General features: G+C 38.6%; 9 protein-coding genes and 2 non-coding genes across 15 annotated transcripts; 6 read left to right on the top strand and 5 right to left on the bottom strand.

The window, feature by feature from the left end:
* Positions 1-3,985: 3,985 nt before the first annotated feature.
* On the top strand, positions 3,986-19,058 carry LOC111651723 (sperm acrosome membrane-associated protein 4-like). Of its 2 annotated transcripts, XM_023401746.2 has the most exons (5): positions 3,986-4,134; positions 11,746-11,856; positions 13,605-16,634; positions 17,726-17,836; positions 18,500-19,058. In XM_023401746.2, exons 1-3 carry the CDS (start codon positions 4,083-4,085, stop codon positions 13,832-13,834), a joined length of 393 nt encoding a protein of 130 aa, XP_023257514.1. In that variant the 5' UTR covers positions 3,986-4,082; the 3' UTR covers positions 13,835-16,634; positions 17,726-17,836; positions 18,500-19,058. The 2 variants fall into 2 exon arrangements, with proteins under 2 accessions (XP_023257514.1, XP_087028906.1); XM_087172780.1 differs by lacking the exons at positions 3,986-4,134; positions 11,746-11,856 and having other exon boundaries at positions 16,479-16,634.
* A 461-nt stretch (positions 19,059-19,519) lies between these two features.
* On the top strand, positions 19,520-21,890 carry LOC111651724 (uncharacterized). The gene is made up of 3 exons (XM_023401747.2): positions 19,520-19,792; positions 20,934-21,044; positions 21,471-21,890. The coding sequence occupies exons 1-3, from the start codon at positions 19,741-19,743 to the stop codon at positions 21,683-21,685; spliced, it is 378 nt and encodes a 125-aa protein (XP_023257515.1). The 5' UTR covers positions 19,520-19,740; the 3' UTR covers positions 21,686-21,890.
* A 102-nt stretch (positions 21,891-21,992) lies between these two features.
* On the top strand, positions 21,993-25,317 carry LOC111651720 (uncharacterized). The gene is made up of 3 exons (XM_023401743.2): positions 21,993-23,760; positions 24,501-24,611; positions 24,724-25,317. The coding sequence occupies exons 1-3, from the start codon at positions 23,709-23,711 to the stop codon at positions 24,942-24,944; spliced, it is 384 nt and encodes a 127-aa protein (XP_023257511.2). The 5' UTR covers positions 21,993-23,708; the 3' UTR covers positions 24,945-25,317.
* A 147-nt stretch (positions 25,318-25,464) lies between these two features.
* On the top strand, positions 25,465-28,187 carry LOC111651725 (uncharacterized). The gene is made up of 3 exons (XM_023401748.2): positions 25,465-25,624; positions 26,820-26,930; positions 27,791-28,187. The coding sequence occupies exons 1-3, from the start codon at positions 25,573-25,575 to the stop codon at positions 28,012-28,014; spliced, it is 387 nt and encodes a 128-aa protein (XP_023257516.1). The 5' UTR covers positions 25,465-25,572; the 3' UTR covers positions 28,015-28,187.
* Positions 28,188-31,570: 3,383 nt separating this feature from the next.
* clic1 (CLIC family member 1) lies at positions 31,571-38,886 on the top strand. 2 transcript variants are annotated; one of them, XM_023401751.2, is made up of 7 exons: positions 31,571-31,712; positions 31,982-32,047; positions 33,649-33,758; positions 34,156-34,281; positions 34,730-34,836; positions 35,347-35,528; positions 35,703-38,886. In XM_023401751.2, exons 1-7 carry the CDS (start codon positions 31,635-31,637, stop codon positions 35,862-35,864), a joined length of 831 nt encoding a protein of 276 aa, XP_023257519.1. In that variant the 5' UTR covers positions 31,571-31,634; the 3' UTR covers positions 35,865-38,886. The 2 variants fall into 2 exon arrangements, with proteins under 2 accessions (XP_023257519.1, XP_023257520.1); XM_023401752.2 differs by having other exon boundaries at positions 31,575-31,717.
* LOC111651729 (uncharacterized) lies at positions 38,885-43,249 on the bottom strand. The gene is made up of 3 exons (XM_023401754.2): positions 42,890-43,249; positions 41,344-41,463; positions 38,885-39,879 (listed from the first exon to the last, which is right to left on the bottom strand). Exons 1-3 carry the CDS (start codon positions 42,939-42,941, stop codon positions 39,668-39,670), a joined length of 384 nt encoding a protein of 127 aa, XP_023257522.1. The 5' UTR covers positions 42,942-43,249; the 3' UTR covers positions 38,885-39,667.
* A 4,251-nt stretch (positions 43,250-47,500) lies between these two features.
* Positions 47,501-54,032, top strand: ddah2 (DDAH family member 2, ADMA-independent). 3 transcript variants are annotated; one of them, XM_023401767.2, is made up of 6 exons: positions 47,501-47,615; positions 48,575-49,189; positions 49,863-50,051; positions 50,955-51,074; positions 51,707-51,850; positions 52,773-54,032. In XM_023401767.2, exons 2-6 carry the CDS (start codon positions 48,890-48,892, stop codon positions 52,890-52,892), a joined length of 873 nt encoding a protein of 290 aa, XP_023257535.1. In that variant the 5' UTR covers positions 47,501-47,615; positions 48,575-48,889; the 3' UTR covers positions 52,893-54,032. The 3 variants fall into 3 exon arrangements, with proteins under 3 accessions (XP_023257535.1, XP_023257534.1, XP_087028905.1); XM_023401766.2 differs by having other exon boundaries at positions 47,508-47,615; positions 48,611-49,189; XM_087172779.1 differs by having other exon boundaries at positions 47,522-47,615; positions 48,537-49,189.
* Positions 54,029-57,789, bottom strand: rps5 (ribosomal protein S5). The gene is made up of 7 exons (XM_087172776.1): positions 57,662-57,789; positions 57,507-57,568; positions 56,634-56,737; positions 56,135-56,344; positions 54,985-55,113; positions 54,290-54,388; positions 54,029-54,141 (listed from the first exon to the last, which is right to left on the bottom strand). The coding sequence occupies exons 1-7, from the start codon at positions 57,772-57,774 to the stop codon at positions 54,073-54,075; spliced, it is 786 nt and encodes a 261-aa protein (XP_087028902.1). The 5' UTR covers positions 57,775-57,789; the 3' UTR covers positions 54,029-54,072.
* On the bottom strand, positions 54,465-54,597 carry LOC111651748 (small nucleolar RNA SNORA3/SNORA45 family). Its single transcript, XR_002760531.1, has one exon. It is a non-coding gene; the product is annotated as a small nucleolar RNA SNORA3/SNORA45 family (small nucleolar RNA).
* LOC111651749 (small nucleolar RNA SNORA3/SNORA45 family) lies at positions 56,427-56,560 on the bottom strand. Its single transcript, XR_002760532.1, has one exon. It is a non-coding gene; the product is annotated as a small nucleolar RNA SNORA3/SNORA45 family (small nucleolar RNA).
* Positions 57,790-58,027: 238 nt separating the features above from the next.
* On the bottom strand, positions 58,028-65,974 carry ppt2b (palmitoyl-protein thioesterase 2b). The gene is made up of 8 exons (XM_023401761.1): positions 65,498-65,974; positions 63,864-64,017; positions 62,952-63,047; positions 62,467-62,574; positions 62,201-62,284; positions 61,376-61,460; positions 60,923-60,977; positions 58,028-60,369 (listed from the first exon to the last, which is right to left on the bottom strand). The coding sequence occupies exons 1-8, from the start codon at positions 65,678-65,680 to the stop codon at positions 60,226-60,228; spliced, it is 909 nt and encodes a 302-aa protein (XP_023257529.1). The 5' UTR covers positions 65,681-65,974; the 3' UTR covers positions 58,028-60,225.
* Positions 65,975-66,928: the final 954 nt, after the last annotated feature.

Raw genomic sequence — 66,928 nt, 5'->3', positions numbered from 1 at the left:
TGCCAAACCTTAGATCCGTTACGGTGTGTTCTTTTGTGTAGTTTTGTTACATAAGTGAGTTGGTTTGGGTTTAAGCTGATCACACTAACAGGAAGCACAGAAGAAGAGGATGATGAAAGGTGATGGTCCATTCATTGTTTCTCTTCATCTGTGGTTTCCCGTATTTTGGCTTGTAGCCCCTGACAAACAAAGCTATATCTGCTAGTGTTCAAAATATTTTTTTTCCGTCCAGATAATTTTAATGCTTTTCATGGATGAATATGAATATATATATATATAAAATGATCCATTAATTCACAAGCAAAAAGAATGACAAGATGAATAAAACATAATATTTAACATAACATAATATATAACATATTTTTCTGTTTTCCTGCTCTGATAATCAACTAATGACCCCTCAGATTTATCTTGAGACCCTCTTAGGAGTTATCTAACACCATGTTGGGAACCACTGACCCATATAAAAAAATGGGTCAGATGCCTCCAGCATTCATCCTGTTCCTCTCAAACCTTTTGAATAAATTTTGAGTGACAAAATAACTAATTGTGTTCCTCTAGCAGAGCTCTCTACAAGACCTGGATGTTGGTGTTCTTAGTCCGGCTTTCCCATACTGTATATCAGTCCGATCATCCTCAGATATGTCCAGGCCCGATTCTTTCTCCCACTTCTGTTTGACATAGACAGTTGTGTCACTGGGCATCAGTGAATGTACTGACTAAGTTTGGCTCACTGTCTTAGATTGATGTTTTTTTTTTTGAAGGATAATGTGCCTGTTACTTCTTCGAATTTCTTTTATTTCTGCTCTTTGTGACCTTTCTTTTAAATAACTGATGTAGAAGCTATAAAAACCAAGAATGAACCTGACTACACAGAGGACGTGGATAACGGGCAGTGGAGGCAAAAAGTCAATGTTTTTTTTAATGGAACAAGACAAACATGAGATTACACTTTATGATATGACCCGTCGGGAAACCAACACGATGACCAAATGTTGCCTCACTGTATGTTGGGCGACTGCGGCTCAGGAGGTAGAGCGGGTCATCCACTAATTAGAAGGTCGGTGATGGCTGTTCCATCAGTGTATGAATGCGATGGGTGAATGTGGCAAGTATTGTAAAGCACTTTGAATGGCCAGTGAGACTAGAAAAGTGCTATATAAGAGCAAGTCCATTTACCCTGTTGTGCTCTAAGAAAGAAGAGACAGACACATCACAGCTGAGCTCTGTGCAGTCGCTCTGGAGGAACAGAATGGGCTCTTCTCCAACAGTTTAGTTTATTATGGAGCAAAGGGAAAGGCAGGTCTACAGTGTCACAATAAACTTTCCAGACAAATTTCCCCCTTTAAAACTGCCCAGTTTAAACTTCACTGACCTGACTTGCACTCACACGTTCACTTTTCATTTGTTAATTTGTTTATTTAGCCATCTTTAACCTTTCTCTTAGGAGACTTTAGACAAACAGTAAATCCTTTGGAGAACATTATTGGCCTGGAGATGTGTGGCCTTTTACCTGAATCACTTTGAGCAAAGAGGTGTGGTGCGTAACTCCACCACGAGGACAAACAGTAATTATCTTAATGAGGTCAGTTATATCACTGTGACTGTCCTTTTCTAAAAATAGATAATAAAAATTCTCAGTAAAAAGTTCTTCATTCTTTCCTAATTTTGATATAGATCTGGTGTCATGATGATTATCGATGTGATTTGTTTGCTGTTCGTCTCCAAAATTTCAACTTTTACTTCAGGCATCAGTCTTTTTTGTTGTATTTAGGTGTACTCCTGTAGCTATTTTTTTTTTTTTTTTGGTCTGGTTTGCAATAATGTAAATATGTATGTATATATATACAGTAGTGGCCAAAATTATTAGAACACTTGGCATATTTAATAGGTTTCAGTTGCTTTTGTTGAATTGGCCATTAAAATACCCATAAAACAAATAAAATATCTACAAAGTCATCATTACGCTCTATAAACCATAGAATACAGCCATCATAAGGAGATTTAGGTCATTTTCCTTACAAAAAACAAGCTAGGCCTATTTCACTATCAGTGTCACACAATCATGTTCCTTCACAGAAGAAGCCAAATTACTTGTGTAATCATCGTCAGGTGTGATCGTGGTTAAATTGATGGTGATACAAGAGCCTTAGGACACAGCTGTGTGATTCTTTTGAACGTACAAGGCCTATACTGCTGATTAAGTGATTGGTAACATCAGGGTTTTGTCACTGAGGCCACACCACCAATTGGTATAAACTCAAAGCCTCTGGAAGTAGTCTTGAAGCACATGTTGCTCCTTGAACATGGCTAACGTGAAGAAAGAGTTAACGAGTGAGCAACGGGTTCGAATAAAGGCCCGTTTTGATGCTGGCTGGAGTTACCGCCGCATAGCCGAGGACTTGAGATGCAGTCCAAGCGCTGTAAAGTACACTTCAGACCGCCATGATGCCACCAATTCACATCAGAACCGAAAGGGGTAGAAAAAATAAACTTTCAGACAGACAAGTGAGGCATCTCAAAATTCTCAATCTTAAGGATCGAAGAAAGATCTCACGAGAACTGCGTGACGAGATCAACACCACCACGACTAATGGTGCAGCAGTGTCTTCAAGAACTGTGCGTGGGAAACTGGGAGAAGAAAGACTTGTTGGCAGAATAGCAGCAAAGAAACCATTACTGAAAGAGAAAAATAGAGTGAATCGCCTGAAATTTGAAAAAGAACACAAGAAATGGACAAAGGAAGATTGGTGTAAAGTGTTGTGGACTGATGAGTCCAAGTTTGAACAGTTTGGCAACAAGCGAAGAGTGTATGTTCGACGGAGGGACGGGGAGAGAACAACAGTTAAACACGGAGGGGGCAGTATTATGGTGTGGGGCGCCATTTCAGCCTCAGGAACAGGTGACTTAGTGAAAATTGATGGCATCATGGATAAGAAAGTATACCGCAACATTCTGGCGAGGCACGGAGTACCATCTGTCAGGTGTTCTAATCATTTCGGCCATGACTGTATATATGTACATTTAGACAATTTTAGAAATATTTGTTCTGATTTTAACATATCCATTCAATAGCTGTGATTTGTAGATCCATAAGGAAATCAAATCAAACTCGCATGAGGTAAAAAATACCTTTGTTTTCACTTTAATAATCTAACGCCTTTTTAATCGTTTATTTATTATGTTTTTTCTTAACTCTTAAGGAATGTTTGATCAATCACGTTTGGAAAATTTGAAATAATCAAACTATGTTTTTCACAGTGGATGTGCAGTTAGTATACAAGCATCCCAGCAACTGATAGTTTCCTACCAGATGTGAGATGGCACACTACAGGATCTTTGTAAAGTCACAAAATCAGTGGTGGGAGAAGTATTCACATCTGGAACTTTAGACAAACTACCAATACAGTAATGCTTTTTTTTGTATGAGGTCACAAGCCAAAAAGGTTGGGACCCACTGGTTTAATCTTTAACAGTGTGTTGTATATAATGTGTTTAGCAAGTGTTCAACTAACTACACCTGTCAAATGAATGTAGTGGAGTACAAGTGTAAAGCAGCATAAAATGGAAATAAAGCACAAGTACCTCGAATAAATGTACTTTACTTTCCACCACTGATTAAATGAGGTCATAATGCATCATATAAGTCACTTTTACGCACCACCAAAACACTATAAATCCATACATGCAATATGATAATAATGTGACAGGAAGGGTTAAACACGACAACGTCACCATAAAATCACCTTTGAGCACCAAACAAACACTACAATTCCCCATTTCCCCATCTTTCCCACAGTTCAATTCCCTGCTAGAAGCTAATAACCCCCAGCTGTGTGCCTGTGGGGTGGCGCTCAGGTGGGAGAGATTGAAAAAAAAAAACAAACCTGGGTGGATGCCCAACAAGACCTCCTCTGATTGGATAACGGTGACGTTTGGTGGGAGGTGGAAGATTATAAATACAGCAATGGCGGAAAATTTTTTTTTTGTTTGATCAACTTTGTAACGGTCTGAGTTCTCACAGGAAAACGGGCAGCATCTCCTGAAAGTCAAGTTTGCAATCTTACCTTCCTTTTTCCAAGATGAACAGAATTATTCTTCAACTTTTTGCAGTCGGATTCTGCTTTGCTGTCGGTAAGATAAAACTCTAAATTATGATTTATTCATTAAAATATATACATTTTTTTTCTTTATTGTAAAGCACCTCACTTGCAAAGCTTACCACCTGAAACTATTTATTAAAATGGACGGCTTTATATTTCACAGAGAGCGTACAATATCTTTCCCCCGACTAAATCTACGTTTTTTTGCATGAAGTTTGGCATGTCTGTATTTTACTGTGGTTGTTTTCCCTTAAAAATACCACCACAGTTTCTAGAGTGCTGATATATTTAGAATTGGCTTCTCTATTCTGCAAGTTTTAAATGGTTGGATACAGTTACATTTCGAGCTCTTTGCTTTCTGTATGGACCTTTTTATATTTTCCATGAACTAGTTTTTATTTTTAAGTTCCTCTTGACGTCTCTTTTCTTGGCAACACAGATTCGAAATGTCAAAATATTTTTGCAGGGCGTTAAAACTTCAATATTTGACTTTCTTTGGGGGGTGGGGGGTGTTTGGGAAGTGTGTGTCATGTTTTACTCGGTGGGACATTGTTGGGAGGGCACGGAGCTTGGGGCTGTCTGACTGGGTGTGTTCACCTTGTATACAGACTGTGTTTTCATATCAGCAGCCAAATAAGTGGGCAGCTTTGTGGTGAATTATATCCTGCAGCGAAGGACCAGTAAACAAAAAGTACCTCCAGTTGTTTAGCATAATGTTGCAAACGATTGTTGTCATATCATGGTATCATTTTTATGGGGTGTGATTCAGTTTAAGAAATAAAACCTTTTTGAAATGAAAATGGTTGTTAGCTAAAAGTAATGGATAAACAATTGGTAGTTAATGTTAGCTAACAAACTGCCACAATAGCAAGAAGTTACAAAAAACAGTTGAAATGGTTGTTAGCTAAAAGTTCTGGATAAACGATTAAAATAGTTGAAATGGTTAGCTAAAAATAAACAGTTGAAATAGAAAGATAAAGGGATGGATAAACTGTTAAAATGGCAAAAAGAAGTTGATTAGTCCATACTCTTTTATTTGGCTGACAGAAAACTACTTATCATGATAATTGATTAACCATTCCAATAATTTTTCAAGCAAAAATGCCAATTAGTCTCTGATTTAATCTATAACATGGGAGGATTTGCTGGTTTTCTTATCTTATCTGACAGCAAACTGAATATTTTGACTTTTGGACTGTCACCAGCATGGACTTGGACTCCAGAAAAAACATAATGGGCATTTTTTGCATTTCCCCAACATTTTTTTTTTTTTTTTTTTTATAAGAAAAGGACTCCAACCAACAGATTTACCATGTAAGATTCAACAGAGCACAGGATGATTTTGACTGGTTCCCACAGATGAACGAATTGGAGGCAGAGTTTTCCAGCACATCCCAGGCTTGACTCTAATGCTGTTATTACAGGTTGGGGTGAGGCAGTCTGTTTGTGGTACAAGAAGGTTCTTTTTTTCCAGACTGAATCATGTCCAAACCTGCCAGCCATGAGAAATTCCTCACCTTGTAACAGTGGAGGCTGTGCCCAAGTCTCAAATTCCACTTCTGTAGAGCGTCTGCAGAATGGGCAGGGACATTGCGTCCCCTGCTATTGTGTTTTTAAGCTATTGTAGTTGATTTTTGTCCTCAGGGTCCCCTCACCTCTGTTGTTTTGGTCTCCTGTTTCAAACCACACCCTCTCTAGAGGGAACTATTTTCCGGTCATGGCTTCCTTTTTATACACGTTAAGGTGATAATGTTGACCCGCAAGTCCTTTACTCAAATCGTTGTTTGTGACAGAAGAGTGATTCACAAATGGAGATAATTACATACTGAGGTTTTTAAAACTCCCTTTATGAGTGAGCACAGGAATTCTCTGCAAAAAATAAGAGTTTTACATTAAATAAATGGACATACTGGTATGAAATACAAGATCCAACTTTCTCATACTTATGCAAACTTGTCCTGTTAGTCTTGTGGAGAAAAATTGTACAAGACACTCATCAGTTAATCACTCAAGGTATTTCTGGCTCTATTAATGTCCTTTCTACCTGCAGCTCTTAAAATTCACAACTGACACCAGAGTTAACATTTTCTGAAGGCAGGGCTGTTTTTTTAGAAGGGGGAAAAAAAAAAAAGATGTTATTTAAAGTCCACTCCTCTGTGTAGATTTGATTACAAGTTTTGGTTTTTGACTATTATAACTCCTATGTCAGTTTCTTTCTCGCACGTTTAGGGTTTGTTTTATTAATCTGTAAAAATCAATTCACAAGAGGGTAATCAAAAATGTTACCGCCCCAAAACATGTCATCTGACTATTCTTCCCATGAGCCTGGTTAATCCCTTCAAGGATGTTGCCATTGTGAGTGAGAATCTACTTTACATCCAAATGCACACGAAGAATATATTTGCACAACACATCAGACCCACCCGAGCGTATTTATCTTTACTTTTCCTGATGTTGTATAGTTCAAGGAAGATAATTATCCCCTATTCAGATGAAGCGTTGAGTGCTGTCTTAGCATATTTACCCTCATATTACATAAACTTGTTTGCATATTCATTTAATGTCCTGCTGTCACATTTCAACTTTGTGTGCACAGTGGGATGGTGTTGTAGCACATGACTCACATTGTGAGTTTAATTTTAGCTCAAGTTATTCACTGTTTTTCTTTCCAGTTGCTCCCATTTTCCCACAGTGAGCTGAAACACAAAGCTATGTAACACCGAGCCTTTTTTGCTGAAATGGGTCTGTAAAAGAAGTTTTCAGCTTGTGGGAGGCTGGACTGAGTCACTCTTTACTGTTTTTCATGCGTTTCTGTTTGTCACACATGGATACACTCATGTTGAATTCATGACAAAGCGGTGACTAGAAACGACACTTAACTTTAACCACAGACAGGACAAACTCTTAGTTACCAGCTCCTCCAAAAGAACTGATTTACAGGAGAAAACACTGCATCTAATTCCATGTGTACTTCTTATAAAATCACTTTTATTATTTTGTTGTTCCTTAGTATTTGATTTAACAGGAATTTATTTTGTTATGACAACCGTTAGCTTCCCTCTTCTTGTTTTTCCTTCTGGTTTTTGGTTTGTCAACATGTCATTGCAGTAGAAAATTGAAGGGCTGGTGCTCTATGATCTGTAGTTTCAGTGAATGAGCAGTAGAGGGCAGTATAAAGCTGACACTGCACATTGAGGGATAGTAATGTGCCACACCTGGGAGTTCAAACCTGTTCCTTGCTATCAAAATGGAGTCTGACAGCACTTTTTTTATTCCAGCTGAATTGGTGGTTTTGGCTCAGTTTCAGGCAGAGCGACTCACTGCTCAAAAGTGACTTTTTAATCATTTTACCACTGCTTTACTAATTTTTTTATTATTATTTTTTTAATTGGTGCCATCTCTTAATGTTAGATTTCTTACTGATCATGGTATTTCTACATATAATCCTGTAAATGAATTTTAAATACACCTAACAGCCCTACACAAAGCTAATGCAGAATTAGTATTTGTGAAAAATGTTCCTGTAGTTTGTCTTTCTCTGTTTTTCTTAGGGCAGATAACCAAATTCAAATACTGTTGAATAGTTTTAAGTACTTGTACTGTACAGTATTTTGATTTTCTTCTACTCCACTAAATTTGAGTTGAAAATACACTCAAATACATTTGATTGACAGCTCTAGATACAGGTTTTACAGTTTGATCAAATTATAAAATGTGTATGTATGTATAAAATGAGATGACAAAATTTTATCTGAACATTATAAGCCTTGTGCAGATAAGATTTATTGCAGGATAAGACTGCATTACTTTTCGCTAGGTGAACCTGATAACCTGTCAGCTTGAGTGAAAATAAAGGATGAGTGGTGGTGACTCCAACACTTTAAAGACAATTTTCAGTAGTCGGGACTTCCCCCTCTGAAAATCAGTGGCTGCGTTTGCTCAGGTATTTCCTTCTTTGTGCACCTGTGATAACATTGGTGTTAGGGGACTGATGTAATATTAAAAGTACATCACAAGAGAAGAATCTTTCCTGTGATGAGGAAAGAATTTTTTCTTTCACTGACTGACAAATATATCACCTGATATTTGAGCAGTCACCTGTATCGTGATAAATTGTATCCTGCAAATATGCAGCGTTGCTTCTTGCGCACCAGTCTCCTCTAGCTACTGTGTCTTTCAAAAGTGAATTTTTCCACCTGTTATTGTATAGATATATGCTATGGATGTTCCTTATGATTAGTTTCCCTGTCACTTAAACAGAAATTTAAATTTAGATTAGTCGACTAGTACGAAAAAGCATCACCAGTAGCCGTCTTGGCTTCCATGTTTGTGCTGAATGTGGTTACATATTCCTCTGTTCGACTGGCTATATGCCAGTTTAATCTGGCAGCGAACATACAACCTCTAAATCAGAACTGCTGGTTTTACTAGATGTCGTCTGTCCCACCTTGCTTGTTTACAACATCCGCTGCAGCCCCAGCTAGTGGCGGGCTAGTGCGTGACATTTCAGATGAAACAGACAACCATAAAATATTAATAATTAGTTTGACTTTGGTGCAGATAGTCGAGTAATCGCACACATCCCTAATATATACTTTGCCTCTTTTACCCAGAGTCTGTTCTTTAAGGAAACATGCTGCTGTGTAGATGTTTTGTTACAATCGTAAGAGGTGAAGACGCAACCAATTATGTGTTGAGACACTTCTGCTGCAGTGAACAAACAGTCTGCTGTAATTGAACATCATTAGTTTTACTGTTCCCATGTGACTTCACATCCAGACTGCATCAGACTCGCCACACCTTGGCCATAGTTGGGTTATGAGACAGTGCACCCCTGGGCACAGACATGTACAAGATTCCCCACACACCTCTAGCATAACAGCAATACACTCGAACATAAATTCTGAGTCTGTGGTAAGTGTCGCTTTTGTTTTTATTTTGCGCCTGATTAAAGTTTGTTTATGCGTCTTTGTCGTAGTTGCTTGATTTACTGTCCAATCAGAAATAATAGTCATCTCACACTGAGGCTCTGGCTCTAGGCCTGTTCAGTAATCCTCACATGACCTTGACAAAGAATTCTTGTGCTTAAATGCTGGTGAAAAAAACATGTCCTAAGCAACACCGATTTATGCGTGTTGTTTTTATAAACAGGATGAGTCAATAGCCTGAAGAATCAAGTTGGACCAGAAAATATGATGTGTAACATGCCAGTCAGCATTGCAATGTGCTTAGTTGCTGCAAGGTGTGACAGCATGGGAGTCACTCTGCAATATTTTTTGTGTGATTGTCATATTATGGTTTGTTACTTTAGTACACAGGGTCATCAAAGGTGTTGTTTTTTTTTTTGGTGGCTTGTTTTCAGAAAAGTCATTTTGTCTCCCGGATAAAGAAATCTTTGTTTGACTTAAGGCCAGAACGTATTATAGTGATTATATATATAAGTAGGCAATAAGAAAGGATGCACTGTCAAAAGTCTCTAAAGTTCTACCTGGGTGTAACCGAAACCTGCATGACAGGGTGTGGGGTTGTGTACAATGGTATGGGTGTGTTTTCACCTCTGTGGTAAAGAAATGGATTATCCTGCCAGATTGTGATTTGAAATCGGGGCCGTCTCACAATATCGTATAGGTTTACCTGGTGAAAGTCAAATCCTCCAGTTAGTGGTAGAAAAAGTGAAATTTAAGAAACATGATGATGATACAGCAGTAACGCTGTAAAAAATATATCTTCTTTCTGTAAAATACTAGAGTTGGATATTTAATTGGCCATTAAATATTTATCTCCAGTAATTGTTTTACATGTTTTTTTTAATGTAGTGTGAGAGATGTAAATATTGCATATGAAATTATTCATTATTTTAAAGGGCCATATTAAAATGAGCCAATTTTTTGGGGGTGTTTGTTTTGTTTGTTTTTCTTTATTCCTGCATGCAAAGTGGACCATTTGAGAATTCAACTAAACTTACTTGGCTAATTATCTTAGAACTAAAACTATTGGTGATCAGATGATGCAGAGGCAGTTCAGACTGCGATTTAATGCTAGTTTCAGTATCATTTATATTGCATTTCAGTCTTAGTCTTCATTACTTGGGATGATTTGGTTCAAATGCACAAAACTACAATGCATCAGAAGTAGTGTATATGAATTTTGTTTTAGACTTCAGATTCCCTTTTTAAAATACTCAAGTACATACTGTGCAGACACAATAACTAACAAGCATGTTTGTGACTTCAGTGTGATTAGTGTGAACTTTATCCAACAGTTCCAGTCACGGCACGATGAAACTGGAGCGACTGGTTTCTGAGGATAGCTCCAGCAGGGTTCACTTCAGCTGCTAACTATCTTCCCTCCCTCCACAGCACTATGTCACAGACTCACTGCAGTGGCCACTCCACTTCAGGCTTGTCTTAAATCTGTTAGAAAACAAATCTGGTTTTCCATCTGGTGTTACTGTTTCGAGGGGTCTTTTTATGACGACCTTAAGTAACTGAGTTTTTTTTTTTTTTCTGTTGTGAGCAATTTAAAAGGAAATAAGAGGATTTGCAAAAAGAAAAATAGGCAGGGAGATTTACTTCACTTTTACTTTGAGTTTAGAGTAATAAAGTTCACAGGTCTATATTTGATGTGCTCACGTTCCTCTGATAGATCTGAGAGAGCAAATTTAATAGATGCTGTCTGTGACTTCATGAATGTTTGCTCAGCCCACTGACAAAACTTAACATGTACTGCATCAGCCATTTTATCTCCAGTAATTCTGCAGGTGCAGTTTTAATTACTGAATTTTATTCACTGCTTACCGTATTTTATTTTGTGAGGCGCTTCACATTTATCCCTTCATGCTGAATGCAGTGCAGTGGTTCAGAACCCGCTTCTTCCATGTGAGCTCACTCTATTTGAATAGCCTGAGTTGATGACCTTCTAGACCTGTTATCTGCAAGACAAGGCTTTTGTCAACATACCTTGGCTCTAAACCGAGTTCCACACAGGGTACTATTATCTGTAGTCTGCAGTTAGTTTGCTGTTTCTAGAAACTAGTCGCAGCTGATAAAGGAAACGGGTACACTGCTCAAGTTTTATTTATATAGCTCAAAATTTGTCCCATAGTGTTTTACAATCTATACATGCAAGAACCTCTGTACTTAGATCAGTTTGGATTTATAACTGGGCCGTTCTGTTCAGTTTTCTGGTCATTTTAATCACAAGGTTAGAGAGAAGTGGCAGTCGTAGAATTACAAAATAAAACAGTAAGTCACTAATAACTTTTATAAGTAACAGTTTCAGGGAAAGTTTAAAAGTGTTTGAATGAAAACTGCGATGAATTCAATGAAACAAGCGATGGCATGACCTCGACCAAAACCTCTTCTGTGCTATGGATCGGGTCAATTGTTTCATCCATGGTCACTGACTTTATATCTCATAATCAACATGTATGACTGCTTTAAAAGCCAGACTTAATCATGGAACTGAAACAGTCCTCCATACCAAACAAACATGAGAAAAAGCTTGGTGGAATGAACACATAATTATACCAGGTATAAACTGCTGTAAACCTTTTTTTATCACTAATTCTCCTGTTCTTTTCTTCCTCCTTCTGTATGTCCCTCCCTCCCTTCTCATCCCTCCAACTTTCTTTCGATGTCAGGCCAAGCTCTGCAGTGCTACAAATGCAAACTCGGCTTCTGGAATCTGTGCATAACCACAAAGGACACTTGTGACGAGGGAGAACATTGCTTCAGTGGTGTTGGGACGGCAGGTGAGGAGCTCAGTGGCTAAAAATCTCACTGGACAACATTCTCCTTTTTTTAAGAAGCTTTTCAACACTCGCACAAATCCCCATCAGTTGCATTCCCTCTCCAATAAACCAGGATCACTTTACTCTCCAGCAAATGTAAAAGGATTTTCATTAAAAGGTTGAGTAACGCAACATAAAATTTAAGTCTTAAAGCCAATGATTCCCAACCAGGGGTAATATGACCTCATGGGGTTGTTTTGCAGTTGGGAGGCCCGAGGTGTGCCACAACTAGTTAACCATTCAACCTCAGTTGTAACACACTAACATCATGCGTTGTAATTTATTGTTGGTGTGTGAAAACTAATTAGTCAGTGAGCAGAGAGGTTTAAATGTTTAGCAAAATGTCACGAAAAACAGGTGAAATAGCTAAAAGGTTAATATTTCTACACTCATGAGGACAGAGGAAAAAGATTAATTAAAATTGTTAGATGAAAATATATGTTGTGTTCATACATATTTAGTCCTTCTCATGAGGGGTATGGTTATTTGGGGGAACTCGGATTAATTAAAATCATCAGTTGCAGCTCTAAACACACACTCATGTTTGTGCCTTTATGTTGGATTTATCTGGTGTTACAGATAACAGACCTGCCTTTTACATTCTGAGATATGTTTTTTAAAAATGGTGATCACAATCACTATGTATCTTCACTTACAGTAGATAAACCAGACTCAATTTCTCCTTTCACACTATCACAAATCATTCATTCTTCCAGTGTGTGGCAGCGTAGATAGCCATACATCAAAGCACTTATTCAACTTACAGGGAATCTATTTACAAATTGGATTTCAAGATTTGGGTGCCTACAGTAAATGTAAACATGTGAAGTTGTCATATGAAAAACATCTCCATTTTAAATTCGAATTCTAAAATAAAAAAATTAAACTGACGGTGACTGAAGGTCTATACGATCTGCCAACTGTCGACACCAGTGGAACAGACCTGGATCAACTTCATTCAATCAGTCGTCGCACCCAAATCATATTTAGTTGTCTCAATAGTTTTAAGAAGGGACCCCGCCTTAGCTACAGGCAAATGTGTGTTCCTCTGTGAGTGCGCCATTGTTGTCCAGAAATGTACTAATTAATTAATTAGATTAAAAACACTCTCATTTGCACAGGGTGACAGGTTTTCTTCATTATGATGAACACACACTGTATTATTTTGCTGCTGTTGTGAACACTTATTTCTGTTTTTTATTTCTGCTGTTATTGGTTTAAAAATGTTTATAGTCCGTCACCATATTTTACCATTTATAAGCAGTATATAAACATTTCATAAATTGTTTAACTATAATGTAGTTTTAAGCAGATCCGAGTGTTAAATACAGTAAAAAATAGTTGTAGTATTATAAATGTCTTAAAAGGAAATGTTATGACACATACCGTCAGGTATGCAAGTAGGTCACATACACTGTCCTTGTATGACTCATATCTGCCTACAATTACATCAGTGTTACAAACCAGTTATGAAATGTTAATATATTGCTTGTAAATGCTAAATAGGGAGCTTAGGGTTAAGTGTTGCTTCCTATAGTCTTTTACTTGTCGTTAAAACCTCGAAACCAAAACTGGAGTAACAGGATCTTCACAACTTGAGGTGTATCGGCGCATTCCTCTGAGTGTGAAACTCCAAACAGCCATTTCAAACAAACACAATGAACAATGGACCCTGACAGTGATTGTGTATGTTTGCCGTCTGTCTACAGCCTCCTTCATGAATATCACGATGAAGGGCTGTCTAGCTGAGGCCGACTGCAACAGCACCAAAGAGGTAAACTTTCCCAGCAGCAGCTCCAACACCACCGTCTACACCATGACCAAGACGTGCTGCAACACCGACCTGTGCAACGCCGCGCCCGGTCTGCCGGGGGCCTCCGGGCTCAGCCTGACCTTCGCCACCATCACTGCTCTGCTTGTGGCCAAAGTCCTGGTTTGACAGAGGATATAGGGGATACATGGATGACACACAGTGCATACACACATAAAAACACACACACTACATGTTGCGCACACACACGAGCACTACCAGGATTAAATCAAATGCCCTCCTCAGACATGAGCTCTGTGGTTTTGCAACTTTTATTTCTCCACATGAGTCTTGTGTTTACTATCCTTGAGGTGTATTGTACTACTCACACAAGTGTATATCTCAGTTAAAATTTATTTCACTCTTTGTTTTTGGATTTTTAGTATGTATAAGCCCTCATTTCACTGCAGGAGATGTTAAAAATGTTAGCGGACAGACAATTTAAAGTCTAAAATGAGTGTTTAACACTGACAGGATGCAAGTTCCCTGCCGTTAACTTGAAGGAGCAGTCTGAAGTTTTGTTACAATGTCGGTCAGCAGCTGAGTCACATGTTGGGTATATCGCTGTATGACTATCTAGGACAGATGGTGCTGTTTGCTATAGTTTAAGGGAATAGTTTGACACTTTGGAAAATGTGCTCATTCAGCTTTTTAAAAAAAAAAAAAAAAAAAAAAAAACTTTTTGGCCAAGAGTTGCATTAGATTTGATATCAGTCTCATGTCTGTGTGAAAAATACGAAGCTAGTAACCAGGCGCAGTTAGCTTAGCTTAGCATAAAGAGTGGCAACAGCTGGAAATGGCTAGCCTGGCTCTGTCTAAAGGTTTAAAAAAAAAAAAAAAAAAAAAAAAAAAGAACCCACCTGCTGCAGCTCCAGCTCTGTCACTCCGCTTGGCTAATGTTTCCACTTTTGCCACAGCCTCCTCTCTCTGTTGACAGTCCTACCTTGAGCTGAAACTGGAAAAAGGAGACTTTCCCTGAAAGCTCTCACATCTGACCTGGACTGGCAAAGACTGGTACTGGACTGGTGAAGGGATAAAACACACAGATAACTAATGTGTTCAACAACTGTGATTTTGTTACCTGTAGTCAGAACCAGGCTAGCTGTTTCCCCTCGTTACCGGTCTTTATGTCAAGCTAAGTTAACTGTGTTCTGGCTGTAGCTTCATGTTTGTCCTACACACATGAAGGTTGTATCAATTTCCTAATCCAACTCTCTGGTAGAAGGGGAGTACGTTCATTTTCCAAATTGTCAAACTATTCTTTTAATTTATTGCCTTTGACCCACTGTAATGTCATTTTAAAGTCATAATATTCAAAAGCCAATATATGATTTCAAAGCTTCCATAAACATTTCTTACTTCTATTCATTTCATTTTATTGCCAGTTGCTTTGCATTCACTTTATTACCATGTCGCTAACATAATGTAAATGGGGCCCTTGGCTTTTGTCTTGCAGTATCTGTGAACCTTTTTCTTTTGGACTACAGCAGCTTCATTAACTCTGTGTGTAACCGTAACTGTTATATTTTTGATATTGGTAGAAACGTTTGTCTTGCTAGTTTTGGATGTATGTATGTGGAGAACGTGATGAAATCAATCATATTGTGTTTGGAGACTGAAAAGTAATTGAGATTACACAAATTTCAAGTATGTCTATTCAAATCATTCTCTATTTTGTATTGGCTTGTGTTTCCGCATTAATCACTGATTATTAAAGATCAGTTACCGCTCCCTGAATTTGACACATCTGGCATTACTCCCAAAAACAGAAACATGTAGGTGAGTGTGAATGTTTTTTGTGAAATTGGTCATGTAGATAATTTGAAGACAGCAATAAAAAAATCAAAGTGGGGGGAAAAACCTTCCTGTGTTGTGATTTTTAGTTTCTTCTTTCAACTCGGTGCCATCCTGCAGGACCAACTGGTTCCTCAGGTTTCATTGCCCCGCAAAGGAGACGGTGCTGCAGGAGGGAACTCGCCTATCTTGATTCCAGGTTTTTGCACAGACGGTACATTCTTTACATATAGATAATTGTAGGATGTTTGTAAAACTGGTGACTTTAGACATGTGTGGCCTGACTTTGGTGGTTTAGAGGTTTCCACTTTATAACAACAATATGATTAAAGCTGAAACAATTAGGTGATTGATAAGTTTAGGCCAAATATTCACTGATTTCAGCTTTTCAAATGATCATTTTCTTTGTCTCAAACTGAATATCTTGAATTAAAGGCGTGGCAAGTTAATTTAACCAGCCTATTTCATTCACTGCGAAAAAGTGCTTTACACAATGCAAAAGAATACAAAATATGAATAAGATAAGACTAAGAGAAGCAGGTCAAGGTAACTGAATAATAACATACATGCAATTTGATTGAGAATGATGAATAAAACAGTGTTAAAAAGGCAGTGTGATGGATAAGATTTATGAGAAGCTCCACACTTTAATTAAAAACAATTGTAAAAAGGTGTGTCTTCATTTGTTCCAGATGTGGAAACATGGGAGCTAAAGTTAAACATAAATCAACCAGCTTCACTTTGCCACTTTGGTTTCTGGGTAATCTTAATCTCATGAACTGTAATCAATGACTTATTCCACTTCTTGAATAACAGATACAGAGAGTTTGATTGGCTCATGGTATGCAATTAGATCTTGCATCAGCCATCCTTTGCATTCCTCCACAGTCTTGCCCTGACGTAAAGATAGACAAAAGCCCCTCTTGTCTCCTCCCCTCACCTGTCTTGCTATAAATCTCAGGTCTCATCAAACAGGCTCATCACTTCTTACTTCACACAGCATCCAAGAAGCTTTAGACTCTCTGAGGAAGGATTTTTTTTGTGTGTGTGACCTGAAACCAAGGACCAAATCAACACAACAAGATGGGCAAGATCCTGTTTGGAATCATTGCAGTTGTTGCATCTTTCATTCTGGGTAAGATCAGAGATCAACAGTTATCAGGGTTTTTACTGGAAAGAAAGATATGATGGACATGAAATTTGGCTATTTCTCTGGCGGTGATTGGTTTGATTGAGTAATCTGTAGTGCAAAGATTAGCCATGAAAAAAAGGGCGGGAAAAGCTCAGTTGATGAAAAGATTGGACACTGATTTCAAATTCATTAGCATTCATTTCATTTGTATTACTTGTATTACTATTATTTTATCATAAAGAAAACAAAAATCACAGTTGAATTCAGCTTTTTATTGATTTTTTATTGACATCTCATTTGCCCAAACCCGTGCTTATACAGTACAGAAATTAGTTTTTGGTAAAAGTGGTATTACAGAATTGTCAATTTTAGATTTTTAAATGAGTCAGTTCACCCAAAGTATAATGATAGATATTTTCTAATTTAGCCCCGGTGGTACCTTACCGTGTAGCTAGTTTAACATTCAGGTGTCACTGAAAAGTCTGTTGCCACTCAAGATTATCCACAAATGTCACTGTCAACAATTTTCAAAGGGACTATTTCTTCAGACGAAAGTAGCTCCATTAAAAACAGTTTGACACCAGGCGTCAGGATCATGCAGGGTAGTGTCAACTCTCTTCAACTATCACCACTAGAGGAAACGGAGACAATTTGTTTTCTTTGAGTGATTTGGGTGAAATAACCAGTTGTTTTTGTGTGCGTTTCTTTTAATAAGCCCCATGGCCAGTCAGTTCTTTAGAAATCCTTCATATTTGCTGAAAAAACAACTTAAGGTCTCCGTTCAGTGAAGTGCACCACTGATTAGCATCCATTCACACATTGACAATGAAGATTCAAATACAGTATCACTGAAATTGACAAGGTACCACAGCGCAGGGTGTGGCAAAAGGTCCAACTGAATGGTCAGGAAAAACACGTGTAAAAACACGCATGTGTAATTATCAAAGCGACATTAGCACAAGCTCTTATAAAACAATCGCTGCCATAATATTATAGCATGTTACGGGTTTACGGTTTGATAATCAATCTCAGCTCTGAAATGTTATGAAATGATTCTTGATTTTAACCTTTGTGCGTTCACTTGTGTGTTTCAGCGGAGTCCCTGACCTGCAACAAATGCACCTTTGGCCTAGTGGGCTTCTGCCTCAACTCTGCTGAGGAGTCCTGTTCGTCCAACTCCAGTGTTTGCTTTACTGGAAAAGCCAGTAAGTCACCTGCCAATAATCTTCACGCTCACGCTCACACTCACACCCTTTTCCTTTAAACATTACATAACAGCACAGGCATGAATCACATCACAAATCTTTACTAAATCCTTTGACACCTAGACACATGGATTAACAAGCACACCCTATGTTCCCTGCTGTGTCCCATGTGACTAGATATGCATGTTTTATCTTCATGCTGATTCAATGGAGTGATTCCTTTTCTTTGACTAACGGTTGCCATACCAGTGGAAAATTACGTCTTTACAAGTCCTGCACACTGGTTTAAAAGTAGATGGAAAAAATAAAAGCCAGAATAAAAGCAGTCATTTAAACAAAAGATTTCATGATTTCAGGGCAATTGAAATAATAAGGGAAGGAACAAAAAAGTAAGCAAAGGAAGGAAAGGGGGAAAACAATAAAAAAAATAATGATGTAAGATCTGATTCGCAAAATTAGTGTATGAACATCCAGGTATAGTGGCTTAGGTGAATTTGGTGCAGTAAAAAGTGCATTATTTCCATGCGGTGGAGTAAAAAGTAGAAATTCTAACAAAACAGAAACACTTGAATAAAGTACCAGAACCTCAAAACTGTATTTGATTTAATGTACCATGCTACTCCCGGATTCTTTTATCAGTCTGACACAACTATTTCTCCTCAGCTTTCCCGTCACTCTCGGACTTCGTTGGCTTCAACACCCAGGGCTGCAAGGATGATTCCAGTGGCTGCAACGCGACCACCAACGCCACCTTGCTGAGCGTCAACTACCAGACCAAAATCGAGTGCTGCTCAACAGACAAGTGCAACCCCGTGCAGCTCAGCGGGGCCCCGTCCACCAAGATGACCTTCACGGCCGCCATCGGTGCAGCCGTCCTGGCCTCCGTGTGGGGAAGCATGCTGTAAAACGCCTAGTGCAACATCACAAAACCGCAGCAACCAGCTGCAACCAAGAACCAAAGGCACTATCCATAGTAAACTCTTTGGACCTGGTGATTTTACGAGTATGTTTACTCATATGTTCACAGTCTCTATTTTTCATAACTCATGTCAGAGGTCACTTTTATGATGAAGTTACATAAACTACATAACTCAGGGAAACTCCACATCAAGGAAGTTGAGCAATGGCATGTTTCAGGGAAACATTGAGTTCATAAAATCTTCCATGTTGTTGCTTTGCTTTTTGTTTTTATAACCAATAAATTTATTTATCCTTTTACCTACTTTGTGTCTCACTGGACAATTTTCTTCTTTTCAACAAAAAAGATGACATAAATAGTTTAATAGTCATTTATATGTCAAGCAATATTCTACTATAACGATTGTACTTGTACCAAAGGATATACTGGCGGAGTCGCCAGTGGGTACGGAAAAGCTCAACTGATGAACTAATAAATTTACTTTACAACATCAACATCCATTTTGCATTTGAGAGCTTGTGAAATCACTCAAGTGAGGCGTGAAGTTGAAATATTTAACTAAAAATCATATATATACAGTTGAAGTACAGTAGGTAACTTAGTAATGGACCAATGGTTTTCATGTCCAGCTTCCGTCACTCAGCATGAAAGCAACCACAGCCACTTAAACACTAATGATTCAAATATGTTGCAATAATATCCACTTCTTTACAATCAATAGTGTTAATATGACAGGCGCTGTGAAGGTGTGACTGTGTTCCTATTTCGTTTTACTTCACGTACAGGAATATGTCATCCCTTTCCCGCTCTCTTATCTCTACAGTTGACATATTTTACTGATATAACTCCCCCGGTGTATGTAAATCTGAATCACTGGTCCACAAAACCTAAAGCTTCAGCACACCTTTTGAAACGGTCACAAATTAGAGACGACCGAAACTCTTCGGAGGTATCTTCACCTGCAGGTAGATCTAAGAACATCACGATGAACAAACTTCTGTGGAGCTGTGCCGCGCTGTTGACTCTGTTTGTTACAGGTAGGGGTTTTTTTTTTGTTTTTTTGTTGTTTTTTACAAGGGAAGCAGTAACTTTGGGGGGGTGTTCCTGTGTATGGGTTCAAAATAAGGATCAATGAGATGTTGAGCTTGTGAAATCATGATCAGAAATAATTTCAAAACTTGCAGTTGCATACCGCACTTAGTAAACCTGCCATAAAACCTTGCATGAGAAAACAAAAGCATTGATATAAGGATAAAGTATTTAGATATTCTCATTTTTTTCTGCAATCTACAAATCTGTTCCACACATTCAAAAACTAGAATTTATCCTGTAATGTGTTGACTTTAAATTTATTCCTGAACATCATTTCACAAATTATGAATCTTATTGGCCCATGTTTTTGGCCCCGTATATCATTCAGTGACAGGGTATCCAGCAGTTAAAGTGGTTTATGCAGACGTGTGTTATCAGAACAGAACTGTGCGGTAATTTGGTTAATTTCATTTCAAATTCATGATGTTATTTGATGTGATGTTATTTAAAACATAATGCAGTGCATGATGTATGACTTCAGCAAGCTGTATGAAAGATCTGCCCATTCAAACAAGATTTGCCCATTGAAAGGATAAGTTCACCCAAAACATCAACATTAAATATTAACATAAACATTAATCTGCCACTAACGATACAGATGCTGTAGTTTTGTTTGTATTTTTTTACAGACTTTGACAAAACATACCTTGGATAGTTTTTATTGTAACCAGCACATTGTGTCTGTGAAAATCAAGTTGATGTTAAATGTAAGTACCACAAAACAAATCTCATTCAGCTCTAATGTTACAGGGTGGAGCCAGAAAAACTTCTCATGACTCATATCAACTTCAGCAAATAAAACTGTGGCTTTTTGTACAGTTGGCTTCAAAGTCATACACATGTATCCTGTATTTAATTGCATTTTAGATAACACACCCGGAGGTGTTCACCTTGAGAGGTTACGAAACAAAAGTCGTGATGTGTGCTTTGTGATTACTTCAGGTGCTTGTTTGATAAAGGTGTAAATAAATGAAGTCAGATATTTAGGAATATTTATTTGACTTTTTCCAGAGGGTTGAGATCAAACAACATAAAACATTCCTTTCCAGTGGTCCTGTTCATGTCCCTGTCTCTCCTCTCTCACAGTTGAGTCCCTCTCCTGTTACACCTGTGATGTGGCGATCCTTGGCTCCTGCCTCCGTGCAGCACCTATAAATTGCACTAGAGATCAGACCAGATGTTTCACTGCAGTTGCTAGTAAGATGAATGACACATTAATCTTTTTTTCATACATAAAAACAATGAACAAAACGCCTTTTTTTGTCAATGTAATGTTAAAGATAAACTGTGTTAGACTTTCTGCTGACGCTGAACAGATGCATGTATTGCACATACACACAAAGAAAATATAAAACACAATTAAAACATGAATAAATGAATCAATAGAGTTGGCTGTCCTCATTAAAATAAATTTAAAAAATGATTTTTGGACATGCCACACATAAAATATAATGTTTCTCATATGAAAAACTGAAATACAAAAGATGTCTTTCTGCATAGAGGAGACACAAACAACCACAAAGAAACCGTAACGACAGCCACATCCCTGCTGCATAATTTAAATCAGTTCTGGTAATTAAAAAAATTAATCATAGTAAATATCTGCTTCTTTGCTTCCTCCAGAGTTTAGCGCCGACCTTTTGGATATCCATCAACGAGGCTGTACAAAAGAAGATGCATGCAGAAATGAGACTGGGGCCATCCTGAATGTTAACTACACCATCACCAGGACCTGCTGCAGCACCAACCTGTGCAACGGAGCTGCCTCCATCCAGCTACCTATGACCGCGGCTCTGTGCGCTGCTCTGGTGGCAGTTTTGAGCCAATGGGCCCTTTAAAGAGGAGGAGATGGGACAACAAATTGTTCCTTTAAGTTTCCAAAAAAACACATAACTTTTTTTTCTGAGGTCACAGTCTCTCTACATTTCCTGTTTGAACAATTTTTGGCTCTATATTCTACACCAGGACTGAATGCCTCTGTTTAAGCAACTTAAAACCAATAGTGATTGTTAAAAAAATAAATTATTTCCTAGTGAAATTGTATTTCCAGTTTTCCCAGAGTGTTTATTTGGAACACAGCCTCCACATGATCGGTATGATACGATATGCTAACATAACTGTTGTCTCGGAGACAAGGTTTGGATAATGCAAACGACGAACAAACAAAACAGTGTTAAAGTAGTAGTTTTCACATTTTTGTTGTGGGCAAGATGAGAAGATAAATATCACTCCCATGTCGGTATCTTAATTACAGCATAGCAGTTTTACTTATAGCAGTCTGTTAGCTTAGCACAAAACAGCTATTGTGGCTCTGTCTGAAGAGGATAGATCCCGCCTTCCAGCACCTCTTATCATCTAAACTAATATTATATCTTTGTTTAATCTGTAAACAAGATGAGAGGCTGTGGGTTCATGGAAGTCACATATCTCTTTGAGCTGTAAGTCTCATCATCACTGTGAGATTGGTATGAAACCATAAAATAATTTGCAACAGAACCGCTCATAAAAATCACAATATATTGTTTATACTCTTTGGCTTTTGTACAGATTAAACAAATTAATGTTTCCCACTATTTCAAGTCTTTGAGCAAAATTAAGCTAACCATTTTAGCTCATGTAACTCATGGCAAATAAGAAACGAATGAACTCCAAATATTATAAACTGCTTTTATTTGGGTATGTATGTTATAAAGAAACATGCAAAACATTTAGCACCTGTGGGTAAATTTAAAGCTGTGACAAATAAAGGAATAGTTTGACATTTGGGGAAATATGCTAGTTTGCTTTCTTGCTGAGTGCTAGCTGAGGAGATTGATGCCACTCTCTTCTCTGTATCATAAACATGTAGCTACAGCCTGCAGCCGGTTAGCTTAGCCGCAAATTGTTTTCTTTTTTCTCTCTCTAGTTAAGTACATGTTAAACAAGTGAGATTTAAAATGTTAATTAGCGAGCTTTAGAGCTGCTGACAGAAGGATTGTTTTTTTTTTTTTTTTTAGATAGAAGCAGGGTAGCTATTTCCTCGAGTTTCCAGCTTTAGCTAAGTGAAGCTAACCTCTTTACAGATGTGTACTTCTTAAACAGCTGTTTTCAGTGGATTTGGGAGTTGATTTTTTCTTTACAGACTTATGAACCACTGTGAGTAAATTTAATGCTGTTGCAACTTTAGCCCTTGTTTTTTGACTAATACCAAACAAACTTAAAAACCATAATGTACTGCAGGTTGATTCAAAGATGCAAATAATGTTTTGAGCTCACAGCTTCTCTTCAGTTTCTATTTCTATTCTATTCTACACTCGAAAAAACACTTGAGGTCTCACGCACAGTGCCAGTGGTAAAGACTGAGTGTCCATGATCTATGTGGAAATTGTCAAAAGTAAAAAAAAAAATAGAAAAAAAAAGATGGCAAAGAGTAAAGGGAGTGTCTCTTCACAGAGATTCCTATTATTGAGGACATTTCCCATTATTGACTGAAACTTGGTAGCTTTGTCCTCTTTTGTAATGAAATGCTTTTGAAAGTGAAGGTTCAAACAAACACAAACACACACATATTCAACTACGCATACACACAAACACAGTAAAGAGATGACCGTCCATTATCTCTTTTTCTCTTTGTTTGGCTTTTCAAAGCTGTCTGAGTTTGACAAGTGAAAATGAAAGGCATTCATCTTTTTTAATCATTGTTGATGACCAATCTGAGATCCTCATTGCAACCAGGTGACCAAGGCTGATAAAGCTCCCATTTCAGACACTGACCTGGACAGTTGGATCGTTGCTCGTCTCTTTGACCACCGCTGTTACATTTGGATCTTCTTATTTGTGCTGAAACTCTCTTTATAAAACAAACATTTGTGTAAGAGCAAAATGAAAAAATTGCTATTTGTCTGTGCAGCCTTTATGGCAATGGTTGTTACAGGTAGGGGCACGCTATATCTCACTATATCTTCAGTTTTGAAAAAAAACAAAATTCGTCTTCACATGTCTTTACTTGAACTAGAGCTGCAAAGATTAATTAATTAAAATGTATTGGCAACTATTTGGACAATCGATTCAGATCGGTTCTGTCACTTTTCAATCAAAAATTCAAAATATTTACTGATTGTAGCGTCCAGGCTGTAACACCAAGGTCTTGTCCTTGGTAATGTCTTTCTGAAAATTTGGGGGTTTTATGACTTTTTGGCAGTTTACTTGTAAAGGATTCAGTATTTCTCCACCAGAATACAACGAATGAGTGACAGTGGAAAGAAATCTGTAAAACAATTTACTTTTGACAAGCTGTATTAAAATTATATGGTATAAATTGACTTGTGACTTTCATGCAGAGTGATTCGTATAAAACAGTAACACTTAATAAAAGCTCTGAGGCACCGAAAGTGTTTGATAAGAACATTTTATCATGTTGAAATGGCATTTCTGAAAATGATGTCAACTTTGCTGACTTTGACAATGATGAGAAGTGATAAAGAAGTTGATCCTGATGCTGCATTTAGGTCAGTGGTGGCTTATTGTGTAATGTTCTGTTACTTCAATAATGTTCCTCCCTCGTATAAAGAAAGCAGTACGTCATCTGTCTCAGCACTTTCTCTCTCTTATCTCATCCTCCTCATGTGCTCTTCTAAATCTCTCATTCATTCATTTCATTTCATTCAATCATAGGTGAGTCGCTGACCTGCAACACCTGCAGGGTGGGGATCGCAGGTAAATGTCTGTTCAGCTCCACTGAAACCTGCAGCGACTCTCAGTCCAGCTGCTACTGGGGAAACCTGGGTGAGTGACACTTCAATGATCCTTTGAGTGTCACAATGTGTCGGCACCTCTTTATTTTTAATGTAAAAACTCCAACAAAAACTCTCTTCGTCTCCTTGTCTCCCCATTTCAGCCTTCAACATCAGCAGTTTGCTCAGCCTGCAGACCCAAGGCTGCCTGGCCTCCTCCCTCTGCAACCAAACTGAAACGGGATCCCTCCTGACTGCCGGATACACCGTCAACAGGACCTGCTGCAGCACCGACTGCTGTAACGGAGCCGCATCCATCCAGTTCTCTCTCACTGCTGCTTTGGGCGCCGCCCTACTGGCTGTTTGGAGCAACTTGAGCCTTTAAAAATGAAAACAAAGATCCCCTGTTGTCTTTGTGTGCATGCAACTTGATGGATCCTGTAGACACTCCTGTATTGTGATAGTCGTATTGTTGTAGCCTTTATGCCTGGAAATATGGGGTTTTGTGAAAATATAGACATAGTATGAAAACTCTATACATCTTCAACTACCACAAAGTAAACTTTTAACTGCCTGAAACCTTTTACCGCATGTTCATAACAGAGGTGAACAAATAATAAACTATATCTGGTTGGTTGGTTGGTTGTTTGTTGAGACCGAACGTAAGGACTGGGAAGCTACAAATGAATTGCCTATGGGGGATAAATAAAGTTGTCTGAACTGAACTGAACTAATAAAAGTTACATTACATGCTCTGACTTTTTATGCACTTGAGTTTTACTTTCCTCTAGGCTGTGAATGTAAATCTTATCAGGACTTCCTCTTTACTTTCCAGAAAACACAAAACCTGATGAACTTCATTCTTGCACATAACTTTACCATTCAGTCGTGAGTGGAATCTTTTCATTGCCTCTTCAGACAGTCACTAGACTCAGACCGAGGTATTCAGACCTTGAAATAATATCTATTTAAACTTTCTAACTAAGCCCGTTGACCTCGTAACCCTGAGAAGGATGAATAACTTCTGGAAAGCAGTGACTGTCCTGAGCGCCTTCATCGCAGCGGGTAAGTTCAGAATAACTTCTGAGGTGAAATAAGAGGATTTGTCTTCACATACAGTCTGTGGGTGAAAATGAGAACACAGATTTAATTAACCCTAATTCTTTATTTGTAAAGAAGCTAACAACAGATTACCTAAAACAGGCCTTTATATATTATTGTTCCTTCTGCTTTTGTGAGATCAAATGTGTTTACTCTTAACTACATCAATGTCTGTCTTTCAGACTACGTTTTGTGTGACCTCAATATTAACTAGACACGTCTGTGTTAAGTACTGACCTGCACTATAATTGCTGGACAAATGTAGTCAAAGGGAGTGGCTTTTACCTTGATTGCACTCTGGCCTCATTACCAGGAGCAAACAAAGTGCTCAGGACAAAGTCTCGGGACAAACAAAAATAAAGATTGATGGTTGATTGAGTCTCAGGTGGTTTTGCTGCGCTGCAGCTTAATGACATTGTGTCTGGTACAATTGTCTTGTGCAGGACTAATTGCCACAGATGTCAGAGGGGAATCCTGTTCTGAATTGATACACATTATGAGACTAGAGGCAATTTAAAAGCAGCATAAAGCATTTGGAGAGCGTCTTGCTTCCTGAGTACCTGGTTAAAAAGAATTTAAGGGTAAATGTATTCACTTGCCTAAAAATGCAACAATTCATAGACTTTAGAAATTTAAGGAAGCGTATGGACTGGACCTCTAGTTTCAGGGGCGCATTGCATCCTAGTTTATAAAAAAATCAGACAAAGGGCAAAATATTGTTAGGAGTAATGCCAGTTTACTATGAAAAAATAACCACTGTAAGTGAAACACACAATGGGTAAGGATGAGTAGAATTACTATTAGCTATAAAATAATTTTAAAACGCACCTTTCAGGAGATGACAGAGTAGAGTACCACTGAATCATCAAGTGTCATCTGACTTTCATCTATTCTTATTATAAAATGGAAATACTCATTCACAAAACCTTTAGGGCTTTGATTTATTTATTCTCTCTGCTTTCCTGCGGCAATTCGACTCATCACAGCGCATGAGAACAAATATTATCAGTGCGAGGATGGCTTCAGAAAATCCCAACCAAAACCAGATTTCTAGCACAGATTTCCTGACACTGTTCAACTCAAGGAACTATGTTGTTGAGCGAGTTTCTGTGAACCTGATTATCACAGGTTTCCTCCTGTCTTTCTTTTCATTGCACAGCACACTGCCTGAGGTGCCGTCAGTGTCCTGTTGGCATATTTGGGACGTGCCTGCTGGGGAGTGATGTCACATGCAATAATGCAACTGAGAGCTGTTATACCGGAGAAGCGCGTAAGGAAACCTCTACAACACTGGAAATACTGCATTTTATACAGAAATGTACAATAAAACCAAACATGAGAAAATTTGGTTAAAGCTCAGTTTTGTCACTGCTTCTGCAAATAAAGTACAAAGTACAAATAAAGTACCTGCACAGTGTGAATAGTTGATAGATTAAACAGTGGCAAGAGAAAGGATGTGAACCCTTTGGAATGACCTGGTTTTCTGCATTCATAAAATGTGAACTGATCTTAAGTCACAAATAAATGAAGGATATCTGGTATGATTGTTCCTCTCTTTGTTTTGTGACGCATGGTTCATATCAGCAGATGTTTGAGTAGCTTTAACCCACACTTCCAATCTAGTTTCATTGATCGGACTCCAGGTTTGTGAACTCCTGATTCCAGTTAGTTTTTGTTGATCTCATTAGCTGAGGGGTTCACATGCTTTTTCCAACACTGTGAATGTTTGAATTATGTTTTCAATATGGACAAGAACAATACAAGGATTTGTGTGTGATTAGTTGAAATAGATTGTGTTTGTTCATGATTGTAACTCAGATGAAGATCTGACCATATTTTAAGACAAATTTATACATAAATACAGGTGATTCCAAGGAGTTTACTCACTTTATCGTGACGCTGTATATATGTAGAAATATTATTGTTAATTATTACTATAAAATCTGATAAAAAAGTAATAATTTCATTAATTGAAATGGATGGATTTTGAAGGAGTTGAATAGGAAAGCTCAGTACAGAACAGATATCCAATGAAGGTTTTTTGGTGAAACAGTGAAACCAGCTGCTGGTGGCACAAAAACACTCTAAATTAACCTCCTTTAATTTTCACATTCATTTTCATTCTCCCAGAGTTCAACGCTACAGGGACGCTCACCCTGCACACCCGCGGCTGCCTGGACTCAGACCTGTGTGGGAGGACGCTGACTGGCGCCATCGCGGGCGCTGGTTACACCAGCAGTTTCCAGTGCTGTACCACAGATCTGTGCAACGGAGCCTCCTCTGTGCAGATCTCCCTGACTGTGGCCCTTTGTGCTGCCGTCCTGTCCTCTCTGTGGGGCACCTGGGAGATGTAGTTTTACATGATCTGCCCATGTTTCTACTGTTGGTGTGGATTTTTACTGTTTGTACTAGTTGAGTATTAATCAGTATACTCCTAACACTGATTTGTCCTATTTACCTACTAATGAACTATTTTAATTTGAATTTGAAATCCATGAAGCACCATTAAAAAAGTCATTATAACCTGTTTTCTGCCTCTTGTCATCATAAAATACGGATTCAGGGCGCTCACTACCATCGAGGACACTGAAATCATGTCTCCAATACATTATTTAAGTAACATAGAGGGATTTTACAGCGGTCAGCAGTTATATTTTTTGTTAAATCAGGTGTTTAAAACTTAGTATATTTAATGTGAGTACTTCTAGGCCAACAAATTTAATTTCTGGCAGCAGAGAGAAGGCTCAGAGGAGCTTTTAGAGCTTTATGTTAAGAAATAAAACTGTAATGTTTCATTTACGGGTCCCTAACTTCCTGGAGTGAACTACATAATCTGGTTAATTACAGGAAAAAACAGACAAAGTTCTGAGCTATAGTCATATTTAGTTAGTTGGGTTGTGTTTTGAAGCAGTTTTTCAGAGGAAACTTGCAAAAGATAGAACGTAACAGCACACAGATTATATACAATATGAAAAACCAGAATCTTTAAAACACTTTAGAGATTTTTTGAGAGGATAGCGGAGGAGAAACTTCTAATGGCCTCAGTGTTTCTAAACTTGTGGCCAAAGTGTACTATAATTAGGATAACCAGATAGTTGACAGCATTAACACGCTTAGGTGGACTATATCCTTAAAAAAATATGACTCCTGGGCATGAAGCAGTATTAGTGTTAACAGAGACATAAAACAGGTTTGATTGCGTTTTAGATACAGTATTTATTTGGGAGGGGTTTGGAAGAAGGATCTGTGCTGTGACATGTTGAGTTGTCAGTAGCTGCCAGCTACAACGCAGACTGGAGTCGGGTTCTCTCCACAGACGTGTGATGGAATAATCCTGTCGTCCTGCGAATCATTTCAAAAGCAAGGACGCCCTCTAGTGCATCGTACACAGGAGCAGAACAGCACAGTGACAACACAATGACACTGCAACCTGATATTGTAAATATTGGGCAGAACAGTAAGTGCAGCATTGGCCTCTGATTTATTAGCAGCCAAGATTCAACAAAAAATATTTAAAAGTAGATTTTAAATGACTGAAAAAGTGAAAAAATCCCCACATTTAGACTTAGACCCTTTAAAATTAAAAGGATATGTGACTTGAAATGAAAAGGACAATTATTTGGTTGAGTGATCCACCTTCTCAACCAGATCAGGCACTAACTTTGGACTATCAAATGTATGAATTTTTCTGATTTCTCCAGCTTTATACAAAACATGTTTTGTCATAATCTATACATTTTGTTCTATGAGGGTCCAAAACAATTTTAACATGGAAAATTACTGTGTTTTTTTTCCTTTATCTTTGTAGTGTTGTTTGAAAATGTAACCGCACCATTCATGAATTGATCCATTTCCAATATATAACAGTTTTACCACAAACCCCTAAGTGAAATATTTTTGGGTTTTTTTGTCAGTGGAAAGTTAAACCTATAATCACTTTTTAAAAGGTTCCAGAGGCCAGTTTTAAGACACATTGAATTAAATGACTGGCCACTAGAAGTTCCTCAAGGACTCCTCCTGTTTCTGGACCCCAGGGTGGGGCTCCATGATGCAGAAAACACTGTGTCTGAATTAAGGCTTTGACTGTTGGTTTTACATGCTCATTGGACGGAGAACCGAGCAGAACCTTCCTCATAACTCCATATTGATTTTCCAGATTTTTGGATCAGACTTCGTACAGTTTTTCATGTTTTGTTTATCCTTTGAAGGCAGCAAGTAATATAAAGCTCCATACCTCCCTCTACTGGCCAGTTACTGTACTGCAACACACACCACTCAGAACTGTGTTGATTTTTTGAATTCAATTTAAATATATTTTTTATTCATATTTTTCTTTTTCTTTGCTTTTATTTCATGAACCTTTGACTGTATTCCGTGTTGTGCATAAAGTAGCCCCACTGTTTATGTCTTCAGTTTTCCTATTGTGTTTCTATTGTGTATATATTTTATTATTATATTTTATGCACATTGCTGCAAAAAGATTTTAACTTTTGGAAGAATTATGATCTGAACTTAAGTGTCACAACAAACCTAAAATGACTGCTTATAAAAAAAAGTTACACATCACACTTTTGTGACATCCAACACATTACAGTGCAAAAACATCAAAATAAGAAACTCCTCCTGATACTGAACTTCAGGCACAATTTTAAAGTCCCTCTCAAACAAACCTGCTTTCCTACATTTTTCTGAAGGTATATGAGCAATGGTTCGGGTTTGCTATGCAAATTAATGCAAATGTAGTTCTGCCATCACAAAAGTTACACCCTGTCCCATCTTGACTAGTGGCATGAAAGTTGCACATATTATATTTTCATTTTGAAGATGAATTGATTGATTGACTGACTGACTGACTGACTGACTGACTGACTGACTGACTGACTGACTGACTGACTGACTGGTTGTCTTAATTATGGCGGAGGGACAATGGTTTTCAGTAGGGGCACAACATTTAACATTCACAGTAAAAACAGTAAAAGACAGTCTGTACATGGCAGACACACACAAGTACAAGTAAATGGTGTTAGACGCAATACGCACAGAACAATTCAAATTACTTACAACTATGCAGATATAGCTATAGTGCTGCTGTGAGTACAGAGTTTCATGTGTAAAACTAATGCTGGAAAATGTGTGTTTGAGTGCACCTTTGAAAAGTGAGACAAGTTTTACAACCAAAAGGTCAGAATGAATGTAAGAGGTGCTGAACCAAAGTTAGAGGCACAGACATGATAGAAATGTCAGTTTTTCTACCCTGCATATTTGGTTTCACATAAAAATAAATATAAGGCCAGTTGTACTCTTACTATGGAAAACCATTTTGATCCATAGCCACAAGTCTGAGCCAGTTCTGTGCTGCAGTGACATGGGGATCCTCTCTGCACAGACTGAATCAGGAGACTTAAAGCTTTCAAAGAATGTCTAATTTGTCAAAGTTGAGTGAAGATTAAGTTTGGCACAGACCAAAACACACCTGAAGTAGCACTACCAAGGTCAAAGTGATGCTGAAAGGTTAAATGTATTATATATTCATAACTTAGGTTTGGGTACACGGGGTGGACACAGAAACTCAATGTCTCAGCTGCTTTTAAGCTGTATTTTAAAGTAAGATACAGGTGTGTTCATGCCCTGTGTAGCCCACTGTTAAAACCAACATGACTTTTCTAAATAACCTTTTCAATCTGGAAGTTTTTAGGCCACATTCAGCTCCATCTACTCATATCTGAACTGCAGTCTAACTAAAAGTTCGGTTTCTCTTTTGAAATAAATGATGTTTAATGTTAATATAAGACCACAGCTCTCCTCTCTAACCCTGCATCTCACCCCTGGCGGCCTCTCTACTTCTTCTTCTTTTTCCTCCAGTAAGCGGTTTTGTTTCTCGTTGACGGTCTTGAACGTCACTTTATTTGCTGAGAGCTGTGTCGGTCGCGCGGCACCAGGAAATGGAGGCTCTGCCGCGCTGCTGAGCGTGTAGATGCAGACAGCAGCAGAACTGGGAGGAGAAACCAGCGACCAGCAGGCAGCAACAGGCGACGACTTTCAGCACTTTGAAGTGAGGTCTGCACACTCAAAATCATCCACAGTTTATTGTTCTATGCTTTATTAGAAGCCGAGGTTTGCTCTGTGTAACTTTTACGCTGCTTTTCTGCCCCCGCTACAATGTTAAATTAGTGATTTGCCCAGCTGGGTTTGCAGCGGAAGATGATGGGCTTGGCTGCCCGAGTTTCGACTTCGTTTAGTTTCTCGTTCAGAAAATACAACTTTGTGCTTCACTTAGCTTTATTTTAACCGCTTGTTTATGTCTGTGTCCTCCTTAAAAAGGGTTTCGTGCATCAGCAGGAGAAGATGAGCGACGCAAGTCAGCCCAAGGTTGAACTTTTTGTGAAGGTAAGCGATTGAATGATGACAGAAGGAAAAAAAAAACCATCACACCCAGAAAAGTGACGCGGGGACTGCGACATTATGTGACTTTGATTTATTTAAGTGTTTCTTGGTCTTTTATCTGGCCATTATCAGTATATTGATAACATATCTCTATGGCAAATACACCAGAGACATAATGTCACCTTGTTCGCTTTGAATTACATTCAATATCTGAGTAATAATTTTCTTATCATTTAGACCACCTGTGCTGACTCACTGGGTTTATAAACAACAGTAAGACTAATCTAATTAAAAGCACATTAAGATCATGGTCAGTCGACTTTAATCTATATTTAGTATGTTGGTCAGGCAGGCTAATCCCGTTTAGTTTGAGCCAAAAAACATGCTCAGATATGACCAATATGTCTCTCTCTGCCTCCCCTCATGGTCTTACACAAGTTTCAATGATTCCTCTGTGTGAACATGTGCACCACCCTCTTCTGTTTTTTGTACTCAGAGGTGAATGATGCTGTTGTAACTTCTCTAAATCCTGTTTTCTAGTCAGCCCACTTAATGACACTTGATATGGTTAATGAAAGAATAATAAAATAATATCTTCACGTGGACTGTGGTTTCTCCTGACTCCATGTTGTTGAGCCACACAGGCCACAGGACAAATCTGTAAGGAGTCAGTGACTTAATATGAAATGTGGCTTCCTACAGCCACACAGTGCATTTTAAAGCTGTTTGGTCATTTCCCGAGTGGCCTGTAAAGTCTGTTTTAATGTGAGAATGATTTATGTTGCTTCTAAGTAACTATTATTTTCATTATGGTTGAATATGCTGATTATTTCCTCCATTAATTGATCAATTGTTTGGTCAATGAAATGACCAGAAAATAGCAACAAAAAAAAAGTACATTTTCCCTTTTCACAGCCCAGTGTGATGTCTTTTAAATTGCTTGTTCTCTCCAAACCAAAAATACTCAAATTACAATGTTTTAAGACACAGAATCTGCACGTTTGAGAAGCTGTAACCTGAGTGTGTCTTGGTTGAAGAGTGAAAACTTCTTTTTCAAAATTCATTTCTTTTTTATTAACGTTTTGTTTTTACAAAAAAGAGAAAATTCCACTGAAAAACTGTTAATTAACAGCAACATACATGACATATCCGCCTTGTCCCCTTATATGTCCCCGCCCAATGGCCAGAAAAATAATCACTACATATGACGAACTTTAACAGTAGAGCTGCATTCAATTAGTCAATTAATAGATTAGTTGATTAACAGAATAATTTTATAAGCAAAAATGTCAATGTTTACTATTTCTAGCTTCTCAAATGTGAGGATTCGATGCTTTTCTTTCTTATACGTGATACAAAACTGAATATTTCTGAACTACTGGTCGGACAAAACAAGACATTTTAAAGTGTCGCCTTCTGTGGAAAAATTATAAAGGGCATTTTTACTATTTTCAGGTATTTTATAGAATGATTAATCAAATAATTGATAACAAAAATGATAAGTAGCTGCAGCCCAGCTGTTAAGCAAGTACATGAACAAATAAAAAAAACATTTGGTGCATTTAGAACATTTTCACCTGTTTCTCTCTGTTTCTGTTTCCCAGGCGGGGAGCGATGGTCAGAGCATCGGCAACTGTCCTTTCTCCCAGCGTCTCTTCATGGTGCTGTGGCTGAAAGGAGTCACTTTCGACGTTACCACAGTGGACATGAAGAGGTAAAAACACACATCTTTCGTGTGTGTGTGTGTGTGTGTGTGTGTGTGTGTGTGTGTGTGTGTGTGTGTGTGTGTGAGAGTGATGTTTTGTTTTTTTTTCCTCTGGCAGTATTGTCGGTTTACATTGGCACCACAGAGGAATGTCCGCCTACTGTTTTAATGCTCCCAAATGTACCATCCAGTAAAGGAACAGGAGGCATTTCATTCATTTAACAGGTGTTAAAAGATATAAAGCAACTCTTGCACAGATTTTAGTGAAAGCTTGGTGCAGATTTAGCAGCAAACATGAGTAGTGTCCTGTAGTTTGATATTTTTACTCAGCTTCCTTTTCTTTTTTTGTCTAATTCCCCTTTTCTCCCCCATTAGCCTGACCGTGTCCTTTTCCGTCTATCTTTAGGAAGCCTGACATCTTGAAGGACCTGGCTCCTGGTGCTCAGCCTCCCTTCCTGTTGTACGGCAGCGAGGTGAAAACTGACACCAACAAGATTGAGGAGTTCCTGGAGGAAAATCTCTGTCCTCCAAAGTAATTTCTGTTTTACTTTGTTGTTGTCAGAACTGAAGCAATTAATTAATTGAATCAGCAATTATTCATTCATTTTTCACATGTGAGGATTTGCGGTTGATGATTATCTTTGGACTTAATTGGACAAAACAAACTATTTGATGTTTTTACTTGCATATTTCACCACACTCTGATATTTTATAGGCCAATGGAAAAAGTAATGCCTGCACATTAACTCTAAGCCACAAAAGTTATTCAAAATTCACAACATTTTGATCCGACTCTGATGCTTGTTTTATGTATTTGAATACATTTTTTGGCTTGGAGTCTCTGTGCCATCCTGTAGGAGTGACCCACCATCCTCTTGGTCTAAGCTTTGTTCTGTAGAGTTCATGCATTCAATTCATATGAAATTTATGTGATATGATATATTGATGTGTGAATTAATATCCATCTCTCTGTTGTTTAGGTATCCTCGTCTGGCTGCTCGCAACCCAGAGTCCAACACAGCAGGCATGGACGTCTTCTCCAAGTTCTCTGCTTACGTCAAGAATTCGAACCCTCAGGCCAATGAAAGTAAGTGAGGCATAATCTCTCTAAATCAGAAATATAACTTGATTATCATAAAATCCTTGCTTCATCTAGACTCTAAACTTTTCTACATTTCTAATAAACCTTGTTTTATTCGTGGTGGTATTTTCTGTAAAAAAAATAAAAACAAAACGCTGCTGAGCTCCTTCTGTCGTTCTCTGACGGACAGAAAACCAGCAGGGAGCATCCGAGTTAATAACATTATGTTCTGAGCTTTTCTGCCTCAGTGCAAACAGGTCACCTGCCGCTCTTTGTGCTGGGTGATCTCACTGGAAATGTCACTGTGGTCGGGTGAAAATTGTGGGTTTATTTAGTCTACATGGTTATTTCTTTATTTCATGGTCATTTCAGCCATTTAAACCAAAAAAAAAAATTGACTTTGTCTGAAGTCATGGTAGTTTTCTCTTTTCTCTCCTTTTTGGAGAAACAAACTGTCCCTTTAGCTTTGATTGCATGTTGAACTTTAATATTTTCTGTGTATCCACGTGTGTTCAGATCTAGAGAAAGGTCTGCTGAAAGCTCTGAAGAAGCTGGATGACTACCTCGGCTCTGCACTTCCTGATGAGATCGACGAGAATAGCGCTGATGAGGTCACTTCCTCGTCCCGCCCCTTCCTGGATGGCCAAGAGCTTACTCTGGCTGACTGCAACTTGCTGCCTAAGCTCCACATCGTGAAGGTAATCTTCTGTTTTAAGCCCTGCAGCACGGGGAGGGGGCCTGGGAGGAATAGATTATGAGGCAGAGTCCATGTTTTTATTTCATCAACTGAAGGCTTGTCATGCCATAAGTCATAAGTCAAAATGACTTATTGAATGACTTATTGATTGTGTCCTTGTGCTTTTCCCCTCCAGGTCGTGTGTTTGAAATACCGACAATTCAGCATTCCTCAGTATCTAACAAACCTCTGGAGGTACCTGAACGCTGCGTACGCCCGGGAGGAGTTTGCGTCCACCTGCCCGATCGACGACGAGATCCACATCGCCTACTCCTCCGTAGCCAAAGTTCTCAAGTAGGAGGACAGTCATGAATACACCAGAATACACCAGCAGAACAACATACAAAAGCAAAAAAAAACACAAACAAAAAAAACACACGTACGCACCTGCACACACCGAGCAATCACTCTGCAAGTGAAGTGGTCGATCTGTTTCTCTGTTCTAACTGATTGTGAGCGCCGCAAGAGGCTTTATTTACATCTGTATAGTCGTTTTCTTGCAGCTATAAAAGATATCACGTTTCATAATGTTAGATCATTCTAATAACGGTTATTAATGGATAATTATTCTCCTACAGTAGATTTGTATTTGTAGTTTTTTCCTGATAAAAGGGATGTTTTCGCCTCATGGACCAGTTTACATCAGTAAGGAAACAAGGAAGGAGTCAGAAACACATGCACAAAAAAAAACATATCGCATATCCCACATATCATCTGACTTTTTTCTGGACAACTTCTGGTTACTTGTTGATCATGTTGCCTGCAGACACACACTCACATGCACAGCTTCACACACTTAAAACTACAGCCTGCACACTGTAAAGTTGGAAATGATTCTCGTTCCCTTCTTGATGACGGTGGCTATTGTATATTCTTCACTTAAAAAAAAAAAAAAAAAAAATGTTATCGTGGAGGGGAGATTTCAACAGACACGGAGCTGCCTACCAGATCAAACTTTCACTTTCACCTTGCAAGCCTCACACAAGCTGAGTCGATTCTTATTTTCAGTCATTTTCACCAGCTCACCTGCCAAAGTGTCTTTTGTGGTGTGTCTGTAATCACAGATGCTTCACATTCAGTATATTGTTTCATTATTGAGGGAACGAGGCCTTGTACAGTAAAGGATCCCAAGATTTTATTTTATATAAGCCAACTTCAATTTAAACATAACAGCTTTTTATTCTTCATGGCTGCATCTCAGGGAGGAATGGGGTGCAGAGCGGGCGGGTCTTGCATTAGGGAGGCAGAACTGAAAACAGTTACAGAGACAGGAAACAGTTTCAATAGACTCGGGCTTCCTCTTTCTCTGCTCCCACAGCAGGCGTGAAGGATTATTCAAGATTACTGAGCTTGTTTGTGATCCGCTGTTAGGGCCTGTTGCCAGCAATTGATTTTACTCTGCCTGGCGTCGTGTATGAGAAGAAGAGGGAGATCAGGTTGTCAGCGTATTGAAGTTGCTGTGGATGAAGAGGAGGAGGGTGTTTTGTTTTGAGGGGGAAAAAAAAACTTTAATGTAAACATGCACAATGTTTAAAATTAAAGTAGCATCGGTAGCTTTATATTGTAGGCCGTTATTTATTGAAAGATAAGGCTGGCATTCTATATTTTCCTTATTGGCAATCCCATGAAGAGTCTTTATATTTTCTGTGTAGAGATGCAACAATTAGGCAATTAATTGATCAGTTTTCAAGAAAAAATGCCCAAATTTGCTGTTTCTCGCTCCTAAAATGTGTGGATTCGAAGCGTTTCCTTTATCATATACTGTATGATAATAAACGATAGAATATACAGTATCTGGGAGTGATGTTGCAGCTCTATCTCTGACTTCCATGCCGTTTCTGTTTGCGCCAAAATCATCTATTTGAGACAAATCTTTAAAAATGGGTCATAGATCTGACACTGAAACACCTGTAGCCACTTAATCTGATGCTACTTGATCCAAGCACTGGAGGTATGAGAGGATACCTGAATGTTGCGTGTGCCTCTCTTTGCTAATGATAATTAGTAATTAGGACTCTCTAGTTCATAGGAGGAGCATGTCGCCCAGTGTTCTCAGCCATGCTGCTGAAAACAAGTCCTCCAACTTCTATCATTTCAACTAGCGCCATCATTAGGCCAAAATTTTATGACCAACTATTAATATTCCTGTCAGTATTATTTTCATTGGATTTGTTGACAGTAAGAAAAAGACTTTGTATACTTAGTGCTGACAGGCTGATATTTCACTGTCATGTGTTGCCATTTGGATTAATCCGCTGTTTGAAGTTTACTCATCTCAAATTCCTGTAAAAGTCACTTGAAATTCATTAACTGGGAAGAACTGGATCTGACTGCAGTAGCAGCTTGTGTAGAAGATATTATTAACTGCAAGGCACTATGCAAATTAACATTTATAGAGGCAGTTTGCAATTAAGGCTTAATTTATTCAAACACCTTTGTTATTAGCCTCTTAATGTTCTGGATCTCAGATGACTGTGACGCTCATAAAAGAAATGAAACCTAAGTGCAATTTAAACTGATTAAAAAGTCAATCTTGTGCACAGACTTTGATTATATTAAACATCAGGCATCTATTCAAAGTAGTGTGTCAAAGTTTTAATAGCATCACTATAGTATTTTCATAATGATAAACTGAGATAAGAATTAGACACCAGGTGTGAGCACAGTTGGTTATTTTTCTACACAAGTTTAATCACACAAATGAACCCTTCCTTGACGAATTGCTAGGTGTAATGCGAGTGTTGATCAAAGGGATGATATATTTTACTTGACTGAATTGTTGTGGATTTCATCTATTTTCTAAAATGGACCAATTTTTAAAGGGATCGTGTCTGAATAATTTCATTGTTGATAGTATTTCTTCTCTCCAAGTTAAAGAGTTTTTCACTTCTTACAGTAGGACTTGATACAATTTCAGGGACCATTTAACTTGTTACATTCATTTAAAATTACTTTCATTAGTTTGTTTTTCACTTTTTGTTTTAACTCTTGTTTTGTTTTTTTTTATCTTCATGTCATATTGTTTTTGATTGTTACGGGACCTATATTGTGCTTTTCTCTTGGTTTCCTGCCGCTATGCATTTCTCTCCAAATATTTTAGCATTTTAATTTTTTTTTTTTCAAGCTGTTCGCGATGTAGTCTGAATCAGTTGCACTTAAAAGTCCACAGGATCTAAAGAGTGATGTGGACACTAAACCAATAGATTGAACATTGAAGACAATCAAACTAATAGCACAGCAGAAATGTATTTTATACTTAAAAGCTCTTACAAAGACACATTTATTAATGTCCCAATAAAATACCTTGATAACAAATCAAACAGTGACTGATGTGTTTTTATTTTTGAATCTTGTTGGAGGGTAATAACATTCAGATGGCCAAACAAATAAGTGTCAACAATGGTGCAAACAACAAAATGTCTAGTTTAATACAAGCAGTACATTAGAAATCTCTCTGTTGTCAAGTACAGTAACTTAACTAAAAAATCACACATCTAATGAATATAGAGCAAAAATGAGACGAATAACACTGAGAAGGCATCTCTTCAAAGTAGTCTGTTAAAGTTTTAATAGCATCACTATAGTATTTTCATTAATGATAAACTGATATAAGAACATAGGCCTACTTTCATGTTTCTATTAGTCTGCAGTTTTCTTTTTTACTGGCTGTATTTAAGTGTGTTTGGCATTTTCATTTTATTTTTCTTTTAACTTTCTTTTTTTATTTTTCCTTTTTTTTCACTTGTCAATGGTTCCCAACCTCAGGGTCAGTGATATGAAGGGTCAAAGAAAAGAATAGCACAAGTCAGACTTTTATATAATATAATTTTGCCTCAAAAATGTCTTCAGGTGAAACAATCTAAGAAGAAAAAAAATCACTCTGCAGTTGAGCTGCTCACACCTCCTGTCATGAGGGTTAGACATTGCTGTACTTTGAGTCATAAAGGTTGGGAACAAGAGACAAGCTCACTGTTAATTCTTTTTAAAAACAGGAATTTTGCCCATGTGCCTGCGAGTGTATGTTTTTATACATCTTTTTGCAGATCATCTCTCCCAGGTCACTTACATCCTCTACATTTGTTGTTGAGCATGGCCTCAGCTTCAGGCCAGCAGCAGAGCGAGTGCAGGCAGCAGGGACAGAGCTACTCCTCCCCAGCTGAGGGCAGCAACAGACACAGCCCCGTTGCACAGGTCGGTATCACAGCAGACGTTGGTGTAGTTAAAATAGAGGCCTGAGGCGTATTTCTGTCCGCTCACCCCGCACTGCGCGGCCACGGCGCAGCTCTTCTCGAACATCGTCACTTGTAGAGCGCCTACAAGAGCAGAGAAAGGAGAAGAGTTTTGCTTTGGTCCATGCAGTGATGGGCAGGTGAAAAAACACAGAAAAAATATAAGAAATATTTTCTCTTGTTTGTCATAGGCATGGATAATCCATTTATCCATGTAATGCTGCATATCTGGAAACAGAGCACCTTAATTTAACTTTATTTATTTATTTCTGGCTCAGGTGTTGGAGGTGAGAATTTGAAAGCACACCTTATTCAAAGTGTAACTCTGCAAACTGGTACTTGCATAAAACAAACATTACATCACATAACATTAATTTTCCTGTGACTGTTCCTGCTCTTCCTGACTCCTCATCCACATGATGCTCACACTGAAAACGTCCTGATTGGTTATGAGATATCGTGCATGTGGAAAAGGGGCTTTACCCTCTGATGAGACACAGTGACTGTTTCGCCCCACCCACGGACGCCAGAGAGTTATTTTTAGAGATAATTTGATGGCATCACTGGCATTAGTGAGCTGACAGCTGGCCTGATGGGAAATGATGCTGAGCTGTTGAGTCATTCTTTTGTCTCGTTTTGTTTTCACACATGTAGAGTCATGAAAGGATTAAACCCAAGAGAGGGCTCTGCGGAAACAATCACATATTTTAGGGTTGTTTTATTGTAGTGTCCTGAGCAGCAGCAATCAAAGATTATACAGTGCAGTCTTTGATTAATGATATTGTTCTGTTCCAGGAAATATGGTTACTGAGTTATCTGGACAACACTGGTATTTTCTGATAAAATTAATAATAATTTGTGCTACGTACATTTGGATGGAAACACAGTTTGTGTTGCACCTGTGCTATTTACTTTTTATCATGTCAGAGATAAAATATTATCACAAGAAATAAACACACCGAGTTGCTGACATGCTAAAATGCAGTGTAACAGTAGCACAATCAAAAAGTAAAGTAATAGAGTCAACAAATATACATATATATTTATATATACTACTGGTTTACCATAAGTTTGCTAACATTGGCTAATATTAGCCACCATAAGCTACTGGTCAGAGCAAGTAAGACAATTTATTCCTGATGAATACAACTTAATTTGTGAGAGGAATAATGTGTAATTTCTTATTTTCAAGGTTGCACAGTTGGTTTAAGAGCGTTTGGCCTGTACTGGGTGAACAGTGTGGGAACTGTAGTTACAAAAAGGTTTACAGCTTCTACTCAGGTCTTTGTGTTTGGGTGTCAACACACTTATATTAAAGAAGAAATTGAGCATTTTCAAGCCAAAGCCACTGTTTCGACTGCCGAACAACACAAAACTGGCTTAATACATTCAGACTGTACATTCCTTGCATCTGTTCCTAGACAATGTTCTGCACAGTGAGGCTTTGTCTGCCAATTTGTGACCATCATGCCCTCGATTCTCAGAAAATAATCTCATCTACAGACACAGAAATAAACTCACACACACACACACACACACAGATTTTACCCCGCCTTCCTGTTGCAGTACTAGACAGGCAGCGCTGCCCGGCAGGACACTCCTGGGGAAACTTGAAGCAGTCCAGAGGAGAGATGGCGGGGAACAGACAGGTGTAACAGTGCAAACAGGCTGAAGGAAACAATGGAAAAATGTTAAATAATTTATTTCGAGTAAATGTTAATAAATTTCAGATTTTTGGAGCTGATACCAATTTATTTATAACATAACACAAGTATTTTAGATGAGGATCCTTTAACTTGGCTTGAAGAAGACATGCAGGCCAGCTGAGCAGTGCGTTTTACAGTTGAAAAATAAACGTGTCAGCGCCTCCTGCTGGACAAACAGTGTAATTAGGCTACTGGCCAAACAGGTCAGAAGTTTGTAGGGAATTACTGGAGAAAACTGGGTTATTGTTCGTTTTGACTTGATTGATACTTCACTACAGTTCTTTTTTTTACTGTAGGTGTCCTAAATCCACATAGTTCATAAAAATGAACAGGTTTCACTTTATTTTAAGTTCCTATTTAGCATTTATTAAAAGTATATTAACATTTAACAATGTTCATTACACATTTTACGTTTACATTATTATATTATAATATATTTTACTTTATTTTATCTGTTCGCACACCAGCATCCACTGATGGGTGTCTACAGGAGAAGTTATTCTGGTTGACAGGTACAGTCATACACACTTATAGCTGCTTACTACTACATTACAGATTGTTATAAACTATTTATTAAATGTTTATAGGCTGTTAGTGAATGATAAATCTGGGGACTTAAATGAAAGTGAAAAAAACTGAATAATACCCACAATATCTGGATTGGATCACAAAATGTATCTCTTATACAGGAGCCATATTTTCCTTAAGAAGGGCATGTCACTAAAACATGTTTTACAATCAATCAAACAGTCTTAAAAATGACAGAAATAATAATTCAACTTCATTGATTAAAGGATAGCCTCGCAATTTCTCAAGTATGTCTTAAAACAATAGTCAGGTGCCCATATGAATACTGAAACCTTCCTGCTGTTCACGCTGGGTGTGGAGGGATTCCTTCCTAACAATCCTCAATTGGGGACAAAATCCACAGTCCTCATTTTGTGCAAAGATTTATTTGATTCATTAAGTTTATCTGAAGCAGTTGGAGTAAATCAGCTAACGGCTAATCCTTTTTAGTGTAAGATCTTGTGTTTCCTCAGACAGATGAGCTGCTTTGGACAGAACATTACATTCATTTTGTACTAAAATGACCACAACTCTTAGAGATACTCAGCTGGGTTTGTTTAAATCACACGACTGAAGCCTGAAGCTTCGTTTTTAAGTTTTATGTCCCTCATCTTATACATCGTAAAGGTGTTGGGAGGCGATCTCTAATGTCAAGTATGAACAGAAAGAATGTTTAAAGCAAGAAAAAAATGTTTCAGTGTTCATATGAGCATGATATTGTAAAATGTGAAACTACTATTTGTTACTGAAAACACATTTTACAATAAATCAGCTTTTCCTTACAGGCTGATTTAAGGAATCATTTTACCCATTAAACATACCTGCCAAGGGAAGACAACACAGGAATACAACCAGAAGCTGTAAACGAGGCATGATGCTTCCAGTGAGAAGTCTGCAAAGATTGTCAGGTCTTCAAACTGGGTGGTACCAAAAAAAATCCTGTCCTGGGATGTTACAAGCCTCTCATTGAACTAATTGCTGTGCGTTGATCTGTTACGTCCCCCAACTCATTCCTACATTACATTTCTCTTAGTCTTTGAAGTCCAAACCTGAACTCTCAGTCTCTTACTGATTTTTCCCTCTGTCTGTTCCTGCACTGTAGTATGTGAGGCTGATAAAGTGGCACCTCTTCAAATGTAGTAATCAGCCCTGAGTTTTTCCTTTTCTGTCACTCTTGGCTTTGCTCTTTTGCCGTAGGCCTGATTTGAATACCCACGTTACTCGGACCATCAGTGTCTCCTCCCTTAAACTTTAAATTTAATCTGGAGAGGTAATTAAGATCAGCTGACATGGATAAACTCGGCTCAAAGATGCAAATTATGGCATGTGTTTTTATATCAAGCTCAGGTACTTTTGACACAACAGTATCTTTCTCAGTTTTACTCAGCGGTTCATTAGTTAAATGAACAAACAAGGACACTCGTACTTTCGGTATTTAAAGGGAAGTGAGCAACGAAGTAGTGCGGCCAAGTGCACTCACTCAAGTACTGTACTTACATACGATTTTGACTTGTCCTCAGTAATACTCTACAATTCCAAAAATAAGGCAGATTCTGATATGTTTTATTCATAGCAATTTAACTTTATTTACATTACCATGTTCAGACAGACTGAGAAAATCACTTGAAAATACTAACGCAGTGCATTGTTTAGACCGTGATGCAGAGAGATAAAGATTTAACTGTCAAATTAATGGATAAAATGTTAAATCTTGTGATTTTCTTTTTAAATATTCAGATAATTCCACAGAGTTTGGTTGATGCTGGTACTTATTACTTCAGTATTTCCACAACTCTGGCTGCACTCTTGTTGTCAATTGTACAGGACCAAATAATATCCTTTATTTGAATCAGAATAAGACTGATTATTTGTATATGTGAGACAGCAGCTAAGACAAAAGGCAGAAAGTCAGAAAAAAACAGAAACCAATAAAGTCTGCAGGGTGTAGAAACAGTCAGCAGAGAAAGAAACAGATAGGGAGAAAGTCAGCATGTCAGAGATAGAGAGCCAGTGAGTTGGAGAGCGAGCCACTTTAACTGAATTATCCTTTAGGGCGTAATAGGAGACGTGAGGCCAGCACGCAGGAGAGTCTGCTGACAGCAGTCTTGTGATGGAGTGAGCCAAGCGGGCTCAGACCGAATAAGCTGTTTACCTGTTAATTAATGACACAGCACACAGACAAAAGCCCCTCAAAAATCAACCTAGAATGGTTGACAGAGATTTCAGAGTAAATGTTGGTTTTGTAAATGTTAGTTTTGTTAATCGGGATGATATGTTGTGTGCCAAAATGACCAGCAGGCTTTGAAAAGGTCATGAATATCATTTAGCTTTTATGACTTGACACCCTGTCTGAAGTCTGAGTGTTTGTTGATAAAGCAAGACATTTTTTGAATGGAGTTTGGTGTGAAACAGAGAAAGCATCAGAGTCAGCTGCTGTGTTGTAAATGTGCAGTGATTGCATTGAGGTTGTGAGGTTATAGGCTACACACTTCTGATTCGTACATCTGTCCTTTTACTCCCAGACGGCTGTTTACAGATTTTTTTGTATTATATTCTTCAAGGAATCTGTTGTCGGTAAATAAACCTCGTCCATGCCACTTGGAACTGGATGGATGGGCGGTGAGGACCAAAGTTTTATGACATTTTGATTCTTGGGGAGACAGTTTGAATGCAGTGTGGTTGTAAACCCACTGAAGCTGTATTTGACAGGGATGTTTTGTGTGTTGGCTGAAGTATCTCAGTGGACAGATGGTGTTCTTTAATCCTGTCTGTGCCCTCTACCTCCCATCCTCCACCCCCCTCCACCCCCCTCCACCCCCCAACCCTCTATCCCTCCACATCTCCCATTGCTTTTACATCAATGTCTGTTTACAGATATGCACAGAGGTATTTTGCCTTTCTGTTTTATTTTGTCTCTGTGTTGCCCCTGCGTCTCTGACTCTCTGTTGCTGATGAACAACCTTGGCTGCAGTTACCCAACCCAGTCAGTAGAAGGGAATATTGTCCCACTACGTGAGTCAAAAAGTAGTCACACAAACTCAAGTGTGCACATATTTATATACACATGCTCACAGCCATCTGTTACCTAGGATATGTTTATGCATGTTTACATCACTGCTGTCCAAATCCGCAAATATCACTTTGCCAAAGTCCTGCAAAAAAAAAAAAAAAGTCTGATCAGTAATACTGCAGTATTAACAATTTACAATACTGCTGTTTCAAAGGATATATATACAACAGAGCTTTCCCTCTGATGTCTGATGAGGCGGCCTGCTTATCCAACAATCTCAACAGTGTCCAACATCATTTGACCCACATTTCAGGAAAAGCCAGATTATTTTTTGTCATGTCACGCAGACAAAAACAGACAACAACGATGGCTCAGTAACACAGCATATAGGCCTTAATCTATCATGACTTTGAACAGAAGGCGAGGAGTAAGGCAAGTAAATGTGACAAGCCTGAAACTGTTTATATAGGCAAAATAAATCAACCGTGAACCTGATAAGGTTAATGCAGCTATTTATATAGGCCACTGCGGGAGAGGTGAGAAGAATATTGACTTCTTTGATTCACTGCAGACAGTCCAAGTTTATGTTTAAAAGGCAGATGCAAGCAGAGAAGAAGGGCTGCCAAATTAGTCTCATGACCTTTCATAAACAATATATCAGGATTACCAGGGAGAATATGAAATAAGTGCCCTTAATCCTAGGAAACCTAATAGAAAAACTACAATCGACACTAATTCATTGTCTTAATACAAGGAAAGGGTGTCAGAGTAGGCTTGCATATGGCAAAAGTATCCCTGACATTGCCCAGCAGTAAACTTATTTTGCAACAGTAAGCTATAATGTTAAATTAAACTGGTCTTTCTTACTCTGAGTGACTTAAAAATGTTATGTTTTCTCGTCATGAAGTCATCAACATTAACAGTTTCCCATCAAAAGGCCCCAAATTGGCAGTTATACGGTTATAAATCATATGTGCACTAACATTAAACCAGCCTCCTTAGTGCTTAAAAGTCAACTATTAATAAGCTACGTTTAATTTTAATGCTGTTTAAAGTTAGTGTAAGAGGATAACTTTGTCTAATCAAGTTGAGTGACCTAAAAATGTTGTTACTGCTACTGTGACAGTCACTGTCACCTTAAAAATCAGACTAAAAGTTAGCATTAACATTAGCTTAAGGGTTAACATTTAATTATAATGAAACCAGCCCCATTTGTGGCCACAAGGCCAGGTGTGTCTTACACACTTTTTGATGTTTGTTTGTTACTTCACACTATAAGGTCCATAAAAAGTCTAATTCGGGACAATACTGTGTTTGATTTGCTTAAAAAGGTTTGCAGTCAAGCCCAACCAAGTTATTTAATTATACTTAGAGATACTGATGCTCTCCTCTCACCTTCAACAGCTAATGTTTTAAAAACGTTAGTGATTTTGTATTGATTGATTTTGTATCATAGGTAAAGCTAGCATTAACCAATGTTGAAAGCCAATACAACAGTGGCTGTGATAACTCCAATCAACGTTGATTGAATCCGGACAGGACGTGTGGGGGATGGGGGGTGGGATGAAATGGTGGGAGAGCAGCTGTGTCAAACTACCAATAAACACACGAAGAAGACAGGAAGTGAGATTATTATGCTTTTAAAAAATAAAAGCATGACCTGCGCCAAATTTGAACTTTATACAACTGGTTGTTGTTTACGGCTCTACCACCAATTTGTTTGAGTTGTATCTGATTACCTTTTAAATTTTCTCATGCACATGGAGGATGATACAACCAGTCATACAGGAATTATTCAAATCCTTTACTGGAAAAAAAAAAAGTACTAGTGCAATACTCAAGTAAAAGCCATGCACTGAAAATGTCCATCAGTTTATCAGAGAAATTCTTTTCATTTGATTTATTTATTCATTTTAGAAAAATGCGCTTACACTATCAAAAGTAAAAGTGGTAACTACGCAGAGAAAATTGTCTCTGTTGTGACTGTTATGTTTTATATATTATATAAAGGGATCTTTATATTATTCATGCAACAATCTGTAAGCAACATTTTACAATTGCAGCTCGTTGAGATGCATCTCACTGCAACTGTTTATTGCAATTTCAGACAGAAAACTAGTAAATCCTCATTTTACAGAAGCTGGAAGCATAATGGTGTTTTTTTTCTTAAATCGATTAATCATTTATTCAAACTGTTTTAATTTATTTTATTTGATTTGATCAATGGTCTGATCATTTAATCTCTATGGTTATATAGTTCATCTTTATCTGCAACATAGATATATTGGAGTAAAAAGTACAATATTTCCCCTTGAGTAAATGTGCTCTGTAATTTTCCATCACTACACACAACTGGACGCAGCACTCGTTTTATTTTGAAGCGAGTAACCGGAACTAGTCAAATTCACATTCGCCATCTTGACACGTAGTCGAGAGTCAGAGAAAGACAGAGGGAGTAACGGGACCTGGGTTGGTTTGGAAATTAAATCGGACGGAGGGAAACGCGGCCAAGCGTGGAGATACGACATTGAAAACAGGTAAGTCCCAAATTTACATTTATATTTGTTATTTGTGTAACTTCTGGGAGTGTTCGTGATAGTTTCCCCGGTTATTAAGACACGAACATCATCATGAGAAGTGTTGGAAAAGGAGTGTTGAACTGCTGGGCGGTGCACTCCTGCAGCCAAACACTCAAGATGGTTTTGTTCTGGATGATGTTCACATTGTTTTGGTTTTTTTTGCTGCTGCACAAAACAACCAAACTATATAACTAGTCGAAATACCGACGAATATATCTAGGAAACAATACTGCTGCTTGTGCGGGGTGAAGAAATACTGAATTGTCAACACTGTGAACTGCCTAAACTTGCAGTGAAGTCCTCCTGATACGCTTTGTGTGCTGCCTTATGACAACACCAAATGAACATGAAAGCCCAGCAGTTGCCGCATAAGTTCAGAAGCAGATTTAGGCAACATCCTGTGTGGAATTCCCTCTCTGCAGCTTCACAGTGGGCGACTGCTGTGAGGCACAGGGAAGATGATAAAAGGGCAATTGTCCCAAATCTGACCCACTGTCCAAATATGGAAAGGCTTTGCAGCATATTTCAGGGCCACTGAATAATGTTTCCTCACAATTTAACCTTGGACAATCATCCTTTTGTCTACTTTCAGCTGTGCTATTTCTTTGTGTTATTTTAGCAGCTTGTGGATGTTGTATGATTGATACATTTGTATAATTGTCTCTTTTTACACAATAAAAATAACCAAGTCACATAAGAACACACCTTTCATGAAATATTCATCCTGATGTTGTATAATCCAAAATCTCCAAGACACTGGTGTAGATATTTATACCTCAAAGTAGAAAGGCACGTGGACCTGAAATGTTTGTGTCCCACAAAAGCTGTTGGCACCAGAGCTCAAAAGTGATCCTTGTTGTGTTTGTTCCACTGTGTCAGGCTTTGGCCTTGATGTGTGCATCTCTCTCTGTCTAAAGCTGAGATCACCTGCTTCCACCTCTCGGCATCTGCAGGTGGGGGGAGTAGCCGATGGAGTGCTGAATTGAAAGACGCAGCACCGCGACGGGGATGAAGATGCTCTCCACTCTACCTCTGGACCTCCTGATCCATCCCATCAGCTTCATTTAGAGTTCACCTGGTGTTTGATGAAAGCCAGACTGTGAAAAAGTTGCAAACGCCTACATACACAGATCGTTTTTATCTCCTCTTGCTTGGCAGAGCAAGCTTATTGGCATTTTTTGCAGAACAGTAATACTCACTACCACTTTTTATAAACAGTTTTTAATGAAAACATGGCGAACATGTGCCCGTATGGTCGCTTCACTCACGCCGTGGTGCGGGGAATCCCAGAGACCTTTGGGAAGGCTGCGGGAGACAGTCGTGAGAACGGGGAGACATCAGTGGATCTGGCCAAAGCTCAGCGTCAGTTCGGTTGCCTGACAGGAGCCCTGAGGCAGAAGGTTGGCCTGCAGTTGATTGAGATCCCCCCTGACCCTGAGCTGCCGGAGAGCTGGAGGATAGAGGATGTGGCAGTCATCCAGGGAGACACGGCGCTCATCACCAGGCCCTTCAAACAGCAGAGGCGCAGTGAGGTAACGCAAGGGAGAAGACAATGGCTTTAGCGACCCATTTCTGCACCTCTAATCTTCTGCTAATGCACTTAATCTTGCTTTGTGAGACAAAGGGGCAGTAAGTAGAAGCCTTTTGTTTCAGTTCATATCAGTGTGGTATGAAGATGAACTTGCGGTAGATACTTGTTTAAACTAGCAATGAAGTTTTGTCAAAGTTACATTATTGTTACAGGGTCACACAGATCCTTGTTTTCCCTGGTCGGTACATTCAGTTTCCTTTTGGGAACGCCAACATCTGAGACTTGAGAATAGACTGTGGAAAACAACCTGTTTCACACAATAGAATGACCAAACTCAAATCACCCTTTCCATGACGTCCATGTTTTTTTTCCAGTTTTTGTTCTGTGGGTTTGATTTTAGTGAGGCAGTACAGTGTTTTCTGGCTGTTGAGCTGACTGAAATTCTGGCCGCCAAAGGTTTTGTTAACACTTGATTTTAGAGGCCTGTAATTAAAAAAAAAAAGTTATTCAGAACTAACTATAGTGAAAAATATGATAATACTTTATTTTACAGTCTGTAAATTGTGATACAGAAAAACATGCAAACTCCCAGATGGGCAGTAACCACTTGTTTGGTTGTTTCCTGCCCCTTTTTCTCACAGTGGCTTAAGTAGAACTTCTCTCCATCTCTCCAGGTGGAGGCAGTGAGGAGGGTGATGTCGGAGCTGAATCTGACGGTGGTGGAGATGGGGACTGAGGAGGGGGACTCTGCAGGAGCCACCCTGGAGGGTAGCGACATCCTTTTCACGGGGAGGGAGTTCTTTGTCGGCATCTCCTCCCACACCAACCGCAGAGGGGCGGAGGTGCTGGCAGACACTTTCAGGGTAAAGACGGACATGGAGGGAAAATGGTTGTTAGATCCAATGTACCGGTGACTCAGTCTCTGTGTGAATCAGTCTGTAAAAGAGAGACAGACAAACTCCCCAATAAACCATAAAATAATCAATAGATTTTCAGTTTCAAGCCAGTGCAACAAAGATTGTCGCAGTGCCAAAAGTCTTGTCAGAATATGAACCATGCTGCCAAAGTGAGCAGGTGGCCATTTGCATCATTGCATTTGGGGAATTACAGTCTGTAAACAGTGATGAATGAGGTCGTTCCATCGGCAAAATAATGGAGACCACACAGAGGGACCCCTCAGGCTCCACACGACCCACCCATTAGTATTGATTCCCCCACTTCTCTTAAGTGCATTTCACATTTTAACACACACACACACACACACACACACACACACACACACACTTTGCATCCACTTGTACTGTGTGTGTGCTGTGTGCTGTGACAGTCTGGTATGAATCAGTGTGGGTGGGAGGTATCATGTGGTCGGGGGGGAAAGAGGAAGACCAGCAGAGCGTTGGCTCAGACATGCTCAGTATGTATCATGTTTCAGAGTTGGTACTTTAGATTTTCACAGGCTTCATTTTCATTCATAAAATTCCAGTGTACCAGATGTTGCAAGTGCTTTATATGTATTTGTAGCTCCAGTATTTATCATTCTAACAGGAACACTGAGTAGAAAAAATTCCACGTATAAATTTGCAGCCTGTGATGAGCCACTGTGCTGCAACGTAACTTTAAAAATCCTTGCATTTGAACTGGGAAGTGTCTGCTGTGAAAAGGGCCCATCAGGTGACGACTGCTAAGGTAGATAAGGGAATGTTTACTCTCAAAGAAACTTGAACGGACAGTGTGTGAATTAAAGCTTTCAACCTCCATCTGCTCAGGACTTTGCTGTGTCCACTGTCCCCGTCTGCGGTGGAGCCCGACTGAAAAACATCTGCTCCATGGGAGGTCCAGACACAATCATCATAAGCAACAGTGATGGGGCCAAGAAGACACTCCGGGTAAGTGTGTGTAGATGCAGTAGGTGTGTGTGTGTGTGTATCCATGTGGCAAATTTGTTTGTCTCACTTTCGTTTTTCTTCTTTCACCATGTCTCAGCTAATCACCTTTTAAAATGTGTTAGTCACTTTTATTTTACATGACTTTTTTTTTTTTTTGTTAATTTAATTTTGTATATAGTGATTGAGAATATGGTAAATTTCAAGAAAAATCCTTTGACTTTGGTTTGAAGATTCATTTTTATGTTTACTGGCGAAACAAAACCATAACCAGCTAAATAACATAGTGACAATTTCTTTGTCTGGCTAAAATCATGTATTAGCCAGGCCCTAACATCTCCCACCAGTCAACACTGGCCTTGTTATCTATCACACGTATAATCTCTCCCTCGCTGCATGTGTTTCTCTTCTCTCTGTCCTCATGTGACCTGCACACATCATATATCTCCTGACTGCTGATGTCATATTATTAATGCTCTTTGAGTCTGTGTGTAATGCTGGGAGTGGTCGGCTGAAGTGTGTGTGTGTGTGTGTGTGTGTGTGTGTGTGTGTGTGTGTGTGTGTGTGTGTGTGTGTGTATGTATGTATGGAGCTGTCAGGGTGGTGCACAGTAACATAAGTGTGTTTGTATCCAGATGATGGAACAGCTGACTGATCACCACTATGAAGTCCTCACTGTCCCTGAGGAATCGGCCGCAAACTGCATCTACATCAAAGGTCCGTCTAAACGGGACTTCCTGCTGCACCGGCCTGCAGACGAGTGTCCTGACAGTGTCTCTGTGAGTACAGCCAAAGTCCTGAGATCCAGAAAGAGCCTCATCTTTGTTAGGACTTCATTTCATTTATTTTTATTTATTTCATGTAGTTCTTTTTTTATAAAACTGCATTAAAAAAAATACGGCAGGCCTTCTCAGTTAAAGTGAAATATAACCTTTACTGACTTTATCATTATTTAGCAGAAAATGTAACAACTCCAAGAGTCCCACAGACTGCATGTAATAAGATTAACAGATCTCAGACAGAACTTGTTTCCTATGATACTGATCTCTGCCATAATTGTCTGTAATTGATGCGAAGCAGAGCAGAGATCTTAACAGAAATATCTTATTAAGAGCTTACATCAATACAAAACAATATATTTGTCCTGCTGTGACAGTCGCTTTCTCTGGCTCCAAAAGATGAAATGTTCTTTGAAGCCATTCTTTCGTTCACAGCGCCATCTCTCATCGCTGACCTGTTAAAAATGTGAGTGGGTGGGAGGACAAAAGTTGAGCTATCTTGGAAATTTTATGCACTTTGGATAACAGAATATAGTTTAGCTATAACAAAACAGGATGAGCTCATCCTGAAACGAAAACAAAAGGTTGGTAAACGATAATGTTGAATAACCCTGCAGTGTTAACAACATAAATCTCTGATCATTTATCCTGTGTCCCAAATCCATACTTCAAACATAATTGTATACAGAATGTACGATCTAATACTAATCGTCATAGTAAGCTACTTTAGCAGTTAGTATACAAAACAATTTTTTATGAAAGCCACTGACACTTGAAAGTAATTTAAGGAGCTGTCATTGCAGCCAGTGAGGCAGTTTTTCCTTCTTTTATTAGCGTCTTAACTTCTTCCCTCAAGTGAGTGCAGTCTGTGCCAGTGCTGATGAGTATGTGTCTGGATGAGTAAATCGTTTCCTCTCTGCAGGCCTTCCAGAAGCTGCAGGACTACACCCTCCTGCCTACAGCCTGCAGCGAGGCCTCCAAACTGGGAGCGTCCCTGTCCTCACTCTGCCTCCTCATCAACAGAAAGCACACGTATTTCTGAAGACACACTCCCAACACTCAGTATGTTACACAGTATTTACCTGCACATGTCCGTGGTGTGGTGGAGGGGGGCCTCCGAAACACTTCCCACGGATTTAAAATTCTTGTCTATTTATTGTTAAAGGAAACACTGACACACAGCGTTTGTATGAGAGAGAATACGATCCATCTGTTAACAGACTAACTGTACCAAACACGCAGATTGTTGGCACAGCTGCCCCCCCTGCTGAACCAACAGTGCAGCACACAGAGGTCTTACAACACCACTCATGAAACCACTAAATTCAACTGTAGTTTTTGTTTAACTTGGTAATTTGTAGGCACCACTGAGCTAACATTAAAACAATTGAAATTGGAGACTTTTTAATATCTTCTAAGGCCTTTTTATTTTGAGGAAACTGAATTCAGCGCTGTAGAAAACCCTGTGGTGCTCAAATTCATGATCATGTGTAGCTCTTATATCCATATTACAACAGGTTGGTATCCATTTCATTACTATTCAAGTATTAGTTGTTTTACTGACAGTTTAAATTGCAGGATGTGTAGCTGCTAAGTATAAAAATGCAGATTTTTTTATTAAATAGTTTTAGCTTTTCCTATGTATGAATTTGTAGCAAGTGTAGAGATGCCAATAAAATGTATCTGCCAACTTGTAGAGACATGTCATTTTGCTTTTGTGTAATTTACACTCAGTTGGCAGTTTGTTTGGTACATCCAACTAAAACTAATGCAGTCTAATACAGGTCCTGCAATAACTCATACATTCATAAAGGTTTGGATTCAACATGAAGGTCATCTGAGGCTGCAGTTTTGTGACACTGCTGAAAATTGAGTTGCATTATATTAGCAGGCCTATTTTGTCCTTCCATTTATATTAATGAGGATTGGCAAAATAAACACTTCCATATAATGCAGATTCAACAGCACCACAAACTTCTTCCTCAAATTATCAGTTTGAATCAACACAAACAATTTCAAGAGACTGAACATTATAACCTTTATGAAGGTGGACTTATTGCAGGACTGTTGCATTAGACTGCATTAGTTTTAGCCAGGTGAACCTAATAAACTGGCACCTGGGTGAACATCTCGAAACAGTCGTGTGAAGAGGGTCATTAAACACTCATGGAATCCACAAAAATTTCTTGAGATTTATTTGTTTTGTTAGAAAGCAAACATGTTTAACGGTTGGACTTGGCAACTCTCTCCAACTCGTCCTTCTTCTTGATGGCGTAGGAGTTAGATGAACCCTGAAACAGAAATTCAAACATCACGGTAAATATCACAACTCGTGTAACTCAAGGCAATTTCTCAGCAATCTAATTACAGGTTTTGTTTAAACTTCGATCAATAACAAGCTCACTATGGTATTTTATGAAATGTTTGAAGAAAATTTACCTTAGCTGCATTGATCAGCTCATCAGCCAGGCACTCGGCAATGGTCTTGATGTTCCTGAAAGCAGCTTCTCTTGCTCCTGTGCACAGCAGCCAGATGGCCTACAAGACAAGATGAGCGAGAGGCTGAGGCAGGCTGACAAATTAATTTCAGTGGAATAAACACTGGCTGGTAGAGTAATGTATCTGAGTTGGTGATTGACTGGGCCACATCAGACTACAGCCAATGAATAAGCAAAGATAATTTCCTCTGCGAGCACTCTAGCACACCAGGACAATGAGTAGTATCAAGGCGTGACTCTAGCCTCGCTTAGTGCATGAAATACACAACGTATTAAATCACCTCATGAAAATAAAGCAGTGTTCAGTAAACGACTGAAGGAACATTTAATGGTGATAAGCTGAAAACTACTTCCAGACATGAAGTGTACGCCCTGCTGTTAGTGTTAACTGTTACAACTGAAACCTTACATGCATTATGTAATCTGTATACTGTTAATTCGTATACACACTGTCAAATCTTAATGTAATTAAAAAGTGAACTGAGTTCTTCCTCCTGATTCTACCAGACATGCTTCACATCTTTGTCAGATATGTGAAAACACAACACTATCTTTATGTCTGGGGTATAAAAGGACTGTTGCAATGTAACATGAAAAATAAACAGTTTTTAATGTAAACGGATGCGGACACGTTACCTGGTTGACTCTGCGGAGGGGTGACACGTCCACAGCCTGCCTCCTGACGGTACCGGCACGGCCGATACGGGTGGAGTCCTCACGGGGTCCACTGTTGATGATGGCGTTCACCAAGACCTGAAGGGGATTCTGGGAAGAAAATTTAAAAATGGTATTTTAACAGATTGTTAAATGTTGTGGTCCCACATGACTACCAGTCACTTCTGTAAAAAGCACTATGACTACAGCAGATTTTCCTGTGTTGCTGCATTATTCAAATTAAATGACATTTCAAGACCTTTTAATACTGTTTTCAGGGTCATACTGATTAAAGTATGAACGAAATTCAGTCATCTTTGTAAGAAACTGTATATAATAATTCCTTGTAATATAAATTAACATCACCCGGACCCAGATACATGCATTTTATGGATGGATTAACCAATAAAAGTGATCCAAGTTTTTTCCCTTTTTCTAAAAAACTATTAGCTAGGGAAAAATTTAAACTAATGTTACCATCAACAACAGACAAAAAAAAATTCAAGATTTTAAAAAGGACTGAATTCAGTGCATGTTAAGACTTTAAAACCTGCAGATACAAACAATTTTTGGAAACAAGCCAGGCTCTGTCCAAAGGCAACTCGTCTTATGCTTGACAATACAAATAATTTTCCAAACTGTTTCACCACTGATTTAAAAAAAAAAAAAAAAAAAAAAATGAATTCAACCATGTTTGATAATTACACAGGGATGTTTTTGACATGGGAGTTTTGGGTCTCTTGGGCATAATGAAGCAGTTTATTTAGATTTTTCTCCATAAGTTCTTTTAGCAGAAGTATGGTCTGGGTCATCTACACAAGGATTTGTTAAGTGTCTTTACAGCAGGACAAACAAGATCAACTTTTGGATCTGTGGGGACTAAATACTGATCTGCTCTTTTTAAAAATTATTTTCCCCTGTGTAAATGGGTAAAAACCCAAACTATGAAAGCTTGTCCCATAGCATCAGGTGAACACTATTTATCCAGTGTCAGTTTACCCTTCCCTGTATTTTATAGTTTGTTGACTTTCTAGCATCTTGATCTGATGGTGTTTTTAGTCATACCAGACACACCGAGCCGAATACTCTCACCAAACATGGATGAAGTGTTGTGAAAGTTAGTGGTACGTACCTCTCCTGTCAGCAGATGGATGATCTCGAAGGCATGCTTGACGATGCGCACGGTCATCAGCTTCTTGCCGTTGTTGCGGCCGTGCATCATCATGGAGTTGGTCAGACGCTCCACGATGGGGCACTGGGCCTTGCGGAAACGCTTGGCGGCATAACGTCCACCAGAGTGCGGCAGGTACTTTGCGTACTTCTCCTTCACGGCAATGTAATCCTGTATTGACAAGTTAAAGTGGTTAAAGTGTTGTGGTTTATACAGACTTGGACTGAGCACAGATACAGCATGTAGGAAGAGATCATGTGTCTGAGTTGGTGATTGACTGGGCCACTTCAGACTACAGCCAATGAATAAGCAAAGACAGTTTCCTCTGCGAGCACTCTAGCACACCAGGACAACAGGTCAGTGTTCAGGCGTGACTCTAGCCTCGCTTTGAATTAGTAAAAACATTTAAAATAACACAGCAATCAGCTGACACAAGTAGCAACTCTTTGATGCAGCTTACCTGCAGGGAGATGTCATTGATCTGGACATCGTCAGTGCTCCACTTGCCAAAGAGCTTGATCTCTGGGGTCTCAGCCACGGCTGGGGCAGTCTCCCACTCAGTCACTGGAGATAAATAGATGAGATTTTTATTATTATTAATTTTTTTAAATACACAGCATTCACGCATGTTTATTTTCAAGTATATAGCAAATTTATGAGATTATATAAAATTGATTACATTTCTTAATTCCCAACAATATAACAAATTGACTACAAAGTTAATGATGGTTGGTATGCCTGGATCCGTCATCTAATGAATACTAGTCTCATATTGTAAAAGAACTAAAAGAAACGTATATGTAGCATGGACATTATAATAAATCTGTGCGAAATTATTCAGTCACATAAAACCCACCACATTGTTACATTGATAAACACAGGTACTGCAGCTTTACAACTTCCACTTAAATCATGTCGATGTTGAGATATAGACATCTTGAGTTTTATATCTCCGTTATGCAGCAGAATAATTCCCTACAACTTTGAAAACAGCCGGTGAGAGTGAATGTCAGGTCAGAACTGGTAGAAATAAAGACATCCACAGTTTCTCAGCAGGGCCGGGGTTGAAGCCTGTTTCACCTAAAGGGAAGCTAACCTGAGCCACGGCAGCTGACAAGCTGACAAACGACTAAAAACTGACTATATTATGCGTTACAAATCAGCGGTGGTGTTTACTACGGTGAAAATGCAGGATTTAAAATAATACCACCGCCACGTGTGGAGTAAGAAGACGCTGGATGTGATATCTAACGCGGTGGCTACTCGACATGCCGCATCCACATGTGCTAGCAAGTTAGCCACATGCTAACGCCCAGCGTTCTTGCACTCGTACGGTAAAACTTAAAGGGAATAAAACGCACATTCCGGAAAAACGGAGGTGCTTCACTTGTATTTCTGGGACACCAAGAGTCCGTAGCGTCTCTTATTAGCCATCAATATTCTTTTTGGTGAGATATAAAGCGAGTAAATAGTGAATTTTCGACTCACTTGTGTCTGCCGCTCTGTACTACACTCCTCACAGACGGGAAAGGGCCTCTCACGGCGCCGCGTCCAGATATCCGGTGGACTGGTGGGTTACTTCCGGTGCGCAAGGCATGCATGGAAATGTAGTCAGACCGCTTTGAGACAGATTTTTTTTGGTTTAGTTTTATTCCGCTGTTTTATACTTTTTAGTGGTTTTATGATTTGTTTGTTCCTATTTTTGTCGTTTTGTCTATTTGCAGTGGAAGAATCAGAACATAAGAACAAGTACGGTATTAAGTGAAGTTTTGAGATACTTCAACTCTAGAATCTGTATCAGCTTTACTGGACAAGTATGTTTGTGCGTACAAGGAATTTGATATACCAAAAACAGATGTTCAAAACTGTCTTTTATTGAGGAATTGACAACATTTGAAACCTTTTCATTTGCAGACCAAATACTGTAGAAACTGTGGGACAATGTCAAAATAGTCATTTCTGTTGAAAAAAGTGTTCATACCCACATTTAACATATCTCCAAGAAGACTGAACTGAGAGGACATCCCTTAAATCCATAATTTATGCAGTTACTGTAGGTCAATTCATCTGTACAAACATTAAACAAGTAAAAGCAATAATATTAAAATAATACTTTCAAATTGAACAACTTTGAACAGTTAAAATCATCCCCTCTTCATCGTTTCCCTTCTCTTTATCTGGTTAAACATTGTGCAATGCAAATTTTACTCAAATAGTAGTTCTCTTATTTTTAAATCACAGATATTTCCATTTGTCAAATTCTTTGTGAAACATCTGTAAGTACAACAAGCAACAATAAACATCCCACAAAATGCAAGACAGTTAAGAGAAACAAATCCCTTTTTCCGACAGAGATAAACAAACACGAGGGTTGCTCAAACGCCTGAGATATCTAAATGCGATGGGAGGTAAAGAGTGCCATGTACAATAGTTTGGCGGACAAGTAAACACTAATACATCACTGCCACTCTACAGCCACTCTATATCTCCATCATTATTTTTAGCACCGTCACGAAAGGCAGTGTTTCATAGCACTTCGGTAATGGACATGTGACACTGAGGCATGAGGGGAAATTTTAAGGCTTGATCTACTAAAGCGATAGAGTACAGCTCCAAAGCACTGCATGATAATGATAACAAACATGATATTCATGGTCAGATGTGGCCACTAATTAAAACAAAAACAAAAACAAAAACAGGAAAATATAACCCCCCCAGGATTAAAAATGGAAGGATAAAAAGATATAAATTACTGCATCATAAGATGAGCAGGGCAGTGAGTCTGTACATTTAGAGGACAGAACGTCGCTCAGGCACTGTTGTGTTGTGTGGTGTTTCTGAGGTATGTGTGAGCAAACACACACAGACACACACATGGGTATACTGTATGTATGTGGACTTGGTATTTTATAAAGCAATAAACTAACATTTCTTGACAAATAAAAGGGGCACTCCACAAATTTTTCTGATAGACAGAGACACCATATTGTTTGAAAACGGGGATAACAGCACACATTTTCAGACTCTCTCCTGGAAGACATTCACGGTGTTCACATGAACGCTGACAGAAATAGTTGTGTAAAGAATTTAAAAAAAAATAGACCTAGATCTCATCGGGTTTACCACAGCTTGAGTGTGAGTAATAAAATAGGATCTCTCAGCCTCTGCTATATTGATTTCCTTTCTCTTTTATACGTCTCTTGCAAACTTCATGAATCTGCGAGACCAAATTGCCGGAGTGCTCCTTTAATGTCTGATTCCCTTGCAGACTGTAATAACATAATAGCAGTTAACGTTACCAGGTTTATGGAAACCTGTATATTTGTTCATTCTGACAATATGTGCTTTCAGCACACACACAGCGATGTGTTGGGTTTATCAGACAGCAGCAACACGGTTCAAGAGAAAAAAAGTAAAAGGAACCGTTTTTGGGACATTTTGGGAAATGCGAGTTTGATGAGAAGGTCAATGACTCTCTCATGTCGGGATGGTAAATTTGAACCTACAGTCAACAGTCAGTTATCTTAGCTCAGCATAAAGACAGGAAACAGGAGAAAAACAGCTAGTCTGGCTCTGTCCAAAGGTAGAAAAATCAGTCTATCAACACCTGTAAAGCTTACGTGTTGTATGTAATTTGTTTAATCGATACAAAAAGTCAAGTGTTTGGCTGTAGCATCGTATCTACCGTACGGGTGCGAGGTGTCAGTCAATCGTCTCATCAAACTCTCTACATGAAACCAAATAAGAACATTTCTGAAAACACTTAATCAACAGAGAGTACAAGGAAAACACATCTTGACAACACTGTTTGATTTTCAAGTGATCTCTGTGAATATAAATGAGTTCATGTCCTTAAGAGAAGACTCTCTATGTCTGAGGATAATACACAGTGGTTGTAGAGGCAGAGTTTCACACACGGTGGAAGTTAAAAGCTTATAAAACTGCAAAGTGTGCATCTTTGTGTGTGTATCTGTGTGTGTGTGTGTGTGTGTGTGTGTGTGTGTGTATCTGTGTGTGTGTGTTTGTGTCTGTGTGTTGTGTGGGGTGTTGTTCTACACCAGCCACTTCTCCATACACATGTGGAACACGGTCTCATTCGAGTGCCACATGACATGTTCGACGCCGGGAACAGAGCAGACGATCAGATCCCCGCGAGCCGCCAGCGTCTTCAAACCGAAAACATCTCTCAAGTACAACTGCAGCGAGAGAAAGCAGCATGAGTTTGTGCTCAGTTTAGCTACTGCAGGGGTAACACATAATAATAATAATGCCATAATAATATCAAGTAAATATTAACAGTGCAACATGTAATCGCTCCTGTTGTTATTCTTTATCTTCCTTCTCTACAATCATGCTGTTTGTTTCCTACAGTTTTTGAGGAGGAAGTACAATGTAGTGCTGTAACTAATTATAGCTACAACTTATAATATTATATATAATATAATATATATATTATAATATTTTTAGCCTATATATGTTTACATTTTGGCTAATTAGCACCTTTGAAAGTATGCCGAATTAGATTTAGCAGTTCCTTATAGCAGGTCCTGATGGCAGTGCACCCATGGGTGTACAGACTAGTATCACTGGACTGAATGTGTGCTTGTGGATGACACAACAAATAACCAACCTCAGGTGAAAAATAACCCCAAATAATACCACTATTAGTAAGAATTACTGAGGGCGCTGAGACAGACTAAAAGAAGTGTTGTGGCCTATATGTGCGTCGGTTGCATGATTTGCACTCACATCTTGCTGCTGCATCTCAACAACAGTCTCGTTGTCGTCATAAAATCCGAACTGACTGTAAAACATAACAGAGGGATATAATGTGTGAGCATCACATGAGAGTCATCAGATCGTCCACGGTCAGTAAAAGCAAACCCTGCGAATGTGTGAAATGAAAACAGAAAGTGTTCTTGGGAAAAAAACAGACTCTGTAGAAGCCAGTACAGCAGTTCAATCAGTGTGCATGAATCAAAGCCGACTGGAAAAATAAATCCCCCAGCTGCAGCAGAGACGAGACTGTAATGTCAACAACACAAGTGTTTTTGGATTTCATCAGGAGTATGAAGTGTTTGAGTAATATTCAATGAAATTAATTAACCCTGGTTTCTTAGAGGCATTTTAGCAACACGATCAGATTAATGCAACTGTCAACTTCAAGTCTACGTTAGAGAAACTGTACATGGATGAACTCACCTCGACTGCCAGGGAGTGATGACTCCATCGTCTGGTCCGCCGATCAACACCAACTTTTTGATCTTGAGGAAGTTTTTCTTCCACTCTTGAGATTGAGAAATAAAACACACTGAATAATGATATACTCATTATACACATTATAATTACATATCCGCCATTTGAATGAAGTAATGAAGTTTCTATGGTCCCCACTCTCCTTCAGAGCTCTGGACTTTTGGTTGAGGACAACTGTAAATCAGCACTTGGCTTTATGTCGCACATTGTCACATCACTTTACAATACACCTGCACCATGTCCTTGATTATATATTATCAGTATTATTTTTACTATGAGTGTATCATTATAAGAAGTACTAACATATCTAACACTATTTTATTTTACATTGAGTATACAGTGTATGACTTATTATCTATATCTACTATATTATTATTAGTGTTTTTTTGGTGTTATCATGTTATATCATGGTATAGTCTTCCGTTTATATTATATATACTTCATGGGACTGTATTATTACTGTCTAATGTGTGTATATTGCATATAACATTATATACCTTATTATATTATTATGCATATTTTAGAAGATTATTCAGCACTTTGGTTTTCTGAGGACCTGCTCATCGCAAAAGTTTTTTGTAACTGGAGCACATGAAGCTGTGGGGTGCTGTTATTTGGATTATTGCTTGAAACAACAACCTTCTCCTGCTTGTTGATCATTCTTTTCAGGAGTCACTAGGGCCCCAATTGGTCACAATTGTTTCACGCACGCCTGACAGTTACATACGTTAAACTTATGGATGAGCTTCACACCACAAAGAATGTGCTGACCTGTTGAATTTGGATTGGGTCTCTCACTGTTGAGCAGAGCCAAATAATCACTGCTGTTCACGTACAGGTCTCTGTGGTGGGGGTCTGGAGGAGAAGGAGGAGAAGGAGGAGAAGGAGGAGGAGGAGGAGGAGGAGGAGGAGAGAGGACAAACAACCAGTATGTCAAAACACTTGAGCAACCTGAGGGTTAGGGTCTAATGTCTTTGAATCTGAAGAAAACAGCACAGTGAATATCTAATTCTCAGAAAGCTATAGTGGATTCTCACCATTCCAGTAGTTGCAGATGGATATCCTCTGCCCTATTGAGGTGTAGCAGAGGTGGTAGAGGTTGGACTTCACAAACTGAGGGAAGAGGTACCTTAAGTAGTCTGTGTCTGAGAGGAAACAAGAGACGAGCAGCAGAGTTAGAGCTGGAGAGAAGAAACCGGCCCTTAAAATGTTAAACCTTTCGAGAACTGATTTCTTGTCTCCCTGGAACAAGCAGAGACAAGTTGACACATCATCACCTTTTACAATGATATGGCAAACTTGTTGATTATTTACACATCCAGCAGTTATGGAGCAACATTATTTGTCATTTGGAGTCGTGTTTGTGTCCAGTCTGATGAATTTAAGGACAATATTCACTCTATTTTAGCTCTGTTTGTGGTCTCCTTGACACATTGTTATCATAAAAAAAAAAAAGAAAAAAAAAAAAGATAATAGCCAATTCAAACATGATCATGAGCTCAGCTTTTGAAGTTGAACCCACCTCCATATTGCCCGGCCTGAGGCGAGGACAGAGAGATGAAGGAGTGCACGTTGTGGTCAGACAGCGTGGAGAGGATTCCTCTGCAAACCAGCCCACCTGTAAAAACAAACACAAAGAATTTTTCCCATCAGTCTTCCAGGGCTCGGAGTTCTACACGCACAGTATTATAATTCAAATAAAAGGCCCAAGACAAATAGATAGATCGCTGTGTTTCACTGCAAAGTAAAACTGTAACTTATTGCTCTGTGCGTACGACAGTGAAGTCTTTGAATCTTCGTGTGTATGTTTCTGTTAGATTGACGTAACAATCACATAAAACAGAGAAAAACACAAAATCCTCACAATATAGGAGGTGAAATTAGAAGATGTTTTTGCCATTTTTGCTTAAAAAATGACTTAAAAAGTAGCTGCCAATAGATTTTTGTTTAATCGACAAGACAAGTTGGTTCAGCCCTAATTTTATTTACTGCACGCATTGTTTTAACATTAACGTTCCTGGAAATACACTTTAATTAGACTTTTACTGTAACATGACCATTTCTCTATAAGAATGAGAAAAATTTACTGTCAGTGTATAAGTGCAGATATTTCTTCCCCTGGTTTTTACAAACTAGAAACATTTGGCGGTTTGAATTACAAGCTGCTGGCTGGGAATTTCCAACCCCTGACTCAAGCAGAAATCCCAGGTGTAATAAAAAATCTGTCCATCAAATAAAACAACAAACATTGAGAAATGTTCTTTTAATATAGGAGTGGCGCATTTACAGTTTACAGAAAAAAAAGTGTCACTCTGAGATGAGTTTTTGCAAGAAGGACATTGTAACTACATCACATAGCAAGACTGTTGTATAATCTTAAACAAATACCACATTTACGCCTCTATTTTGCCTTTAAAAAAATGCACTCACAGACCTTGAGAGTAGCAGATAAAGTGGACCCCGTCTGCTGCATTTTGCATTATTGGGTAAATAGCCGCTTTGAATCCCTCCACCTGCTTCCACATGGGCTGCAGGCTGGCACTCCTGTCAAACAAGTCGATGACCGTCACATTTGTTCCAGGATGAGACTGCAGGAGAGAGCAGGGGATAGTTTCATTTCATTGAGCTTGTAGGGAGTGTGCCAGTGATTCCTCATAAAGTCTTTAACAGCTACAAGAATCAACACGCTAACCTCAGCATTAAAAAAAAAAAAAAAACAGCAGACCACATAGCTAAATGCTTGCCTTATCAAAGATCGTTGGGGGTGTTTGGCTTCTAAGTGATCAGGATGTGCTTTAAATATTGATGACTCATTAGGCGGTTTGGTAAGAAGGCAGAGGCGCAAGCTAATTGAAACAGAGAGAGCGAGCGAATTTCCGGTTGTAATTGTCTCAGGATAGAACTTTCTAACACTGCAGACGTGAAAATGAGGAACTAAACCTTGGTTTAACCTTATCAAACTCGCCAGACTCCCCACAAAAACCTCCCTATTCAAATCATCACCACATCACCAGCCACCAAGATAAGGATGTTTGGGAGATTTGGAGGATTTAAACGGATAAGCAGGAAAAGGCACTATTCTCACCATGCTATTTTAACTCTTCATTATAACTGCAAATACTGACATCTTTCCTGCACACAGCGTAATTCTCACAATTATATTGCACCGAAGAGTACAGATCCAAGATAAATTGCCCATTTCCATAAACACAGAATATTAAAGTGCAATCTACAGGTTATATTAAACAAAAATTATATATTTAAACCCCTATAATCACACCTTTAAGTGCATGGAATAACATTATAGTACTAATCATTCACTGTGATGCAGTGGTGAGAGAAGTACTCAGATATTTTACTAGTAAAAGTGGCAACTCATTGTAGAAATACAGTACAGAAAGTCCTGACTCCCACATTCAAAATTTTACTGAAATACAAAAGTATAAGCATCAAAATTTACTTAAAATACCTAAAGTTAAAGTCCTCCTTATGCAGAATGGTCAATTTCAGAATAATGTAAGTAATACTATTGGGTAATAATTCATGTTTACATCACTTTAATGTTGCAGCTGGTTTATGTGGAGCTAAATTTAATTTCTGTACACTGCTGGGAAGTGGAGTTGCAACAATTAGTCGATTAATTGATTACTTGATCAATAGAAAAGTAATGTGGAAATATTTTGACCATCTATTAATTGTCAAAGTAATTTTTTATGCAAAAATTGTAAATATAGTCTCGCAGATATAAAGATTTCCTGCTTTTTCTGTTTTATATCATATTAAGCTGAATATCTTTGCATTTTGGACTGTTTCCCAGAGACTAAACAAGATATCTGAAGACATTACAAGACAATCTACTGACTCTACCGTTATGATAAAGGCTGTCTAATGTAAAAAAGTACACACTGCACCTTGTGAAAACGTGGTGATATAAGCGGTAAGGCCTGCTTTATGTACTCTAATGTCAACCCCCTAGAAAATGCAGTTTGTATACATTTCTGTGTACCATAATAACCCCTGGATCACAAACACACACTGACAAACTTCCTGTTTATTCTGTCCACTCACCTCGTTGATGAAACGCTGTAAATTTTTAAAATCCCCTGAGCTGTCGAACAAACCGTGAACGATGATCACCGGCTTGTACCCGACCACTGCAGCCCAGAGACACGCACCGAGCAGCGGGAACAGCAGCCCGGCCGCCCCGCTGTTCCTCCTCTGGCTTGATATGGCAGAATGGGAGCCCTTCATTATAACTCGAAATAACAACAATAAAAAAAAAAAAAAACACACAAATAAAACCGTGAAGGTGAACTACATAAAAAAAAAACAATAGGTAAAATAAAATAAAAATATAAAATCCGGATGTTGGGCTAATGCTGTGCTATCATCTTCAGCTCCATTTCTTTTCCCAGCGGCGGTACATATGAGCTGGAGTCTACTCGTCCTGTTTCATACACAAACACACTCTGTACTCTGTGTTTATTACTTAATAACACGTGAACTCAAACCGCTGACCAGCTGCTCAGCTCTGCTTATGTTGCTTTTGTTTGTTCCGGTTTTAAACTAAAGGTGAGCGACGTCATTTCCTGTCCCCGCTCGTCCAATCAGCGTGAAGCCGTTACCTGACTGTGTTTTTATTTAGTAGACAATTTTAGTCATATCTGTGTGAAATGTTGTTGTAAAATAATGTCAGACAGCTGTGGTCTTTTAAATCTGCGCTGAATTACAGTCTGAGGTTTACTCCGCATCATTTATGTTAGCATAATTTGATTCGTTGCAAATTTGCTAGCAATGTGTGCCACTTTAATAAAGTAACAGCTACAGCTACTGTGCAAAGGTTTTAGGCACTGTAAGTAAAGTGAGCATCCTTTCAAAATAATACCACAAATAGTTTTTATTTATACAAAGTGCAGTAAAGAGAAAAAAAAAACACTAAATCAGTTTTGGTGTGACCCACCCTTTGCATTTCAAACAACACAATAATTTCTGCTACTTCCACACAGGTTTTCAAGCTACTCTGCAGGTAGGTTGTTGTAAGCATCGCAGAGAACTTGGCACAGTTCTTCTGTGGATTTAGGCTCAGTGTTTTCTGTCTCCTCTTGTAATCCCAGACTGACTCCATGATGTTGAGATCAGGCCTCTGTGGGGGCCGGACCATCTGTTTCAGGACTCTTTATTCTTATTGCTGAAGATAGTTCTCTATGAATCTGATTGTATGTTTATGGTCGTTGTCTCGCTGCAGAATGAATGAATAGACAGAGTGTGTGCCTGAAACCTTTTGCACAGTACTGTTTGTTGTTTCCTCCATCCTCTGTCTTGTAGAGGGACTCTGTGGCAAAATCTGTTTTTAAGATCTTCATTGTTTCGGTCCGTGTTTTAACAAATTGCTTCTATTTGCTTCATTTTCTAAGTGTCAATTAATAAGCACACAAAAACCTCAGGAAATGTATTACAGGGCTACAACCAACAATTATTTCCATTATCAATACCATGACT

Source organism: Seriola lalandi, unplaced genomic scaffold (assembly GCF_002814215.2).
Source record: "Seriola lalandi dorsalis isolate HSWRI2012SDOR001 ecotype SW California unplaced genomic scaffold, Sedor1 jcf7180002053753, whole genome shotgun sequence".
Lineage (NCBI taxonomy): Eukaryota > Metazoa > Chordata > Actinopteri > Carangiformes > Carangidae > Seriola > Seriola lalandi.
The sequence above is the reverse complement of the archived record's forward strand: the minus strand, read 5'-3'. Positions and strand labels throughout refer to the sequence as shown.

Excerpts from the sequence above, each read along its gene's own strand:
- LOC111651723 (XM_087172780.1), top strand. The coding sequence starts at position 16,583 with ATGGGCAAGATCCTGTTTGGAATCATTGCAGTTGTTGCATCTTTCATT. Across the intron at positions 16,635-17,725 it reads TGTTGCATCTTTCATTCTGG|CGGAGTCCCTGACCTGCAAC; the intron begins GTAAGATCAGAG and ends TGTGTGTTTCAG. Across the intron at positions 17,837-18,499 it reads TTGCTTTACTGGAAAAGCCA|CTTTCCCGTCACTCTCGGAC; the intron begins GTAAGTCACCTG and ends ATTTCTCCTCAG.
- LOC111651724 (XM_023401747.2), top strand. The coding sequence starts at position 19,741 with ATGAACAAACTTCTGTGGAGCTGTGCCGCGCTGTTGACTCTGTTTGTT. Across the intron at positions 19,793-20,933 it reads GTTGACTCTGTTTGTTACAG|TTGAGTCCCTCTCCTGTTAC; the intron begins GTAGGGGTTTTT and ends CCTCTCTCACAG. Across the intron at positions 21,045-21,470 it reads ATGTTTCACTGCAGTTGCTA|AGTTTAGCGCCGACCTTTTG; the intron begins GTAAGATGAATG and ends TGCTTCCTCCAG.
- LOC111651720 (XM_023401743.2), top strand. The coding sequence starts at position 23,709 with ATGAAAAAATTGCTATTTGTCTGTGCAGCCTTTATGGCAATGGTTGTT. Across the intron at positions 23,761-24,500 it reads TATGGCAATGGTTGTTACAG|GTGAGTCGCTGACCTGCAAC; the intron begins GTAGGGGCACGC and ends ATTCAATCATAG. Across the intron at positions 24,612-24,723 it reads CTGCTACTGGGGAAACCTGG|CCTTCAACATCAGCAGTTTG; the intron begins GTGAGTGACACT and ends TCCCCATTTCAG.
- LOC111651725 (XM_023401748.2), top strand. The coding sequence starts at position 25,573 with ATGAATAACTTCTGGAAAGCAGTGACTGTCCTGAGCGCCTTCATCGCA. Across the intron at positions 25,625-26,819 it reads GAGCGCCTTCATCGCAGCGG|CACACTGCCTGAGGTGCCGT; the intron begins GTAAGTTCAGAA and ends TTCATTGCACAG. Across the intron at positions 26,931-27,790 it reads CTGTTATACCGGAGAAGCGC|AGTTCAACGCTACAGGGACG; the intron begins GTAAGGAAACCT and ends TCATTCTCCCAG.
- clic1 (XM_023401751.2), top strand. The coding sequence starts at position 31,635 with ATGCAGACAGCAGCAGAACTGGGAGGAGAAACCAGCGACCAGCAGGCA. Across the intron at positions 33,759-34,155 it reads ACCACAGTGGACATGAAGAG|GAAGCCTGACATCTTGAAGG; the intron begins GTAAAAACACAC and ends GTCTATCTTTAG. Across the intron at positions 35,529-35,702 it reads CTAAGCTCCACATCGTGAAG|GTCGTGTGTTTGAAATACCG; the intron begins GTAATCTTCTGT and ends TTTCCCCTCCAG.
- LOC111651729 (XM_023401754.2), bottom strand. The coding sequence starts at position 42,941 with ATGCCTCGTTTACAGCTTCTGGTTGTATTCCTGTGTTGTCTTCCCTTG. Across the intron at positions 41,464-42,889 it reads GTGTTGTCTTCCCTTGGCAG|CCTGTTTGCACTGTTACACC; the intron begins GTATGTTTAATG and ends TGTTTCCTTCAG. Across the intron at positions 39,880-41,343 it reads TACTGCAACAGGAAGGCGGG|GCGCTCTACAAGTGACGATG; the intron begins GTAAAATCTGTG and ends CTGCTCTTGTAG.
- ddah2 (XM_023401767.2), top strand. The coding sequence starts at position 48,890 with ATGGCGAACATGTGCCCGTATGGTCGCTTCACTCACGCCGTGGTGCGG. Across the intron at positions 49,190-49,862 it reads AACAGCAGAGGCGCAGTGAG|GTGGAGGCAGTGAGGAGGGT; the intron begins GTAACGCAAGGG and ends CCATCTCTCCAG. Across the intron at positions 51,851-52,772 it reads AGTGTCCTGACAGTGTCTCT|GCCTTCCAGAAGCTGCAGGA; the intron begins GTGAGTACAGCC and ends TCCTCTCTGCAG.
- rps5 (XM_087172776.1), bottom strand. The coding sequence starts at position 57,774 with ATGCATGCCTTGCGCACCGGAAGTAACCCACCAGTCCACCGGATATCT. Across the intron at positions 57,569-57,661 it reads GTACAGAGCGGCAGACACAA|AAATACAAGTGAAGCACCTC; the intron begins GTGAGTCGAAAA and ends TTGGTGTCCCAG. Across the intron at positions 54,142-54,289 it reads AGCTGATCAATGCAGCTAAG|GGTTCATCTAACTCCTACGC; the intron begins GTAAATTTTCTT and ends TTTCTGTTTCAG.
- ppt2b (XM_023401761.1), bottom strand. The coding sequence starts at position 65,680 with ATGAAGGGCTCCCATTCTGCCATATCAAGCCAGAGGAGGAACAGCGGG. Across the intron at positions 61,461-62,200 it reads ACCCAATCCAAATTCAACAG|AGTGGAAGAAAAACTTCCTC; the intron begins GTCAGCACATTC and ends CTCAATCTCAAG. Across the intron at positions 60,978-61,375 it reads ATCACTCCCTGGCAGTCGAG|TCAGTTCGGATTTTATGACG; the intron begins GTGAGTTCATCC and ends TATGTTTTACAG.